General features: G+C 34.7%; 2 protein-coding genes and 1 pseudogene across 3 annotated transcripts in view; all 3 read left to right on the top strand.

The window, feature by feature from the left end:
- The window catches only part of LOC148207250 (cathecol O-methyltransferase 1-like), a 13,420-nt pseudogene extending 6,957 nt beyond the window's left edge, over positions 1-6,463 (top strand). Inside the window, exons 2-4 of the transcript XR_015788074.1 lie at positions 4,084-4,397; positions 5,132-5,196; positions 5,898-6,463. The product of XR_015788074.1 is annotated as a cathecol O-methyltransferase 1-like (transcript). The remainder of the gene's footprint in view (positions 1-4,083; positions 4,398-5,131; positions 5,197-5,897) is intronic.
- Positions 6,464-22,976: 16,513 nt separating this feature from the next.
- LOC111013400 (cathecol O-methyltransferase 1) lies at positions 22,977-27,040 on the top strand. Its single transcript, XM_022287836.2, has 4 exons — positions 22,977-23,455; positions 24,285-24,598; positions 25,275-25,339; positions 26,575-27,040. Exons 1-4 carry the CDS (start codon positions 23,040-23,042, stop codon positions 26,869-26,871), a joined length of 1,092 nt encoding a protein of 363 aa, XP_022143528.1. The 5' UTR covers positions 22,977-23,039; the 3' UTR covers positions 26,872-27,040.
- Positions 27,041-37,561: 10,521 nt separating this feature from the next.
- Positions 37,562-54,869, top strand: LOC148207249 (cathecol O-methyltransferase 1-like). The gene is made up of 5 exons (XM_088118471.1): positions 37,562-38,055; positions 39,761-40,074; positions 40,176-40,249; positions 40,848-40,895; positions 54,512-54,869. The coding sequence occupies exons 1-5, from the start codon at positions 37,640-37,642 to the stop codon at positions 54,806-54,808; spliced, it is 1,149 nt and encodes a 382-aa protein (XP_087974597.1). The 5' UTR covers positions 37,562-37,639; the 3' UTR covers positions 54,809-54,869.
- Positions 54,870-72,089: the final 17,220 nt, after the last annotated feature.

Below are 72,089 nucleotides of genomic sequence, written 5' to 3'. Positions count from 1 at the left end.
TTCACCAACATGTCGTCCACATACACCTCCATGTTACGCCCGATCTGTCTGGCGAACATCATGTTCACCATCCGCTGGTAGGTCGCCCCAGCGTTCTTCAGGCCGAAAGACATGACGTTGTAACAATACAGCCCTTGGTCGGTAACAAAGGCGGTGTGTTCTTGGTCGGGCGTATGCATCCGAATCCGATTGTACCCGGAGTAAGCATCCATGAAGGAGAGTAGCCCATCCCCTACTGTTGCGTCGACGAGCTGATCTATCGGAGGTATGGGAAAACTATCTTTCGGACACGCCTTATTGAGGCTCGTAAAGTCAATACAGACACGCCACTTGCCGTTAGACTTTTTAACTAAAATGACATTAGACAACCACGCAGGGTAGTGAACTTCTCTTATGAAATTAGCTCATAGCAACTGCTCGACTTCTTTACAAATTACATTACTTCGCTCGGCGTCGACAAGCCGACGCTTTTGCCTCACAAGCCTACAGCTAGGATCTACATTAAGCCTATGCACCATTATACATGGGTCTATGCCTGGCATGTAGTCATGGGACCATGCGAACACGTCGGAATTCGCCTTCAGATGCGAACACGTCAAGGGGACAAGTTCTAGTTCCTCAGCTGGGGTGCCTCGGTTGGGCTCAGCTTTGTCGGTGCGCGGTAGCGCGACTGTTTCTGGCTCCATGATTGCCGCGCAGATGTTGGTCTTCTTCATCACAGCCGTGTAACAGTCTCTCCACGTTTTTTGCTTTCCTCGAACTGTGGCGACTCCAGCCGAGGTCGGGTACTTCAACACTTGATGGTAAGTAGATGGGACCACATTGAGGTCGTGAATCAGGGGTCGGCCAAGTATGGCGTTGTACGCCAAGCTTCGGTCTATCACAACAAACTCTGCGACCTTGGTCACCTGCTGATCTCCTTCGCCGACAGTGACAGGGAGTGAGATACATCTTTCCACGCTAACCATCTCCCCAGTAAAGCCGACCAAAGGCGTCGGGCTACGCTTCAAATGTCTCATCTCCCATCCTAGGGCGGTGTAGGTCTAGAAGGACAGTATATTGGCCGACGTTTCGCCATCAACAAGCACTCTTCTGACCTTCACGTGGTCTATTAGTGGGGCGATCACCAGGACGTCGTTATGAGGCAGATGTACTCCCTCACTGTCCTGTTCATCAAACAAGATCGGCATCACGGGCTCCTTGGGGTACGAGGTACAGACCTCGTGTGCTGCCTCCCGAGCCAGAGTTTTTCTCTTCTGCCCTGACTGTCCCCCACTTGGGCCCCCATGGATGGTATTTATTACTGCGGGACGACCTTCCTTCCGTCTGGGCGGTAGGGTCCCCTCTCGCTTCTCCTCCCGAGCTGTCCCCTCCGACTCGGCTCTTTCTCTACTGCCAACGTACTTCTTCAAATATCCTCTTCGGATCAGGTCCTCGACTTGCTCCTTTAAGTGAAAGCAACGAGAAGTGTCACGGTCGTGATCCTTGTGGAATCTGCAGTACAGCCGCTTGTCTCACTTCCCCAAAGGTCGGCGGAGCTTTTCTGGGGCTGCGAACAGCGCCTCCAGGTCGGTATCTTCAGCTGCTGTGTAAATCTCCGCGATTGAGGCATTCAACAGGGTGTACCTATCAAACTTCGGCCCCCGACGGTCTGAAGGGGCTCTCTTACCAACGCGTTCTCGGTTCTTGTTGTCGTCGGCCCGCCGAGACGAGCTCCTATCATCAGCACGTTGTTTCTTAGGAGGAGGGGACTTCTGGTCCCGATCTTTACTGCGGCTGCTCCGCCTGGCTTCGTTGGCCTTCCACAACTCCAGGCCATCAATGTACTGCCGAGCTCGGGCGAACATTTCGTTCAGTGAGGTCGGCGGACGACTTCCAAACTCGATCGTGAGGTTCCTATCATTTAACCCTGTTATGAAATACATCATGGCGATGTCGTCGGTGCAACTTACCATCTTGACATGCTTGTCCATGAACCGAGCGATGTACTCCGTCAGGGACTCATTGTCCCGTTGCTTCATTGTTCCGAGGTGAGAGGGCGGTAACTTCAGCAACTACCGAGCCGAAAACTGGTTGATGAACAACCTCCTCAACTGTTGATAACTGTCGATGAACCGGGGCTTCAACTGTCGGTACCACAACCTTGCCGAGCCTTCCAAGGCTATCTGAAATGTTTGGCACTTCATGGCGTCGCTCGCGGCCAGGAAATCCATCTTTCCCTCGAACACCTCCACGTAAGAGATCGGATCTCCAGACCCGTCGTAGGAGCTCATGACTGGGGCTTTGAACCTCGGTGGGATAGGTGCGTCCAAGATTGCTTGGGAGAAAGGCTGCTCCTCTTGCTCGGCCATGGGATGCGGATCTACAGGCCTGTACTACCGCTTGAGATTTTCTATCTCCTTCTGAAATTGGTCTCGGAGAAGGTCCACTTCGGACCGAAATGAATGATCACCCTGGGAGGACCTCTCCCGATGGTCGACCTCCGAGCTTCCCTCCTTGTCGTCGGTCCAGTACTCCCGATCTTTAGGCGCCACCCCTCGTCGCCTTGGTAGGCCTTCACCTCAGCCCTGTCGGGCGTTGTAGCTATCAAATGATGCCAGGAGAGTCCGAATTGGTCGGACCCTCAAGCGTCGATCCTCCACCTGATTGTACTGCTGAAGTGGCTACGTACCTGCGCTCCCAGGGCACTGCCTATCTCCGCCCGTTGTGGCCTTCGAGAGGGTACCCCAGTTCGGGCCTCCCTACGAGGTCGAAACTGATATTCCGTTCTTTGGGTTGGATGCACCGGTCCTTTTCCTCGAATGGGATCCCTGGAGACAGAGGAGTCGGACATCTCGTTGCCTCTTTCGACCGCTTTGAGCCTCGCCTTGACTTCCGTAAGCTCAGCGATCACGTCAGCTACCATGACAGGGTCCACACCCGCGTCAGCACTCACTCCGGAGCGCGCACCTGTGTTCCCCCAGCCGCGCAGACGAGGTGCGAGAGGCGGCAACCCGTTCCTCTGAAGATGTAGGGGCGGAAACTGATCTGAGGTGAGATGGAAGTCCCGGACTGCTACGGGATCGGATGTGGCCGGCCGACCTCCATTTTCCTTGACCACCCCTGCCTGGGGTCATCATTCGATGACAGGAGTTTCGGCCACCTGGGAGTACGTGAGTCGAGGATGGGCACGGGAAGTGGCAGCATCCCTCATCGGGGAGCGGAATGGTGAAAGTTGGGATCGTGACTGCTGGGAGCGGGTTTGGACCATTGGTTCAGATTGCAAAAGGTGAGACTGACTTCTGGATGTGTCTTCCCCACAGACGGCGCCAGATGTTGGAGCTCGAAATCGCTGAGCTCAGATAAGTCTTAGATCAGACTATTCAGAATGAACTACGGCCAACGGTCCAACACCTTCCTCGAATCCTCTTGAGACCTGTAAAATAAAGTTAGCACTTCAACGAGCAAGTCAATTCTAGTCTGAGCTAACTTGCCAAGTCTATCTAGGATTGTGTACCTTACATTTAAGGCTAAGGTTTCTATTTATAGAAACTAGGCCCGACAGGAACTCTGACACACCCTAAAAATACGGCGTGTTGTTGGGTTCGGAAGAAACACGTTTACGGACTCCGTTGAAGGTCGGCTCGTCCTTTCAGCTCGGTCCATGACCGCCGACCTAAATTCGCCTCCAACAGACCCAATCGAGAATTTCCTAAAAAATCAGGGTCATTTGATTTATTTAACCTAATATTAATATAAATTTTGAAACCGAATCCTAATCTCTAAGGCACCGTTTGACAGCCATTTTATTTTGTGATTTCTGTTTTAAAAAATTATAATTGATTTCTAACCTTTTTTTTGTCTGTTTTTCTCCTTCTTCAGGAGCATACACTTGAATTCTAGCCCAATTTCAAAAACAAAAATAGATTTTTAAAAATTACTTTTATTAGTTTTAAAATTTTGGCTGAAATTTTACTAACTAGGATAACAAAAGAAGAGACACACAGATGAAAGTAGTATTTTTAAACTTAATTTTGAAAAATATAAAATTAAAAAACAAAATTATTTAACGAAAAAATATGAAATCACAATCAAAATTTGCAGGAGGGAGTTGAAGAATGCAGTTATTGAAGGAGGAGTCGCTTTCAATAGGGCTCATGGTGGAGTACATGCCTTTGAGTACCCTGACTTAGATACAAGATTTAACAAAGTTTTCAACACTGCAATGCTCAATGAAACCACAATGGGCATTAAGAAGATTGTTGAGTCCTACAAAGGCTTTGCAAATCTCAAACAACTAGTTGATGTTGGTGGTGGCCTAGGGGTCACTCTCCAAATCATCACTTCTAAATACCCTTCGATAGAAGGCATCAACTTCGACTTACCTCACGTCATCCGTGATGCCCCGGCCTATCCTGGTACATAGTTTTCAAAAGTTTTAGTTTTAATTTGATCCTTACAGGTTTTTGAAAAGTTTTGTTATTGTTTTTTTCTATGTTGATATTAATAGTTATAAGATGTCTTTGTCAGTAGCAGGGGTGTAAGTAATTGAGGTGAACTGAATCGAGTCAAGTTTGTTTGATTCACTTGATTTTTACAGGTGTGATTCGGTTGTCTATTTTAACCTAATCGGATTAGAAGATAGGCTGACGAAAAATCGAACTGGTTCGGTTCGGTATTAGTTTATTTCTCTACAAAACTGAACTGATTAAATCTTGTCCTTTTTCCCTCCAAACTCAAACCAATTTACACTCTTAGGCATTAGTGAGGAGTAATAGATATCTAACATGGTAACTTATTTGTAGATGCGACTAATGAAATTCATGATATATCGAGTTAGGTTAGTTGGAAGAACATGAATTTTGGTAGGGGTTCAATATTTTGATGGAAAATTAGAAAGGGGTGTTGGGTAAATTAGAAACCTGGTAACTTATTTGTAGACGCGACTAATGAAATTCATGATATATCGAGTTAGGTTAGTTGGAAGAACATGAATTTTGGTAGGGGCTCAATATTTTGATGGAAAATTAGAAAGGGGTGTTGGGTAAATCATGTTTTGGATTGGTAAATTTGAAAGTTTAAAATTGTTATAAATCTGAAGGTAAATTGAATAAAGCAATAATTTGAGAGAGAGATCTGATAATGTTTGTAGGCGTAGAACATGTAGGAGGAAACATGTTTGAGAGCGTTCCAAGGGGAGAGGCTATTTTCTTGAAGGTTAGATTTATCGGTCTTAATTAATTTTGTCTTTTAGAAACATAATTATATGATAAATATTTACCATCCATCAAAAATGTTCTTGATATTGTATAGAATTAAGGAAAAAAATATTTCTTGTTTGGTTAAATAAATTATTATAATCCTAAATAACTACTAAGCTTATTTGTTCTTATTTTAGAACAAGTAAAAAGTAAAGTTAGTAGGAGATTTGAACTTACAACCTTATGATTGGAGATAGGTGCCAATATGGTCGAGCTAAGCTCATGTTGGCACAAATTTTATGTTTTAAAAAAATTTGTATTCTCAACTCAAATAAAATTAATTCTAATTTTAAATTCAAAGTGTGTTTGAGAATGATGGTAGAAGGGGTGATTTTGAAAAATGATATTTAAGAATAATTGATTTTCCAAAATCACCACGAAAGTGATACTTTAGAAATCAATTTTAAATAATTTTATATTTTTCTAAAATCAATTTTTTAATTTATCAAACATAATAAATAGAACTAGTAACTAAATCGAAGTAGTCTTGTAATCAGACTAATATGTATTTTCGTGAATGGGCTTAAGTGTTTATGTAACTTTATTGGTTGGAATTTGTGTGATTTATTGATTAATATGTAATGTTTTCAATCTATTTTGGAAGAAGTATTAACTTTACCATATCATAAATTTTTTGTTTCCATAAAATTGTTACAGTGGATCCTCCATGATTGGAGTGATGAGCACTGCATGAAGTTGATGAAGAATTGTCATGCTGCGATTCCAGGTGATGGAAAGATAATTGTTGTAGAGGCAGTATTGCCAATGATGGTTGAGACCACGAGTGCAGTGAAGTCCATCACCGAAGTCGATGTGCTTATGATGACTCAAAATTCAGGAGGAAAGAGCGAACTCGAGATGAATTCAAAGCCCTTGCAACTGCAGTTGGGTTTAAATACATCAAGTTTGAATGTTTTGTATGTAATCTTTGGCTCATGGAGTTCTTAAAATGAAACTTTAGTTTAATCTTATTTTGGTACGAGAATCTTTCATGTCTATTCTATTTTATTCTCAAACTTAAAAAAAATCGAATTCTTAAACTTTGTAAAAAGAAAAAAAAAGTGATTGATTTAGGTAAGTTGTGCATATGACAAAGTCCTACTAGCGAGAGAAGGTAGAATCTTACCTTTCCTCTCACCTGCTTCTCTAAGTTTTGTTAAATGCTTCCATGCACCCATTGTAAAACTCAAATGTTTCAAGCAACTTGCACAAAAGTTTCGATATTTTAGCAATGTCTTTGCTAAAACGATGATAAAAACTAGCCTGCTCCAAAAAACTTCTAACTCCCTTTACTAAAGAAGGTGGTGGAAGCCTAGCAATTAGTTCAATTTTGACCTTATATACTTATGTGCCTTTACTTGACATGCGGTAGCTGAAACAATTCCTTTCTATACTTAATGATACTTCTCCCAGTTTAAGATTAAGTTAGTCTTTTCACAGTGGTCTAACACTTTCATCCATAAAGACCTCCAGGTCTACTTCACCATGTTTGAAAAAATCGCCATCATACATCTTTGAAAAGGTGGTAGGCGCATTAGAGTAACTGAATTATATCCTTCTAATAGAAAAAACTCTATAGGGGCATGTTGTTACGTCCACACAACCGTGTTGGATACACATGCAAGTATATACGATATCTGTCGATTGTAGTACAAAACGAGGTCGAATCCACAGGGACTTAAGAAAATATTGTAAACTGTGCTTGAAGATACCAAAGTACAAAAATAATAAAATATAAATGATTGTGTTGACAACAAAAGAAAAATATTATAAACAAATCGATAAACGATCTCAACAATGAACACACTTTAAACTGTTGACAACAAAAAGAAGTTACAGCACAGAATAGCGAAAATGCGGGTTAAACAGATATGGAAAAGCGGGGGAGACATAACATGCTTTCACGCACCCGCAACCTACACTCTAGCACGAAATCAGTTGTTAATGCTAAACTTGACATGGTTCCCTTTCGAGACACCCAAACATGAATACCCACAACTCTTGTTGCTAAATATTCCAGCAATAAATGCAAGTTCTAAGCATGATTAGGAGACCTCATTCCTGAGCATCCACGACCCTACTAGAAAAAAGTAGCTAATCACAAATAGAGCAAATCAGCAACCCATAAGCCCTCCTGGGTCATACAGACGCTAGCATACAAAACAGAGATGCCAACAATGTTTAGTAAGGATTAAGAAGAATACGCACAGCTCTATTTATTAACGACATAAATCAACTAGAGTTTATTTGTTACCAGTTACAGCATGTAAATCTCCCCCAAAATGGGGTTTAGCTTATGGAGAAAGAATAAAATACAATGGGTAAAGGAAGATGACAACCAATTTCAAGAAAATAGAAGAAAATAGAGAATGGAGATGACAGCTCGAAGCAGTAACCAAATATCCTCCTCTGTCATCAGCTCTCTCCCCGAAAATGGTGAGATTCTTCCTCCTTGTTGTTTCCAACACTCTAAGATGTGTCTCTATTGGGATCTGTGAGTGTTGGCTAGGTTAAAATGTCCCTTTTATATCGGGTCACAATTTTAGGGCACCCGATTGGAGGTTGTATAGGCATGGTAACTTATCCTGCTTCTGGGATAGTTACTGCGCTGTAAATTCGTGCTCCCGCTATTTTTCGCTCTAGCTCTTATCTGCTCTGCTTTGAACATGCTTCGTCTACTCCTTCCGGAGCTCAGCGCTTTCTTCATGCTTTGTCGCCTCTATCTAGAACTGTGCAATTAAGCCCAAAATAAGATAATTTAGTGCAATTTTTAGCCAAAGCATTCAAGACAAGGGACTTTAGCTCGAAGTTGGATTGCTAAGATTTTTTGTGGCGTATAAGAGCTAAAACGACACACGTTGACATTTATTTGTATAAAATCACCCAAATAATTACTAGAATAACTCTCTTTTGGAGAGTTATCACATGTGAACATAGTTTTCTTTTGGTCTTCTAGGGCAATCATAATCTGGTTATAGCCAAATCTGTCTAGAAAACAATATATTCCTTCCTTATAAAACAGTTAAGCGTTTGATCAATAAATGGAAGAGGGAAATGATTTTTTTATTGAGTTTGTGGTAGTTAATGCATACTCTCCATCAGTTATTGTTCTACTAGGGATCAATTCATGCAGCTTCATCATTCTTTATTACCATCATGCCACTTTTTTTAGAATGCATCGTACTGGGTTCAACCAACTACTATCACGAAATAGGGTCAGTAAATTACCCCGCATCTAGCCATTTTAGTATCTCCAGCTTATTCACTACATTTTTCATCTTTGGATTAAACCTCTTATGACGTTCCACCAAATTGTTGGTTCCATCATCTAGAATAATCATGAGAATGCAAAATGAGGGATTGGGTTCCCTTATGTTTGCAACCGTCTATCCTATTGCCCCCTTGTATCTTGATGGGAACTTGCAAAAGGGAGAGTTCGTTTTCATTAGTTAGATTTACAACAATAATAACATGTAAGATTTTTATTATTTTCTAAACAAGCATATTTAAGATGAGAATGTAAGAGTTTTTTCTCCAATTAAATGGAAGGTTCAACTATTTAGGAATGGACTCCTTTTAAGTTTTTCCTCCTTCACACTAAGAGGCTCAAATTTTTCCATCCGCAGCACAAAGATGGTTGTTACGGTTGGGAATGACAATATAAAAAGCCATCTTTTGTTCCACATGGAAAGTTTAGCCCTTGGGATGTTGGTTTATAAGTAGTTGTTTGGTAGTGGGCTTATAAATGTGGCTTGGGGGTGGCCCACACACGTGTCGTTGCTGTAAAGCACTAATTAGTAAAATTAAGTAGTCTTGTGATTAGACTAATGTATTTTCATGATTGGGCTTAAGTATTTATGTAACTTGATTTGCTGGAATTTGTGTCATTTATTGATTAATATATTATAATTTTTTTGTTCCCATAAAATTGTTACCGTGGATCCTCCATGATTGGAGTGATGAGCACTATGTGAAATTGTTGAAGAATTGTCATGCTGCGATTCCAGATGATGGAAAGATAATTGTTGTAGAGGTCGTACTTCCAATGGTGGTTGAGACCACGAGTGCAGTGAAATCCGTCGCTCAAGATGATGTACTTATGATGACTCAAAATCGAGATGAATTCAAAGCCCTTGCTAACTGCAGCTGGGTTTAAATACATCAAATTTGAATGTTTTTGTATGTAATCTTTGGATTATGGAGTTCTTCAAATGAAACCATAGATCCTGTTTGGTAACGTTCTTGTTTCTTGTTTTTTTGTTTCTTCATATTTAATGAAGAAAAATGAATTTCATGGCTCTAAAACTCACAAATTCAAGTATCATAAGACAATCTTTTTAATTAATGTTTTGGAACAAATTTGAAATGGGAATAAGGAAGAAGAAACTTGTTTTTGGTTGTTTCTAAATTTATATACAATTGTGAGAATGTTTCCCAAAAAAAGAGAAACAAGAAACAAAGTTAATTGCAAAATGCTTAGATTTGCTTAAGAAAATTGGAAACGAAAAACAAGAAACGGAAACGTTACCAAACAGGCTTATAGTTCTTCCTTTTTTTTCCCTCAAACCCTAGAATGAAACTATAATTTAATCTTATTTTGGTACGATAACCTTTCATGTCTATTAACCTATTTTTATCCCTAAACTTTAAAAACATTTTTTGAGTTCTTGAACTTTGCAAGAAAAAAAAAAGGAAGTGACTGATTTAGATAAACTATTTATTTGACAGTCTTACTAGCATAGTAAACAGAAGGTAGAATCTTACCTTTCCTCTCAGTGAGAGGCTCTCACCATACTTCCCTAAGTTTGTTAAAATGCTTTCATGCACTCATTGTCAAATTGAAATGTTTCAAGCAACCTGCACGAAGGTTTCGAGATTTTAGCAATGTCTTTACTAAACGGGGATGAAAACTAGCCTATCCTTAAAAAACTTCTAACTCTCTTTATTAAAGAAGGTGGTGGAAGCTTAGCAATTAGTTCAATCTTGACCTTATCTAATTTTGGTTCATTTACTTGAGATTTGGTGGCCCAAACAATTCCCTTTTTATACCATAAAATGATACTTCTCCCAATTTAAACTAAGTCTTTTCACACTGTTCTAGTACTTTCATCCATAAAGATCTCTAAGGTCTACTTCATCATGTTTGAAAAAATCGTCATCATGCATCTTTGAAAAGGTGGTAGGTGCATTATGAGAGACCAAATGACATCCTCTTGAAAGCAAAAGCTTCGTAGGGGCATGTGAACATAGTTTTCTTCTGGTTTTCTAGGGCAATAGTAATTTGGTTATAGCTAAAGTATGTGTCTAGAAAACAGTATATTTTTTCCCTACAAGACGATCAAGCATTTGATCAATAAATGGAGGAGGGAAATGATTTCTTTAAGTTTACTTTGTTGAGTTTGTGGTAGTCCATGACACTCCACCAATTACTATTCTAGTAGGGATAAATTCATGCATCTTCATCCTTTTTTATTATTAACATGTCACTTCTTTTAGAACGCATTGTCGGTCAATTAGCTACATCTAACCATTTAGGATCTCCTTCTTCACCACTTCTTTCATCTTTAGATTAGGCCTCCAATAGCGTTCCACCAAATTTATGGTTTCATCGTCTAGAATAATCGTAAGAATGCAAAATTAGGGATTGATTTCCCTTATATGTCAGCAATCATCTATCTTATTGCCCTTTTGTATCTTGACGGAAACTAGCGAAAGGGAAAATTCGTTTTCATTGGTTAGATTTGCAGTAATAATAACATGTAAGGTTTTATTATTTTCTCGACAAGCATATTTAAAATGAGAAGGTAAGGGTTTCGACTCCAATTACGTGGAAGGTTTAACTATTTAGGAATGCTTTCTTAAGTTCTTCCTCATTCACACTAAGAGGGCTCAAAATTTTCTATAAGCAACAAAAAGGTGGTTGTTGTCGTGACTTTTCTCCTCATATGATTCTTCTATATTTTATTCCATTCATGTAATCAATAAGTCATCAAACTCATACAAAGTAGATGCGTCAATGATACTAATCAATGCATATTCATTCATGTTTCAACATGAAAATATTGTCTTTTAGTTACATTAAAGTCATAGGAATGTGGAGCATCTTTTTTCTCCCACCTCTGAATTTATTTAAAATATATTTTATTTATTTTTCACCACGAGCTAATGTTTCATTAATTTATTCTCTTACTGTCTAAACAAATGTAATAGTTTGATAAAATGTCAACTTCACAAACAATGTGATAGATAACATTCTAGCTCCCTTTAAATCCATTATACACTGTGCAATATTTATTATCAACCATCGTGTTGGGATAACAGACCGAAAATAGGACGTATCCTACAAGGAGAATGATTTTCAATACTACTGTGAATTCAAGATATTGCTTCTTATAAGGATTAAGATATTACTTCCTATAAATATAGTTTTTTGTTAAGTTATTTTCTTTTTTTTATAAAATCTAAAAGATAATTAAGTGGTTGTGAGTGGTGCGTAAATACATAAATCTGTCTTGTGGGTTTAGAGAGTGTTTTCAATTGTGTAATCATAGGTAGCCACTGTTAGAGTACTTAGAAGCATGATAGTCACTATAGGTGATATATTGAGTGAAATTTTCATTGTAATATTCTTAAACGTAGTCGAATTTACTTTTACACAAGACTAGATGTAGTTCATATATTTGGGCGAACCAGTATACTTTCTGTGGTATTAAGCTTTTCTATCCCTATATCTTATTCCTTTATTATTGTTACTTATATCTACTTTTAACGTGTGGAAGGAGAAAATCAAATAGTTTTTATTTGAAGAACTTGTAGGAGGATTGATTGATCTATATTTTCTTCCCAACACCATCCCAGCGAAACCCTTTCTTATGTGATATTGCGTTCATTTTTCTACATTTTCTACATTTAGTAACTAATGTTAGTAAGGTAGATAAAAATGTGGACCAATACAAGAACCAGCACTTTCCTTTTCAACCACAACAAAAGAAGTGGAAAAAATATGTCCATTTGAGTCTGACTAGAAGTAATTTTTCTTTATACATGTCATACAAGTGTGTACCATCTATTTGAATCAATGGTCTATAATATTTGAAGTTTTAAATTGCAGGACCAAACCATAAAAAAAAAACCTCGACCAAAAATAAGATTACTAGTTTATTTGTTGGAATCTAATCTCATACACTGTAACGTGTACAACATCACTCAACTAATAAGAAGTTCTTCATCTGATGTTTCCCACCCACCAAAAACTTTAACTAATGTTTTTCTCTTAGATTTCCACATATGTCTATATGTAGTTCAATAAATATCCAAAATATTATTTTTTGATATTTTCTTGCAATTAAGCTACGTATCTGAATCAAGTCACATAATATTTTGAATTTAATGATTCATTAAATCTAAAATCTAAAATCTAGTTGCTAGTGATCTTGGGTAAGTTTTGAGTATAAGCATAAATAAGCCTCCTCAAGTGTGATGATAATTTCAAACATTTAATGGATTTTATATCGACTACCACATAAAGCCTCTACTTGCATCCATTGTTTCCATTTTACGTACCAAATATCTTGGTTTGATTATACCATAATTTATTTTGTCGGGCAACGGTGTGCTTTTTCTGATGAAAATTAATTTCGTTTGGAACGTTTATCTTGACGAAAATTATTTTCATCGGGCTATTGCTCATTCCAACGAAATTTAATTTCGTCGGCATAAGTCCCCACGAATTTTACTTCGGTCGCCATCAGTACCTTTTTCCCGACTCGTCGGGAAAAATATGATTTTCTTGTAGTGACAATATTTTCTTACTGTATGTTGACAAAGACTACATTTTATGTAAAGTCTACGAACTACAACACAAAAATATTTGAAAGTTTAGAGATTAATATAATATTTGAGTTTTCAATGAAAAATTAATAAAAAAATCAAACATAATTCTACTTTATCTGCGAAATCCAGTTGAAAAAGAGCAAACATTTAAAAGTTTAAAATAAAAGGGATAACAATGAATATAGCCATTTAAAATATATCATTTCAAAGAATGGACAAACAACTTTTAATTTTCAAAAATGATAAATGTAAAAATAACAGGATCTCTACTAATTTTTTAGGGAATAAATTCATCTTTCCTAAAATGATTTTAAAAGGAATGTATTATTTTTCTTTTTTACAGGAGAATCATATCTATATTTTTCTCAACAAAATAATTCAAATATTTTCCCAATCTATTTTTTTAGAGGAGAATCTTACCATATTTTTCAATTGAAATAATTTCTTAACAAAATTTCAAAAGAATTATACTAAAAACTGCAAAAAAAAAAAAAAATTCATTTAATTCAAATCTATAATAAAATTTAAATTAGAAAATCATTATTGAAAGCTATAATAAAAAGACAAAATCTAAACAATAAAATCATTATTGAAAATGATACTATAAAGTCTTAAAAAAATATATAATAAACAAATATAATTAGAAATAAAAATACTAAGAACCAACTGGAACAATGAATAGATATGATGAACAAATGAACAAATAGGATGAGTAGATAAACAAATATGGTGAACAGATGATCAAATACAATGAGTAGATGAACAAATACATTGAGCATATGAACAAATACGGTGAACAATAATGTAGACAAATAAGGTGTATTTTTGTGACACAATTAATACAAAAAAATATTGTTGGCATCTATATCCTTTACCCTCTACCACCTCCCACCCCACATGCAATTAACTTTGTTACTCATTGTGTTGCTCAACCGTTGTCTCCCTCACTCAATTCTCTATCCATTCACAATTGTCTCCCTAGCTCGTCGCCGAATCCCAAATTTCTTGTAGTGTTATGTCTCCGTCAATTCAATCTCCCTAGAGACAGTGAGTTCTGTCTCCTTAAATTGGTGATATTCGATTTCAGTCTCCTCTTTACTTTGTGTCTCTCGCTGTCCCCTCTATGAGTTATACGTGTGTGTGTATATATATATATATATATTGAAATGGTTATTAGAATTTAGGAGAAAAAATGTAGCACTAAAAGAGAGATAATGTAACAACAACAAAAAAAATGTATATATATAGTAAAATGGTTATTAGAATTTAGGAGAAAAAAATGTAGCACTAAAAAGAGAGATACTGTAACCAAAAAAAAATTGAGAATCTACCGGGAGAGAAACATTTTGATTTTGAAAATAATAACGAAATATAAAGGGTAATGTGGTAAAATAAACGAACCTTTGAAACAATTGGAAAAATACATATGGACATTTTTATATTAACAAAAACTATTTGGCCATTTTTCAAAACGGAGTGATAAATAGGGCCACCTACTGATATGCTTCAAGCAACGCACGTCATGCCATGAGAGCCAACCGATGAAGAAGAGGATCTCCACTTCAACATTTGGGTTATCAAGCTTCATGAGGAAGGAGAAAATGTGGAGAAAGAAGTTTCAAGGGAACATGAAAACACAAAACATGAGATCTCTAACTTTTAGGGGTTATTTAGGATTTGATCATTAAAGTAGTGTTTTCATGTAATTAGTCATGTAACTTTCTTTTGAACTTCATGCGTAATTTATTTAATAGGTCTTATACCCAAGAACGAGGTTTTATGCATTTTAGAGGCGCATTTAGAGAAACTGCTCAATTTGTGTAACTTAGACCAATAATTAATTTAGGTTTTAGTTTAAGGTTTACTTTTAAAGTTTAATCGGGGGTTTCTTTCCAATTGCCTATCTATAGACCTATTCTTGTACATTTGGAGGGGATTATTGATGAATGAAAATAGTCTTAAGCTTTCCTCTTTGCTCCCAAAATCGTGAGCATTGGTGCATCTTAATCTAGGTGTACAAAACCCCTTTAAAACATATAAGTTTAGGTTGGTTATCAAACTTATGGAGTGTTTCACTTTGGATCTAGAACAAGTTTTCTCTGTCCAAAGCATTGACCTTCAAGGTAAGTTCTTCTTCTTCCCCTTGGGTGATTCTTTATGTGCGTACTAGGTGTTGTCGTGTGTGTTTAGGAGGTGCATGTTCTTATGAGGATTTCCTCAGCCACTCGTGGTAGGCTGAGTACATCACCTACTACTATATAAATTCTCAAAATAAAAGGTATGAACAAAATATATAAAATTATCTATGTTCGTTCTAGAAAATTCTTAATTTTGTTCTTATTCTTTACAAATTTTAAACTTTACCCTACATATATTAATTTTATTGATTCTTTTAATTAAGTATGTATTTCCTTAAAAAATGTTTAAATTTGTTAAAAAAAAATTGTACATAATTAAAGGCCAATTTTTGAAAAAAAAAAACTATTTTATTTTTCATTTTTTTATTTTTCAAATTATGCTTGTTTTCTAAATAAATAAAAAAATTCTAAAAAACTAATCCGTTGGATAATCATTTTGTTTTTAATTTTATGTTTTTGAAAATTGAGATAACTTTCTCCAAATCATGTTGCATACTTTCAAAAGCATCATATAATTCATCATATGCAGGAGGTTTATGATTTAACTTGTCTCATTGCTTTCGAGATTGGCCCCGTCGTTCGAGTGAACCATCAAACACATGGATGACCCGTCACATTTTTCTTTTTCCACTTCATGGATTATGGATTACCCATCACATTTTATTATTTATTAGATCAAACATTTTTGAGTATATCAAGAATATTTTTGGTGTTAATCTTTATTGCTTCTTTATTTATGGATTCTTTATTTATGGATTAGTGGATTAATGTTCTTCAAAATATTGGGATGGAATTTTTTAGGTTCATCCATAATCCTTAGTGATTATTATTTTTTTAATGTTGAGATTATCCAAAATTGTTTAATTAATTTTTGGATGGTTTATATTTTATCTTGACAAATATTGTTCTTGATAGTTCAAATATATTGTCTATTTCTCTTGAGAAGAAATGTGTTTTGTTTTGCTTCTTCGATGAATCTAATTAAAGTGTGTAGATGGTTTTTGGGTATGAAGCATGTGATAAATTCATTTGAGTATATTGTTTGTCCTATGATGAAATAATATGCTTTGTAATGTTTTTTTGAAGGGTTATTAAATTCTTTTTCATAGGGGAATATCTATGAAAGTTATTTATACTCAAGAATTTCGTTAGCATGTTACTCAAAAGTGTTTAATTGATTTTTTTTCTTTGTCTATATTTGATTAAACTCTGTTGTGGTGACATAAGTTGGGTAGATCTATGATCAGAAACAATTGGTATAAGTTTTTGTTTGGTTAATCACTTTATGATGTCATTTTGCCTATATTTAATTTGTAATATTTTTTAAGTGGCATAAATGATGATATCGTTGTTTTATTATGAATTAGTATCTTTAAATGTTGTTGTTAATTTATTTTGTTAGATAAGTTGATAAATTCAATCGAGAGTATCTTTTATAAATGAATATTTTTGTGCTTAATCATGAGAATTAAATTGCTCTCTTAGAATTATACTTGTCTTATATCATATCTTATTGAATGAAAATTTTGTGGAATATGTTGATAATATTTTTGAAATAGATTGATTTACCATGATTTTTTTTAATATATCTATCTTGTGCAAAGTTGTTGAAATAATTTTGCTTGTGTTACTTTATCTTATTGGTACCTATTGATTTTTATGCTTTAAAAAGAGATTGCATGTTTTTAGGGGGAGTCGTTATTGTTGGGAAATTAACGGTCTGTATAATTTCTCCTTCCACAGAAATATCCAAACACAACAAAAGATATGCAAATAGGAAGAAAACTGTAAAAGCACAAGAATAACGACACAACAAATTATATTGGTTCACTACTAAATGCTACGTCCAGTCTTCCACTCAGATGTGGATAATTCACTAATAATTGTTTAATGGTTGGAATACAAAAAAAAATCCCCAAAAATATCGGTCACAACAAAAGCCCTTAGCTTCTAAGTATTTAACACAATTAATACTTAGGAACAAGAATGAAAACTCACAAAAATCAAGATACAATTATCCCGAATATGTTGATCTTGATCAATCCCAAAGCCTCTGCCATTGCTCGAGCCTCTCCCTTGAAACTGCCACACCCTCTGAAAATCGGCTGAAACGGCTCTAATTTTGGCTTGGGAACCCTAAAAGTCCAGAAACTTCAAATATATAGACTCGAAACAACGCCATGGCATTGTCCTCGATGCCATGGCACTACTAACGGAAAGCAATTCGCCACGTCCATCAGGACAGCGCCATGGTGTTGTCTCCTAGCGTCGGGCGCGGCACTGCTTCCTCGGCCCTTGTTGGCCTGCAGCTTCCGCTTTCCCCTGTTTTCATCCCCGCTTCGACCCTGATATGTCTCGAGTTAATCCTGACACATCCCTAGCTTGTTCTGAGTCGTTTTGGCTCCAAAAATCCTAACACTTATATCATTTATATGTGAACCTTTTGTCCTAAAGATATTGATTTATCATATCACTTTTTATTATATATCCCTTCTTATGTGAAGAATTTCTAAGTATATGCCTAATGAGTTTGAAATTAGTATTGGGTAACTTGCTCAAAATGTTCAAGTTCAGCAAATCTAAAATTGCAAGAACTCTCATGAGTACCTCTATTAAGCTTGACAAAGATAAAAAAAAGGTAAATGTGTTTATTTTAAAGCTTTTGAGTATGATAGAACTTTACCCTTCTTACGCCTATCTTTTATCTCTTTAGAGGGAGTAGTTATTTATGAAGTAAAATTTATTTTAGAATTGTTTATAATATTAGCCTCTTGATTTTTTCTTGCTAATTTTTTAGAAGGCATCTTGATAGGGGGAGTTTTTTAAAACTTGTGCTAAATGTCTTTTGCCCCTTATTAAGGAAAGTGTTAAATTGGTTCAAAAGGGGAGCTTTCATGTTTGTTATTTATTCCTTTTTTATTGGTTTGAAAAGGGAGATAATAAAAAAACTTAAGTAATATGTGATAAATTAATTTTTGAATGAATTTCAAGTATGAAATTTATGGTAATATATTGGACTTAACTTATTATTACTTAATGTTAATGCTTTTTTCATTAGTAGTTTGTCATCATTAGAAAACATGATATTGTTGCCTTTTTGGCCCTTAATCTAAGATTAATTAATTAATATTTCGATGATAACAAACCTAATTTTTTATTGATAATTTTAGTGTTTTGAAGTGTCCTCGGTGTAGAGCTCGATACAACGATCCCAATGAATTTTAAATCAATTAAATCGGAGCTCTAACCAAAAGTTATGACCCAAATAAATTCAAAGAAAATATATCCATAAAGTAGATGATGTGACAGTTGAGTAATCTTAGTAAACTAACTAGAAAGTGACACGTGGTAAATGTGCTACCATAAAAAAGGAGGAATGAAAAATAAATAAAATGACAAAAACAATGATGGAAAAAAACACAACATATCATTTAATGAGGGCTGACAATGACATGACTATTTAAAAAAAATGATTAAATGAGTACACTAGACGTTGGAGAAATAAATGATGGGAAAAAAAAACTAAATGATTAAATACACTAGACGTTGGAGAGAAGTATTATGTATATATTTTATTATTTATTTATTATCTTTAAAAACTAAATCTCCACCTTTTGCCAAATTGAGCATATAGCCAGCGATAATTAACAAATATCGTCAACTAAAAGGTTGTGAATTTGATCCCACCACATGTTGTATTTAAAATATATATATATATATATATATATATATATATATCCACACAATATGACACGACCCGTCCCAAGACACCTACTAGTCCTAGAATGAGTCGCGCCAACCACAAACCCAGACTAGCTACGAAGTCCATGGTCAACTTCTTTCTTAACTTTGACCTGATATTTGACTAATAAACTGTGAATGGATGCACAATCAAATAAAAATCTTTACAAAACAATCATTCTTACATCCATTCTAAATATTATTTTATATTGAAGGGTTCAGATAAAAACTTTATACAAACAACCACATCTATACATAATATCATGTAACTCTTGAACCACTTTGGGTGGTAGAAGCTGATCTACTTTCTCCTTAAAATTCAGAATCTCAAGTACTGCCTAGGGAAAAACAAATGATAAAGAGTGAGTTGGAAAGCTAAGTGAGTGGAAGGTTAATAGGAAAATAATTTCGTCAAATTTCTTTCATAAACAACTGAAAATTCAGTAAACTTTCTCAAGATCAAACTTGTAACAACAATTTCTTTTTAGGCAAACTAAAAAGACAACGCTCCCAAGTCCAGGATTTGGACCAGGATTTAGAATCCGGATTTGGCCTAATCACCTAGGCATTCCCCTGCGTCCCCTGCGGTCTAGTTACGCCAACTTCTCAACGTGCTCTAAAACATATTCTAAAACATATAAAATATTCTTCTTTCATGTATCCATATTCTATTCTGGTCCACTGGCATAGAGTAATCTCAATACACACAGCAGAATAATTTTGGTCTACTAGCATAAAGCAATCTCAATACGCATAGCAAAATAATTCTCTCAACGCTCGGAGTCATATGGTCCCAAAGGCCTTCTATTTCTAGGTATACTATAAAAACACATTCATATAGTATACGGGTAATAACCTGGATACAATAACATGGTGGTTTGAAAAGTATTTTCAATCTCATAAACTATTCTACAATTCTTCTTTTCTTCTTTCTAAGAACTTTTCTAACTTTCTCACATCATTTCTAAACTCTTTCATTCTAAAACATTTCATAAAACTCTAAAATCATTTATAAAATCTCTTTCTAAATAACATTTCATAACTTTCTCGAACAATTCTTGGAAATCATAAAACATTTCTAAATTCTATGAAACATTTCTAATTTCTCAAACAAACATATTTTCTTTCATTCTCATCAGAAAATGCTAAATCATACATAATATATATAATTTATCAGAAACTCTATTATAAATATCCAAAAAAATGTTTAGTAAAATAACCACCCACAAATTCCAATAATAATATCCAAAACATTTAGTAAAGTAACAACTCACAAATCCTTTAAACTAAGTCGTCCTTTGGGCAACTTCTGTCTGACTTGAAATATCGATCCATTGTCAAATCAATTCATGCTTTCATTCCAATATAATTTCAACATATTTTTATTTCCAATATAAATCACATTATGTTTCAAATTAATCTACATATCCAATTTTATATGTCATTTTCTCTCTTCATTAATAACTCACATATTCAATTCATAATTCATTCTCTTTCTTCCTTAAAACACTTCTTTCTCTCTCATAACACTTACAAGTGGGACCCCACCATTTACCATTCAATTTCTCTTTCTCTCGAACCACCACGTCCAACACACCTTTTTTATTTTTTTTACCCAATTTCTTTTATTTTTCTTATTTAATTTTAAACCACTAGTACTTCTTTTCTCTCTCTCTCTTTTTTAATTTCCTTATTATCTTTTTTTTTTACTAAAAAAAACAAACCGTCCTTACACAACATTTTTTCCCAACAACAATTTTCTCCCCATAGTTAATCAATTTTCAAACCTTCAATTTTTGTTCTAATTTCTTCATGAAGATTTCATTTTGAGAAATATTGTGCTTCTACTTTTATTTTTTTTATATTCATTTGAAGACTTTATTTAGTAAGATTTTTTCATACAAAATTTGTGAGTTAAATTTGTATATCTACTCTTTGAGGGAGTTTGTAAACTTGTTCTTTAAATTCAAAGTCTTGGAAGGGTTGTTCTTGAGCTCGAAAAAGAGTGTTAAGACGATTTGATCCTGAACCATAGAAATAATCAGGTTTGTACTTTTATTTTAGTGTTTTGAACCATAGAAACACAGAGTAACCGCGGTGGAGATTACGGCCGAGCTCAATACAATAATTCCAATGTCTTTTGAAGCAATTAAAGCGAAACTCTAATGAAAAAGTTATGACGAAACAAGTTCAAAAGAAATATATCCATAAAGTAGATGCCGCCTCCAATGTCTTTTGAAGCAATTAAAGCGAAACTCTAATGAAAAAGTTATGACGAAACAAGTTCAAAAGAAATATATCCATAAAGTAGATGCCGTGGCGGCGGAGTAATCTCAGTTAACCAACTAGAAAGCGACACATGGTGAATGTGCGACTAGAAAAAAAGAGGAAAGAAAACATAACAAAATGAAAAATACATGATAGGAACAAAAACTTACGTTATCATTTAATGAGGGTAGACAATGGCATGACTATTTAAAAAAAAATTAATGATTAAATGAGTACACTGGATGAAAGGGAAAAATACATTTTTGGTCCCTGAGGTTTGGAGTATGTGTCAATTTGGTCCTTGAGGTTTCAAAATGAATATTTTTGATCCCTAAGATTTGGGGTATGTATCAATTTGGTCCTTAAGTTTCAAAATGAACACTTTTGGTCCCTAAAGTTTGAAATTTGGTCTAAATGGTCCTTAACCGTTATTTGATCGTTAGTTGACATAACGAAAAAATGACGTGGTAATTAATGAGTTACTGGACTTTTTTAATTTGTTTTTCAATTTGGTCCTAACTAGTCATTTGTTAATTGCTAGGTCATTTTTCTGTTAAGTCAACTAATGGTCAAACAACACTTAGGGGTCATTTAGAACAAATTTTCAAACTTTAGGGATCAAAAGTGTTCATTTTGAAAGTTAAAGGACCAAATTGACACCTAACCTAAACATCAAGGACCAAGAGTGTTCATTTTGAAACTTCATGGACCAAATTGACACCTACCCCAAACCTCAGAAATCAAAAATATATTTTTCCCAAAAAAAAAAATCTCCACACAACATTTTTTTCTCCTCCTGAAAAAAGAACATTGTACTGGTTGACTCTAAGCCGTGGAAAGAGTCGGGTTCTTGAATCGAATACCCAAAAGGCGCTTGGGGATTGGAGTAGACAGTTTTTGCGGAACCATTATAAATTTTCGGTATCATTTTTTCTAACATTTTCCTATTTAATTTTTGCGATTAATTTTTTCTTATCATAAATTGCATAAAATTAATTGCTAAAATTTATTTTTTATGTTTAGTGTCCATCTTTATATTAGAATTAGTTATGGGGCTTGAAATGCATTCCTAATTTATTAATTAATTTTTTAAAAAATTATTTATTTGTAAAAAGTGTATTTATTTGTTTAAATTGGACTTACTAGATTAAGAAGTTTATTCATTAAATTTTATTCCCTCTTCTAGGATTGTCCTACCGATCCAACACAAAGTATGCTACATAATTGTATTTTGCTACGCTTCACATAAAATTCAATTTCTAACTTAAATATCGGAGTGTGTGTGGCTAGCACCACACCGGTGTGTATTCTTTTTATTCTGCAGGTTTTGTCGAATCTCTTTTATTTTAGAAGATTAATGCAAATTTATTAATTCTAATATGGTCAAATTTCTACATCAACACCAACATATTTCTTCATTTTTTATCTAGTTTTTTTTATAAGATTTTAAAAATCTAATTTACAAAAAAATAGTTTTCAAAAACTTGACTTAAATTTCAAACGTGTTTGGAATGATGCTTCCCTCACATGTAGTTTGTCCTTTGCGCACCAAGGGAAAATAAAAAAGCCGAATGAGGAATATATGTATATATGTATATTTATATATTTATATTATTTATGACTGAAAAGTAAGATATATTTTTACCTAACATGCTTTTCTTAACTTTAGTCTTTTGGGTGGAAACAAGCCCCACGTTGATTGGACAGACAACCAACCAAGGTAAAAGGAATTACATATAAAATAACAACTGACGAAAATGATTCCATTCCCAAACCTCATCTCTTCCTCCAACTCCAACCACAAAAAAAAGTTGCACAAATGGAACAAAAAGCCATCAATTCCTCCTCCGCCGACGACCAAGAACAGCAACACTTTGCTTACGCTGCTCATTTGGTTACCTTATCAGTTTTTCCCTTCACTCTCCAAGCCGCCTTCGAGCTCGGCGTCTTCGAGATCCTGACCAAGGCCGGCCCCGGGGCCGAGCTCTCCGCGGCAGAGATAGCAGCAAAGATAACGGCGACGAACCCGAATGCGGCGTCGATGGTCGATCGGATACTGAGGCTTCTGGCCACGCACTCGGTGGTTGGATGCTCCACGGCGGAGGATGAAGGTGGGAATGTGAAGAGACTCTATAGCCTCACGCCGGTTTCTAAGTATTTCGTTCGTAACGAAGATGGTGTGTCGTTGGGCCCTGTCATGGAGTTGATTCAAGATAAAGTCTTTCTTGATAGCTGGTTTGCATCTTCCAAATGTTTCTATTTACTTGAAATTATTAGACTGATTTGGAATTTTATTATTGTACAACTATGTCCATGTTGGTTAGATCTATTGACGGGAAAGTTGAAATTTGTTAATGTATCTGTAAAAGATTAAATTTATGGTAATTTAATGTGGTCTTAGAGCGGGAGGGGTGAAGATATCTATAAAAAGTTAAATTTACCATAATTCATTAACATAGTTAAGTTTTTGGGTAGATTTGAGGGCCAGTAGCTATTTTGTTTTATGATTTTGGTTTTTGGGTCGATCGTGAATTCATGTATCAAATATTTTAAGTGTTATATCCAAAGTTTCAAAATATATTAATAAACAATAATGTATACATCGATTTTTTTTAACAAATTTATTTTCAAAAAAGAAAAACAAATTAACAAATTTTTTAACGTTATTTTTTGTATGGAAGTGCTAAATTGAGAATTTCTATACACGAAAGATAAAATTAAGAATCATAAAACATTAAGGACAAAATTGGGAACATTAATATACTCAACCTAATATTAATGATCAAACTTTCAAACGAAATCATAAATCCTAATCTATAATGTGGTGTTTATAACGGTTCATTATGTTTTTATAAATTATACCTGATTTGTCGTAATTTCTTTGTATGTTGTTTCCATTTCTTAAAAGTATACATGGTCAATTTTTTGCTAAATTTCAGAAATAAAAACAAAATAAATAGACCCATGGATAGAAGTTGCCTTTCTAGACTTAATTATTCTTTAAAAGAAAATAAAAAACAAAATGATAATTAAAAGTTTAACAAAAAAAAATCAAAATGTGTAGGAGAGAGCTGAAGAATGCAGTCATTGAAGGAGGAGTTGCTTTCAATAGGGCTCATGGTGGAGTACATGCCTTTGAATACCCTGGCCTGGATCCAAGATTTAACAAGGTTTTCAACACTGCAATGATCAATCACACTACCATGGGCATCAAGAAGATTGTTGAGTCCTACAAAGGCTTTGGAAATCTCAACCAACTTGTGGATGTTGGTGGAGGCCTAGGGGTCACTCTTCAAGTCATCACTTCTAAATACCCTTCAATCAAGGGCATCAACTTCGACTTACCTCACGTCATTCGTGATGCCCCGGCCTATCCCGGTACATAGTTCTAGAAAATTTTTAGTTTTAATTTGGTCTCGACAGACTTTTAAGAAGTTTTGTTATTATTCTCATATGTTGACATATATTAGTGGTTTTACGATTTCCTTGTTATTAGTAGAAGCATGAGAAATCAAGTCGAACAGTTGGTTCAGTTAGTTCGATTTTTGGTGTAATTTGGTGGTCTGTTTTAAAGTAACCGAATTGACTCTTCATACCAAAACTTATATTTAAGACTGGTAACCAAAACCATTAACTTAATTGAAAGACATGTTAACAAAAAACCGAACTAGTTAGGTTCAGTTTGGTTTCATTCTCTAGAAAACTAAACTAGTTCAAACTCAAACTAATTTGCATCTTCTCCCCTAGTCATTGATGAAGAGCAATAGAATTCCAAACCCGCAAGTTATGTTGTAGATGTGGTAAATGAGATTTATGATGCATCATTTTCTTAAAGATGGTAGGTAGAGGTTTGATGAGTCATGCTCTTTTTTTTTTTTTTTTTTTCTGAGTCATGTTTTTAGTAAGGATTTAATGTTTATGATGGAAAAGAAGAAAGGGTATGTTGGGTAAGTCATGTTTTAAATGGGTGAATTTCAAAGTTGAATTCTGTTAAATCTAAGGGTGAGTTGTAAAGCAAGAATTTTAAGAGAGATTTTTGACAATTATGTTGCAGGTGTAGAACATATAGGAGGTGACATGTTTGAGAGCGTTCCAAAGGGAGATGCTATTTTCATGAAGGTTGGTTTTTCTTTATATTTCTTTGTTATCATTTATGTTTTTTTTATGTCTTAATTTTAGTTTTTCATAAACATATTTGTCTGAAAATTTTAATTTATCATGTAATGTTTGAGATGTTCTTAAAATTGTAAAGAATTAATTGAGGAAAAAAGACATTTATTGTTTTTGGAATTTGATTCAATTAGAAAGAATGAATCTAATATTTTACAAAATTCGAGTTACTTCTATGTTGTTAAATAATTGTATTAAAGGGGAAAAATGTATAAAAGAAAGAGATCAAAAATAACTACGGGGCCGTTTGGTAACGTTACTGTTACTTCTTATTTCTTATTTTTGGGAAAATAGATATGTTTGTTAACCCATCCCGTTTCTCGTTTCTAAATTTTGAAAAAATGTTTTAAGAAAAGTTAAATCTAAAGGTTAAATGTTATATATTATGATGTGAACTTTGGTTTGGTATCACCTGCGTAATCTATGTTCTATTAGTATTATCTCTTCGCTTCCAAGGTTCAACCTCCATTGTACACAAATTTTTTTAGTATTTTTTATTTTTAGATTTTATTTTTTTTAGTACATGTGGGTTGAAGTTTCTTTAATGAATTATATTATTTTATTTTAATTATAAATAAAAATGAGTAAACATGAATTAAGAATATATACGAGGATATGAGTTCCAATCTCATCTCAACAAGAAATAGGAAATAGTTATCAAACATATATTTTCTTTTATTTCTTTTTTTTCGAGAAACAAGAAATAATATATTTATTTTTCTAATTCTAAACAAATTGAGAAACAACACCTAGAAGTCAATAAACGGAAAATAGAAAATAGTAAACGATTCTCATTTTAAACTAAATAAACAAACAAGGGAAGTTTTTTTTTTTTTTTTAATTCCTATTCTCAACTCACAAACTCTAAACCGGTAAAAGTTAATACTATCATTTAATTAATTTTCTTTTAAATTTTTGTGGTCTGCTTTAAGCATTATTGTAGTTAAACTAATAATGTATTTTCCTGATTGGATTTAAGTATTTACGTTACTAGATACGGGTCTTTGCAATATTTGTCTGATCACAAATCGTTTGCCTGTAACTATTCAATATCCTTACAAAAAAATTAATCACATCGGAGCATTTATGCATTCGAATCCATTTTGAATTTGATAAATCCATTGCTTGTATGCGTTGATTCACCCATGTTAATATTACTTTTTTTTCCATGAAAATTGTTATAGTGGATACTTCATGATTGGAGTGATGAACACTGCGTGAAGTTGTTGAAGAATTGTTATGCTGCAATTCCAAATGATGGGAAGGTAATTGCAGTGGATGCAGTGGTTCCATTGGTGATCGAGACTACGATTACAATGAAATCCATTACCCAAGGCGATGTGCTTATGATGACTCAAAATCCAGGGGGAAAAGAGCGAACTCGAGATGAATTCAAAGCACTCGCAACCAAAACTGGGTTTAAACGTATCAACTTTGAATGTTTTGTATATAATCTCTGGGTTATAGAGTTCATCAAATGAAACTATAGTTTTTTTTCCCTCCTTTTTCAAAAGAAAAAATGAAACTATGCTTTAATTAATTTTATTTTGGTACAAGAAACTCTCATATCTCTATTATATTTTTATTCCACACCTTTCAAACCTTTATTGTAGTTTTTGAACATTGCATAAAAGAAAAGAAGTTATTCTACTCCTTATTGTTAGTTTTCTGATAAATGTTTAATAGAACCATCGTTTGTTTATTTGTTTGTTGAGTAAATATTTGAATTGTACAAGTACTTAAAGATCATAGTGTAGTAGGTAAAGTATCAAGTTTCAAAATATAATTTTTTTTTATTAAAAGATTAATGAAAAATAAACGAGAAAAAACTAAGATTAGTAACTTTTTGTTGCAGTACTTGGAGACTAAAACATAATATTTGACAAAGTTATTGACTAAAATGCACTAATTAAACGTGTATAGATCAAAACAAAAATACGTGTTTGAAAATTACTTTTATTAGTTATTAAAAGTTGGCTGAGATTTTACCAACTATTTCAAAAAACTAGATAACAAAAAGAGACATAGATGAAAGTAGTATTTTTAAGCTTAATTTTAAAAAATCTAAAACTAAAACAAAATGATTTGACAAAAGAATATGAAATCAAAATCAAAATTTTTAGGAGTGAGTTGAAGAATGCAGTTATTGAAGGAGGAGTTGCTTTCAATAGGGCTCATGGTGGAGTACATGCCTTTGAGTACCCTGGCTTAGATACAAGATTTAACAAAGTTTTCAACACTACAATGCTCAATGAAACCACAATGGGCATTAAGAAGATTGTTGAGTCCTACAAAGACTTTGCAAATCTCAATTAGCAACTAGTCGATGTTGGTGGTGGTCTAGGGGTCACTCTCCAAATCATCGCTTCTAAATACCCTTCGATAGAAGGCATCAACTTCGACTTACCTCACGTCATTCGTGATGTCTCGGCCTATCCCGGTACATAGTTTTCAAAAGTTTTAGTTTTAATTTGATCCCTACAAGTTTTTGAAAAGTTTTGTTATTGTTCTTCCTATGTTGATATTAATACTTATAAGATGTGTTTGTGAGCAGTAGGGGTGTAAGTAATCAAACTAAACTGAACCGAACCGAACCAAGTTTGTTTAATCAGCTTAATTTTTACCGGTGTGGTTCGATTGTCTATTTTAAGTTAACTAGAAGACAAGCTAACGAAAAATCGAACCGATTCGGTTCGATATATCAGTTTCTTTCTCTACAAAACTAAACTGGTTAAATCTTGCATTTTTTCTCTCCAAACTCGAATCGATTTACACTCTTAGTCATTAGTGAGGAGTAATAGATATCTAACCGGGTAACTTATTTGTAGATGTGGCAAATGACATTCATGATAGGTCGAGTAAGGTTAGTTAGAAAAACATGAATTTTGGTAGGGGTTCAATATTTTGATGGAAACGTAGAAAGGGGTGTTGGGTAAATCATGTCTTGAATTGGTGAATTTGAAGGTTTAAAATTGTTATAAATTTGTGTAGCAAAAAATACTTACCGCAAGTGTACGGTCAAGTTTTAATAAAAATGGTAAGTAATTACCGATATCATCCACTGGATTGGTTTTCTAGTCACTCAAATACTACAGATATTAATGTCTAATTTTATCCAGAGAAACAATAAGGGATTTATTTTGAAACACAAAAATCAAATAACAAAGCGATTAAAAGACTCTAAGGAAAACTTTTATGGAGAACGGGTCCTAAGGAAGTGATTTCACCAAAGATCTAGAAAAGCAAACAAATTAAACATGCCAAGATTGAATATGCAATTAATCTATAAGTCAAGAAATTATGAATCATAAATATCTCTCCCGAGCAAAATTAATTCTCCCACTCATTAAGAAACCAATATCCCTATTTAGTTTGATTAACAAGCAAGCCTTAAGTCTTATTATTTTAACAACCTCTAGAGTAATTCTAAATCTCCCAATCTTAGAACTATCCCAGTCATGCATTCAAGTTCCAACCTAAACCACCTCTCCGGAACGTAAGATTCAGATTTAGCATCAATTAACTTGTGATCAAGAGATTAAAGACATTAAGCAAATAAATGCACAAATAGATTAAGTACAAATCAATCAAGACAGCTATTAATAAATCCGACTCATAAATTCAGCGGCTACATCAATCCCTAGGATGAGAAATTTAGGTGCTCATGTTCATGAAAATACAACAAAATCCCACTAAGAATTTCATAATAAATCTAGGAAAGATAAAGGGAAATGAGGGAAACTAAAGTCGTTGTGTCGAATGACCGTCCCTGACTCAATCTCCACGATTACAAGCCTTCCAAAATAGTCTCCTCACCCTCCTTGCGTGAACTCTCAAACAAATTCTCTCAAAACTTCAATTTCTCAATGTAAGGCTGTCCAAAGGTCCCTAAAACGACGTACTAATCTTTTATTTATGAAAGGACATCACTACAGCGCCATGGCGCCATTAGTGAGCGCCATGACGCTGTCCCAGAATTGTGACGAACGCACAAAGTTTGTAGCGCCATGGCGCTACAAGACAGCGTTGCGGTGCTGTCGTCATCGAAAAAGGCTCAAGCTTCGTCTACAGGCGCTGCTTCTTCGGAATTTTGCTCCAAAATTCTGACCTGCAGGCGCGATGGCATTGTATGATGGCACTGCGACGCTGATGTGCTGAAGTAAGCTCTCCGTTTTACTCTAGTTTTCCTCTCAATTGATCGTTTATGCTCCAATTCTTTCTAATGCCTCGATTCGGTAAAAACATTAGCTATGTACGTAAATAAGCCATAAATAATCGAAAATTACCAAATAATTCCCACCTAAATGTCATGAAATGTGGTTTATAAAGTACACTATCAAAATACCCCCAAAACTTAGCTTTTTGCTTGTCCTCAAGCAAACAAAACTAGTTAATAACCAAAGAATCCAAGCATAAAACTGATATCTAAATCGCGCTGAACATCTCATAACTCAACATATTGACTCCCCTTGCTATACCCTTTCAACTTTTCAATGTCCAAAAATACTGGTAAGTCAATCACGCATCATACGAGATCATTCTAGATGACAATCAAGAGATTAAACAGTGAAACATATAATATTTGGACATATATAAATTGGTAACATAATTCGAACCAACAGTTGTATCATTTATATGTGAACCTTTTATCCTAAAGATATTAATTTCTCATATTACTTTTTATTATGTATCCCTTCTTATGTGAAGAATTTCTGAGTATTTTCTAAGTGCCTAATGAATTTGAAATTAGTACTGGAGAACTAAAATGTTCAAGTTCAACAAATCTAAAACTGCAAAAAAACTCCCATAACTACCACCATTAAGCTTGACAAAGATGAAAAGGATAAATGTGTTTATTTTAAAGCTTTTGAGATATGATATAACCTTACTCATCTTATGCATATAGTTTATCTCTTTAAAGGGAGTAGTTATTTATGAAGTAAGTTTTATATAGAATTGCTTATAATACTTGCCTATTGATTTTTTCTTGCTAATTTTTTTTAGAAAACATCATGATAGAGGGAGCTTTTTAAAACTTGTGCTAAATGTCTTTTTATCCTTTATTAAGGAGGTGTTAAATTGCTTAAAAAACGGAGCTTTCATGTTTCTTATTTATTTTTCTTACTTATTCCTTTTTTATTGATCCCAACAGGGGAGCTAATAAGAAATATGAATGAATATGTGATAAATTAAAATTTGAATGAATTTCAAGTATGAACTTTGTGGTAATATGTTGGACTTACACTGCAAGAATCTCAAGATTTGGCGACGAAGAAATTTGTCGCTAAAGGTTAGAAAATCGTTGTCAAAAGGTTTTGACGACGACAAAAAGTCGTCGCCGTTGCCCCGTTGCGATAGATCTTTGGTGACAAATTCATTTTCGTCGCCTAAAGTCTATGGCAACGAAAATGATTTCGTCGCCAAAAGCGCCTATGGCGACGAAAAAAATTTCGTCTCCATAGACTTTTGGTGACGAAATTTGAAATTCGTCGCCATAGATAAACATATTTAACAATTTTCTCTGCGTCAATTTTTTTTTAATTCTTATTTTCTCCTCTTTTTTCTTCTTAAACTTTGTCACTAAATATTTCTTTAAAAACTTTAAATTAAACTTCATAAACATGCATTCAAAAATATCATATAAACTTTGATTTATATTAAACAACAAATAATTTTTATAATCGGTATAGTATAGAAAATCAAATACATAATAAAAGCTAAATTTCGACTAAAAGTAAATCTAAACCTAATATAAAAATCATCATCTTCTTGGCTTCATGAAATCTCCTCTAATTTCCAAAGTTTACGAGAAGAAAAATCAAAACAACCTGAAAAACAGAATTAAAGACATGAAAATTTAATACAAGAATCCATTAACCAATTATTTTATCTTCACAAAGTAAGAAAATAAGTTAGAGACATCAAACAAAGAGAATTAAAGACATGAAAACTTAAAAAATGTACAAGAAACGACATTAATTTGAAAACAAACATTTATTAAATTACAAAATGAATGACTAGTTTAAAAATAACATTAATTTGAATTTGAGTGTGTAACAACATAGAGAAAGAGAGGGAACAAGTTTTAGAATTTTACCGACGAAGAACAACGGACAGACACGACAAAGTGAAACAGTGACGATAGTATAGCGGTGGCATCCTATGATTTCAAGATATATACTGAAATTACTTGAAAAAAAAAAACAAAAAACAAGTATGGATTAATACCTCATAATAAGTAAAAGAAGAGTGGTGGTGAGGGATGAGAACAAAAGAGAGAGAGGATACATCCACGACCGACGGAGGGAGGGAGAGACAGTGCTGACAGTGGAAAGAGGGAACGGTGACGGTAGAGGCAGTGGAGAGAGGGAGAGGGAGTGGTAAAGGCAGAAGTATGGAATGGTGACGACTGAGGCGGTGGTCGTGAGGGAGGTAGAAGAAGTATTATGGAGAGGGAGGAAGAAAACAAGTAAAAATGAAAGAGAAATGAAAAGGGTTACGTTAAATCGTGATCTATGGCGACGAAAAAAAAATTCATTGTGCAAAACCCTTAATTTCGTCGCCTTAAGTTTCCCCAAAAAAATTGGACAGTAAAAATCGCTCCATTTCTCAAAACTTTTGGCGATGAAACCTTGAATTTGTTGTCAAAAGTATGTTATGGCGACGAATTCACGGTTTCGTCGCCAAAAGTTATGAATAAAAAATCTTAATTTAATCGAAACTTTTGGCGATGAACCCAAATTTTGTTGCCAAAAGTTCCCAAAAAAAAACACGGGCAGTAAAATTTCCGCCATTTCTCAAAACTTTTTGCGACGAAACCTTGAATCGTTGCCAAAAGTATCTTATGGAGACGAATTCAGGGTTTCGTCGCCAAAAGTTATGAATAAAAAATCTTAATTTAATCAGAACTTTTGGCGACGAACTCAATTTTTGTCACCAAAAGTTCCCCAAGAAAAAAATTGGCGGTAAAATTTCGGCCATTTCTCAAAACTTTTGGCGACGAAACCTTGAATTCATCACCATAGGGTACTTTTGGCGACGACTTTTGAATTTATCGCCAAAAGTTTGTCTAATTTAAAACTTTTTGGCGACGAATTTCAATTTCGTCACCATAGGGTACTTTTGGCGACGAAATTAATTTCGTCGCCAAAAGTACCCTATGGTGACGAAGCTGTAACTCATTGTCAAAAGTTTTGACTACGAATTTTGAAATTAGACACAACTTTTGGTGACGAATTAAAATGTTGTCACCATAGGGTACTTTTGGCGACGAAATTTAATTTTGGTCGTCAAAAGTGCCTCGCCAAAAAGAAAATTTCTTGTAATGTTAATGTTATTATTACTTAATGTCTATACATTTTTTCATTAGTAGTTTGTCAAAAAGCGAGAGATTGTTGGATTTTTAACCCTTAATTTTAGATTAATTAATTTTTTTTATGATAACAAACCTAATTTTTTTCTATTGACAATTTAATTTTAGTGTTTTGAGGTGTCCATAGTGTAATATTCGATATAACCATTCCAACCTCTCTTGAATCAATTATCAGAGATCTAACAAATAAGTTATGATCGAAACAAGTTCAAAAGAAATATATTCGTAGCAGATGAGGTGACGATTAAATAATCTCAATGGATCAATTAGAAAACCACAAGTGATTAATGTGCTATTAGGAAAAAAAAGAGAAAATAAAAAGAAATGAAATGAAAAATAAATGGTGAAAAAAAAGTCAAATCATTTAATGAGGGGTGACATGACGATTTAAAAAAATAATAAATAAATAAAAACAAAAATGATAAAATGAGTACACTACACATTGGAGAGAAGTATTATGTATATATTTTATTATTTATTGATTTCTTTTAAAAATTAAATCTCCACCTTTAATTTTCTTTTACAAAAATACAATGACCTAAATTATTTTTTATTTCAAATTTTTTCCTTCCAATTTAAATAACTATTCCCCCAAAATCAAACAACTTTTTTTCTCAACAATAATTTCCTCTTCATTTTCTCTTCAATCTCTTCCATAGTTAATCTCTATCCAAATTTCAATTTTTGTTATAATTTGGTGAGGGAGTTCTATTTTGAAGATACTGTGCTTCCAATTTTATTTTTTCTAGTCATTTGAAGACTTTATTTTGTAAGAGTTTGTAAGCTTGTTGTTTCAATTCCAAATCTTATAAAAGTTGTTCTTGAGCTCGAAAAAGAGCGTTGTAACCGTTTAATCTTGAACCGTGGAAGGATCAAGTTTATTCTTGCTCCTGGAAAAATAACATTGTTCCAGTTGACTCTAAACCATGGAAAGAATCAGGTTCTTGAATCCAATATCCAAGAGGCGCTTGAGGGGTGGAGTAGGCGATTTTTGCTGAACCATTATAAATTTTTTGTGTCATTTTTTCTTAAACCCTTTTCTATTTAATTTTTGAAATTAATTTTTCCTTATCATAAATTGCATAAAATTTGTTCTTGGCAATATTTACATTAGAATTAATTAGGGTGCTTGACATGTATTTCTACTTTATTAATTAATTTGTATTAAAATTATTTATTGGTAAAAGAAGTATACTTATTTATTTAAATTAGGTCTACTGGAATGTGTGTGATGATGCCTTCACTCACATGTACTTTGTCCTTAAAAAAAAAAAAAAAAAAGTTCCTCGTGGGAGGAGCAATTATGGGAAGACAGTGAACTGTGCAGTGTTATTCTTTTTCTCTCTCTTTTTCCTAATTTACAAAAACGCACAATAAAAGCGAGTGAATATGTTTATTTATATATATATTTATATTATTTACGACTGAAAAGTAAGATATATATTTTATTTGTTTTATGGGTGAGTGGTCAAGTTTACAGGCTCACAACTCCATTTGTTAAATTTAATACCTAAGTTTTAGAAAATGACCGAGATATTGTAATAATGACTAAATGACTTTTTTTTCTTTTAATACTAAAAAAATGTTAAGACAAATATACTTTTGTAATCAATTAAGTATATATGCATAATTTTAGGGATTTAAGATTTTTACAAATAGCAAAAACAATCGACGTAATAATAGGGATTCAACTTTATTTAATAAAAAGTAAATGAAATTAAAAAATTATCATCAATCTTAGAATTTGACAATAGATTTAAAAAAAATTGATAAGACTGTATATTTTGAAATTTATTCCTTTAAACTAGAAGATTTACAAATAAAAAATAAATGAAATTAAAATAATGAAGGTATATTTTGAAATTTATTCCTTTAAACTAGAAGATTTACAAATAAAAAATAAATGAAATTAAAATAATTATCTTAAATCTAATTTAAAATTGCTAATTAGAATGTGATAGTAGATTTTTGAAAAATGATAAGACTATAGGTATATTTTGAAATTTACCCCTTTAAAATAGAAGATTTATAAATAAGAAGTAAATATAAATAAGGAAAATTAACATTACCTTTATTGGTTTTTTTTAAATAGAAAAAAAAAACAAGGTTTTGGACAGTACCCTGCCTCCAACAATCCAACCCCTAGAACTTCCACCACTGCCCAACTTTGCCTCCATCTTCATTTGCAGAACCTCCGTCGTCCAACAATCCAACATTCACCGACACCCCAACCCTCAGCCACCCTCCATCCACGTCGGATGCTGTCAAACGATGTCACCCCATCAACATCGAACGCTGAATGTCGGCCCTTACTACTTCACATCGCTGCTCTCCCTCTTGTCGCCACGTCGTCTGCCCCTCGTTCCTTCACGTCGAACGCAATCGCCCCCGCATCGCCCATCCCACCGCCACTTCACCCAACCTGCAGCCGCACCGCCGCTGCACCGCCGCCCCTCGTTCCTTCACGCTGATCGCAGTCGCCCAGAATGCAACGTTTACTTGATCTGTCCAAACCAGATTCGACCCTCTCACCACAGACTAAAACCGGTCATCGTTGCCCATTACTCCGACTGTTTGAGGGAGGTAAAATCTTTGTTCTGATTTGTCTATAAAACTTAATTTAAAAAGATATTTTTTATCTTCCTAAATTTCAGGTGTATTTTTAAAAATATATAAATGTGGGACCTACCATTAGTGTTGTTAATAACCAAATTTCAGGAGTATATGTATTTATCTCTAACAAATATATTATATTTAAGTAAATTAAAAACCAAATAAAATCTATAGATAGTTAAAATTAGAGGAGGAATAACTCGATTAAAAGGCTGGAATTACAAGGTGTCAAAGAGAAACGAGCACAATCAACTTAGACAGTGAAGAAGAGGTATAGATGCAACAATTTATATATGACTTGTTTGTTTTTTAAAAAATCATCTCATAGATGTTTTATCTTTATATGTACAGATTGAATCATCAAAGACTCAGGGAGAGACTCCAATGTGAAGGAGACCAGCAAAAAGAGGGGTGAGGGAGACTTAATCGAAGGTAAAACAAAACAGACTAAACTTGACCCTAAAAAGAATTTGGGTTGTAAGGAATCTACAAACTCAATGTATGTTTGTGTTGAATAGTAATATTTAAAAATTATATTTACTAAGCTAATTCTACTTTTATGTTTCAGGGAAAATAAAAGTGTCTCAAAATAGTTGAGGAAGAGCTAGGTAATTATTGAGATATACATGTACTAGCAGTAGTCAATAGATCTATTGACTTTCTTATTTTGTTCATGAATTGATATATATATCTGTTGACTTTCATGTTTTATTAAAATTATTAGTACATACATATATATAGACGTTTTAATTATTAGGATATACATGTACTACTTTTATATTTATGATATTTTAGTTGTACGACAGTAAATAGATGTATTCAGTTATTACTTTTTGGTTGTTTCTTGAATTGATATATACATCTATTAATTTTCATGTTTTCGTTAATGGTTGAATAATTAGTATATACATATATAGACGTTTTAATTTGGATGATTGAGCTGCATGGTGATATGTATGTGAATTGTATTCTAATTTTGGTTTTCATCAACTGGTATATACATTTACTGACCTTATGATTTTGATAATAAGTATGATACAAAATCTGATGAAAATAATCAAATGGTGAGATGGGAATCGTGGAACATTGGTAATCGTTTAAATTAACTGAATTTCCTAGTAAAATAATTAAAATAATTAGGATAAAATCCCTTGAAAGTAGGGAACAAAATTTGAATTGAACGAAGTTTGTTGAATTGTTAAAATACTTGTAAATTCTAAAAAACATAGTGAGGGCATTGTGGGGAAAAACTAAAAATGTAACATTCCAAATATATCTTTTAACCATTTTTTTAAAATTATAAACAAATAGACATTTTCTTTAACTGTGTGTCCAAATTTAGTCACTTACTTAAATTTTCCAAAAAAGAACGGTGACTTCGAATTCGCATATTCATATATGGTACTAAAAAAAAGAAAAGTTTACATGACCATCATTCCTTATCTGTTCAAATTTATTAATCTAACTAATAACTTAATAGTAACTCATTTTTCCCAGTAACAAGTTATTTTACGGAATCACTTGATTAAACAATAAATAAATAAAATTTGTAATTGAGAATTCTCTAAAAAATACATTGATTGGGACCACTTGGTTAAGGATATGCGTAGTAGGAAAGTCACAAGAGAATAAAAGAACTATAATTTACTATTTTTTCTCACTAAAGCTTTTTTTTCTTTCTTTTTTTGTTTTTGTTTTTAGATTTCTTCTCTCCCTAGAGTTAAGATAAGCATGTTGTTGGAATTGATTGAGAAATTAGATAGAAAACAATTGTTGCATCGTTGTTGAACCACTGCCTTGAAAGCAATTTCGACACGACCACAGTGCTAAATCGTACGTTGGTTGCTCTCCAAAGTTAACACAACTCCGAACTCAAGCGTGCCCTGATCGAAATCGGATGAAATCGAAGAACACGCTAAAAAATTTCATCAAAAATTCATAATCTTCACCATGCATTGAAAAACTTGATTTAGTTTTAAAAAAGAAAAAGAAGAAAATGTTTTAACTTTATTAATTAAAAATTAATTAATTAATTAAAACGTTAATAATTAATTCAATAATGTTCAAATAATTAATAATAAAAAAAGATAAAGGTAAAATGGTTATTTTTGGGTGGAAACAAACCCCACCTTGATTGGATAGGCAACCAACCAAGGTAAAAGAACACCATCTTAAACAACAACTCACAAAAAAAGATTCCATTCCCAAATCTCATCTCTTCCTCAACTTTAACCACACAAAAAAAAAAAAAAAGTGTTGCACAAATGGAACCAAAAGCCATCACTTCCTCCTCCGCCGACGACCAAGAAGACCAACACTTTGCTTACGCAGCCCATTTGGTTACCCTATCAGTTTTTCCCTTCACTCTCCAAGCGGCTTTTGAGCTCGGCGTCTTCGAGATCCTGGCCAAGGCCGGCCCCGGGGCCGAGCTCGCTGCGGCGGAGATAGCGGCGAAGATAACGGCGACGAACCCGAATGCCGCGTCGATGGTGGATCGGATACTGAGGCTTCTGGCCACGCACTCGGTGGTCGTATGCTCCACGGCGGAGGATGAAGGTGGGAATGTGAAGAGACTCTATAGCCTTACGCCGGTTTCTAAGTACTTCGTTGGTAATGAAGATGGTGTGTCGTTGGGCCCTGCTATGGAGTTGATTCAAGATAAAGTGCTTCTTGATAGCTGGTTTGCATCTTCCCATTCTTTCTACTGACTTGAATTCTTAGACTGATTTGGATGTTTTTTTGGACAACTATGTCCTTTTGGTTAGATTTGTCCACAGAAAAGTTGGAATTTCTGTAACCTACCGGTAAAAGATTAAATTTTCAGTCTTAAGATATGTATAAAAAGTTAAATTTATTATAATCTATTAGCTTAATTAAATTTTTGGGTAAATAGAACGGTTTGATAACAATTTTTTTTTTATGTCTTTAGTTTTTGGATTGATTAGTGATTTAATAGAATTTATGTATCAAATAGTATTTCGAGTGCTATATCAATGTATCCAAATATATTAATAAACAATAACGGATGCATCCATTTTTTAACAAATTTATTTAACATTATATTTTGTATAGAAGTGCTAAATTGAGAATTTTTATACATGAAAGATAAAATTGAGAATCCTAAAAACATTAAGGAAAGAATTGAGAATTTTCTGAAAGGTTAGGGAACATTGACATAGTTAATCTAATATTAATGATCAAATTTGATAATCATTTTGATTTCAAAATTAATGTTATAGAAGTGAAATTAAAATTTTAGAGAGGACTAGGAGAATAAATTTTTTTAGGGAGAAAATTATTTTACGAGGAAAGAAATTATTTTGAAAAATTAAATCTATTTCTAACCACTATTTATTTTATTATTTTTTTAGTATTTGAGTGTGATAAAGAATTTAAAATAGTTTTTTAAAAACAGACCACAAAAATGTTTATCCAACAATATATTTTTTTAAATTAAAAATTAAAAAATAAAAACGAAATGCGCTTAATATTTTTTCAATCAAATTATTAATAGAAGTTTCTCTTGATTTGGAAAGGAAAAATCAATTATCACTATGTCTAATGTATTGCTAGGATTTTAATAAATTCATCGGTTTTTCCAAACTCCATATTTAGGAGAAATATTTCACTCCATCATTTCTTTGAATGAATTTAATTGATTTCCATTTAGGGCAAAGAAATAAAACTAAAGAAAATTCCAATAACTTATATAGCCAACATGAACATTTTTTTATTTTTTATTTTTTATTTATAGATAAGCATGAATATAATTAAGGGTACGTTTCATATATCTTTTAATTTCTACAAATTTCTTTATGAGTAATTAATTACTAGGTAAACTATACTAGCATGAGCAACAAATCAACACTTAACACATGTTTCTTCCTTAAAAGGTTCGAGGTTCAAAATTACTAGTAGTTAACCTACCACCACTTAATAACTATAACAAATTCACAATAAATTAGTAATTATTTCAAAGGTGTTTGTAAATTTTTTTTTAATTATAACAAACAAACTCTAAATTAGTAATTTTACAAAATGCATTTTTTTTTCAAAAGTCATTAAATAGTTAGACATTAGTCTCTTCATAGATTTCAATCAACACTATCATATTTGTGACATTATAAAAAAAAAAAAATCTAACGTCGTGTCTAATGTTTTTACCATTTCTTAATAATAAATGAATTCTTACCTAAATTTAAAAATTAAAAACAAGTTTTTAAAAATTATCTTTACTAGGGTTCAAAATTTGGCTTAGATTTTACAAAATATTCGAAAATGTACCTAACAAAATAAATAGACCCATGAATAGAAGTAGTGTTTTTAATAGAAAATAAAAAACAAAATGATAATTAAAAGTTTAAAATAAAAATCAAAACGTGCAGGAGACAGCTGAAGAATGCAGTTATTGAAGGAGGAGTTCCTTTCAATAGGGCTCATGGTGGAGCACATGCCTTTGAATACCCTTGCCTGGATCCAAGATTTAGCAAAGTTTTCAATACTGCAATGATCAATCACACCACCATGGGCATCAACAAGATTGTTGAGTTCTACAAAGGCTTTGAAAATCTCAAGCAATTAGTTGATGTTGGTGGAGGCCTAGGGGTCACCCTTCAAGTCATCACTTCTAAATACCGTTCAATCAAAGGCATCAACTTCGACTTACCTCGCGTCATTCGTGATGCCCCGACCTATCCCGGTACATAGTTTTAGAAATTGTTAGTTCTAATTTGGTCTTCACAGCCTTTTCAAAAGTTTCGTTATTGTTCTCATGTGTTGATATATATTAATGGTTATAAGATGTCTTTGTTATGAGTAGAAGTGTCAAAAATCAAATCAAGCAGTTGGTTCGGTTAGTTCGATTTTCACTGCATGTCAGTTGTCTGTTTTAACCTAACCGAACTAACTCTTCATCCCAAAACTCATATTTGGGACTAAAACCCGAAACCATTAACTAAATTGAAAGACAGGTTAACCAAAAATTGAACTAGTTTGGTTCAGTTTGGTTTCCTTCTCTGGAAAACTGAACTGATTCAATCTTCTCATTTTTCCTCCAAATCTAAATCGATTTAGTCTTTTTTATTTTTATTATTATTTTTTAGTACAAACATGTGAGGGTAGGGATTAAAACTCACTATCTTTTGGTCAAATATATATACCTTAACTCGTTGCTATATTCAAGTTGGCTGATTTACACCCCTAGTCATTAACGAAGAGTAATAGAAATCCAAACCCGCAAGTTATGTTGTAGATGTGGTAAATGAGATTTATCATACGTCATTTTCTTCTTCTTTTTTTTTTAGCCATATATTTAGTAAGGATTTAATGTTTATGATGGAAAAGAAGAAAGGGTATGTTGGGTAAATCATGTTTTGAATGGGTAAATTTCAAAGTTGAATTTTGTTAAATCTAAGGGTGAGTTGTAAAGCAAGAATTTAAGAGAGATTTTTGACAATTATGTTGCAGGCGTAGAATGACATGTTTGAGAGCGTTCCAAAGGGAGATGCTATTTTCATGAAGGTTGGTTTTTCTTTATATTTCTTTGTTATCATTTATGTTTTTTTTATGTCTTAATTTTAGTTTTTCATAAACATATTTGTCTGAAAATTTTAATTTATCATGTAATGTTTGAGATGTTCTTAAAATTGTAAAGAATTATTTGAGAAAAAAAGATATTTATTGTTTTTGGAATTTGATTCAATCAGAAAGAATGAATCTAATATCTTATAAAATTTGAGTTACTTCTATGTTGTTAAATAATTGTATTAAAGGGAAAAGAAAAAACTTTATAAAAGAAAGAGATCTAGTTCCTCTGGTAACGTTATTGTAATTTACTATTTCTCATTTTTTTTGAAAAATAGACAGGTTTGTTAATCCATCTCATTTCTCGTTTCTAAATTTAGAAACAGTAGTTTTTCGTTCTTCCCCTTTTGTCTTTTGTTTTTAATTTGTGTCTAGGGATGATTAAAGGTTAAATATTATATATTGTGACGTGAACTTTGGTTTGGTGGCACATGCATGACTTATTAGTTGAGTTCACTTCCTAGGTTGAAACCCGATTATACACGAAACATTTTTTTAATATTTTTTATTTTTTAAATTTAAAATATTTTTAAATTTTATTCTTTAAACCAAGCTATTATATTTTTTTAAACAATAATTTTTTTTAAAATTAAAAATATTTTGAAATTTTATTATGTATTTAAAGCTAATAATTTATACTTTTATATAAAAAAAATTATATCTTAAATTATATTTTATTTAATGAATTATTATTTTATTTTAACTAAAAATAAAAATAAGTCAACCTGAATCCACAATATATCACGAGATCATGGGTTCAAATCCCCATCCCAACAAGAAATAGGAAATAGTACAAAATAGTTACAAAAATAGGAATATATCACGAGTCTAGTAATCAAACATATATTTTTTTCTATTTCTTTTTCTCAGTAACAAGAAACAAAAATGGTTACCAAAATTATTCCTTTTTCTAATTCTAAAAAAATTAGAAACAACAAACAAGAAATAGTAAACGAGAAATAGAAAACAGTAGACAAGGACGTTACCAGACGAACTCTACAAAGATTATTTCGTTCTCATTTTAACTAAATAAATAAATGAGGAAAGTTTTTTTTTTTTTTTAAATTCCTATTCTCAAACTCACACACTTCAAACCGGTAAAAGTTATTTATTTATTTTATTATTATTAATTATTAATTATTTTTTAGAGGAATCAAATTTATTGAGAACTAGCTAGAAAGAATCATGATGGTTACAGAGGTCCCTCTTGGACTCCACAACAATCCAAATCTGAACAAGCTTTACAGATTGGTTCACCAAGCGGAATCAATTACATTAGCAAGGTTCAAAATCAAAAGTGGATGTCTAAGATTATTTTCAAAATCAGAGACTTCCAGCTGGAAACATTCGCTCTTATCGACTCTGGAGCCGATCAGAATGTCATCCAAGAAGGATTAGTTCCTTCTAAATATTTCGAAAAAACAAAAGAAGTTCTTAGCGGAGCCGGTGGAAATCCGTTGAACATCAAATATAAATTATCAAAGGTCCATATCTGCAAAGACGACGTGTGCCTTATCAACACCTTCATCCTGGTAAAAAACCTCAATGAAGGAGTCATATTAGGTACCCCCTTCTTAACTCAATTATATCCTTTTTCAGTCACTGATAAAGGAATAGTATCTAAGAAGTTCAACAAAGAGATTATCTTCGAATTCAGTCAGCCGGTAATTCCAAGATACATTTCATCAATTGAAGAAGATATCAGTTTTTATGTCAATAGTATCGCAAAGAAGGAAAAGCAGATTGAATTCCTTCAAGACGATATAAAGACCTGCAAAGTGGCGATACAAATTGACACGCCATCTGTTCAGCAAAGAATTCAGAACTTCCAAAGAAAGCTTGAAAAGGAAGTTTGTTCAAATATCCCAAATGCCTTCTGGGATAGGAAGAAGCATATGGTTAATCTACCGTATGTTGATGGATTCAAAGAGGCCGAAATCCCTACCAAAGCTCGGCCCATTCAAATGAGCAAAGATCTGGTCAAGACATGTACTGACGAGATAACAGATCTTCTCAAGAAGGGACTAATCAGTTCTTCCAAAAGCCCTTGGTCTTGTTCGGCTTTCTACGTAAACAATCAGGCCGAGAAAGAACGAGGAATTCTTAGGCTCGTAATAAATTACAAGGCCCTCAACAAAGTCCTCAAATAGATTAGGTATCCTATACCTAATCGTCAGGATTTACTAAAAAGGATCACTTCTGCAAAAGTGTTCTCAAAGTTCGATTTAAAATCTGGGTTTTGGCAAATCCAGATTCATCCAAGTGACCGTTACAAGACGGCCTTCAATGTTCCATTCGGACAATATCAATGGAACGTCATGCCATTCGGATTGAAGAATGCTCCTTCCGAATTTCAGAAGATTATGAACGACATCTTCAGCAAATACCAAGAATTCACAGTAGTCTACATTGATGATATTCTGGTATTCTCAAATACTGTAGATCAGCATTTCAAGCATCTTCAGTTATTTCTCAACATTATCAGGACAAATGGTCTTGTGGTTTCTCAGCCGAAGATCAAGCTGTTCCAAACAAAGGTGAGATTCCTTGGTTATGATATTAATCAAGGAATTATCAAGCCAATCCAAAGGTCTCTGGAATTTGTGGATAAATTTCCAGATATCATACAAGACAAAACAAAACTACAGCGATTTTGGGTTGTGTAAATTACATTGGAGACTTTATTAAAGATCTCCGTACAATCTGTCGACCACTATATGACAGATTAAAGAAGAATCTAAAGCCTTGGACTGTAGAGCATACACGCGCAGTCCAATCCATCAAATCACTGGCGAAAAGAATCTCATGCTTATCCCTAGTAGATGAACAGTCTCGACTAATATTAGACACCGATGCGTCAGAGATTGGTTACGGCGGTGTTCTCAAACAGGAAATTAACGGAAAAATCACAATAATCTGTTATCATTCAGGCATCTGGAATAGCGCACAGAAAAACTATTCCATGGTGAAGAAAGAAATATTGGCAATACTGCTTTGCATTCAAAAGTTCCAAAGAGATCTTATCAACAAAGATTTCACCATACGAACGGATTAAAAAGCAAGTAAATACATCTTTGAAAAAGATGTAAAGAATCTTGTCTCAAAGCTAATCTTTGCAAGATGGCAGGCCATACTGTCTTGCTTTGATTTCCAAATCGTGCCTATAAAAGGAAGCGAGAATTGCCCTGCTGATTACCTTTCAAGAGAACATCTCTTGAAAACCCCCAAATCAGCTCTGACCTCTCTTCCTCCAGATGGAACCTCCTCTCGGCCGGAGACGGCCAAGCACCCAGTGGCCTCCGCCCCAAAACAATCAGCGACATCCGTCGCCAAGAAATGAATCAACCATTTCTCCTCAAACAGTAGCATCCTCCTCGAGAGCTGCTATCTCAAAGGGCAAAAGGCCCATTACTCAATCATCTGTACCATCTCCGATGAGTGCAGAAAATTATGCCATGGATATCCAGTTTGAAACTGTATCCAGACGCCAGCAAGGTTCCGCACAAAGAGCCTTGACTATCCAAACAGGCCCTCCTAGCCTTCCCACTCCGTCAAGCACGTTGTCACGCCCTTTTGGTAATACAACGAGAAACAGGCGCTCTGCTATGGCAGCCGCCACTTCAAAACCAACGGTTCCGAGGAATCCTTCCTCGTTTTCTCAAATCGTCAGGCCAAAGATTTTCCAGCCAAGGCCTCCAATCACTGGTTATTTCACCAAAACTACCCTAGTGGACTCAACTATTGAACCAGAGTTCGACGGACCCTCAATCCAAGAAGTCTGTAAACAAATATTTTCTCATGGCTTTAACTTCCTACCAGAGGATCTTCTAAAAACTCGCACCTATTATGAGTTTATTCTGGTAGATTCAAAGTCTGCAGAAATTACTCATATTCCAGATAGAAATGATCCTTCCAGGACTATTTATTCAAAACTCAGGATCTTCCGCATCCTTACCCCTTCCTCCTGGAAACAGGGTATGTTTGTAGGGAAGAAACTGACGGCGACCTTTCAGCCTCAAACATACAACTATCGCGACTACATGAAAGCGTGGTATGTTGTCTTCTGGTTGCAAGGTTACAACCATTCTTGGTTCGTGACTTTTTGTAAGCAAGATTACAAATCGCACTTTCCGATTTGGTTTCAAAGTTGGTGGACATACTTTGGACTCTCCGAGGAAATTTTTCCGGTAGTAGTTCAGAGATCGTACCATCTGTTCCAACAAAGTATCTATTCGTCCCCCCTCTCTAAGACGTTTAGATTTGCTTTGTATTTTCAAATACCATGGATCTTTTGCTAGAATTTCCAGCTAGGACCCAGTGGCAACTTCAAAGCATTGAGCAAGGCTTTACGCATCAAATGGTGGGAAAAATTGGACTATTCCTACCTAGAATCTGATAAGATGAAGAACTGGTTGAAAACCAACGTTCATCTCCAAGACATGACAAGGCAAGAAGACGAGAGTTTCCTTCTAGCCAAGAATGCTGTCATGAGCTCGCTAGCTGGAGCCGGATCTGAAGCCGACTTCAACTCAGTTCTCAATACGGTCGCAGTTCAGATCTCTGACCTAGACGACGCCCAGACGGATGTTGACTCTTCCGCTTCTGTCAACAATGATGTCGAAAACGACGAAGAGGACTTTGATCCCTTTGAAGGATACGACATCAACGACCCATATCTAGACTCACAGCCCAGCTGAAGCTGGATATCTCAAGCGTTTAATTTTTAATTTATTATGTAAATTAATTTGTTTGAATTTCGTTTTAAATTTCTGGATAAGATCATTGTATTCCGATCTTATCATCACTATCCCAGTCTGTTTTTGTGAAGGACTTGCAGAAGGAATTAAGATGCAGTAGATGGCAAGCTTCTGATGTGGAATAACCAACCACGAGGCAGCGCAGGTAGCGTATAGGATTGACTCAGTTGAGAGGATTCCATATCTCATAAGGCAACCCTGGTAGAAGATCGTTGGTGTTCCTTGGGCAGTATAGGCGGGAAGCCGAGAGTAAGACCCTGGATGGAACGTCCTAATTGAAAACCAGAGAAGCCTTTACGATTGATATACAGAATCCGCAATCCTCGCTAAATCAGAAGAAGCCGGGTGACTTCATCAAAATTCCTTAGCAAGCATCCAGTCCAAAAACAGTCATATCAGCTTTTATTTTCTGACTTTTCCTTTTTTTTTTGTCAGTTTGTAATTATTTTCCGCGTTACTTTATTTCTTTTCCTACTTTTTCAAAGATAAGATGTCTCCTGTGGGCCACGCTTATCTTTACTTTTATAAAGTAGATGCCAAAGAGATAAGATGCCAGTCAAAGACTTGTCTTGTCGGTCATATCTTATCTCTTTAGTTGTATCAAATCATGTTGAGACAAGTGTCAAGACAATAGTGTTTACCGACCTTGCATCTGAAGATATGCTTGGACGGCTGCTCATAATTGCAACTGGCTGCAATTATTGGTTTCTTACTATTGTCTTGACACTTGTCTCAACATGATTTGATACAACTAAAGAGATAAGATATGACCGACAAGACAAGTCTTTGACTGGCATCTTATCTCTTTGGCATCTACTTTATAAAAGTAAAGATAAGCGTGGCCCACAGGAGACATCTTATCTTTGAAAAAGTAGGAAAAGAAATAAAGTAACGCGGAAAATAATTACAAACTGACAAAAAAAAAAGGAAAAGTCAGAAAATAAAAGCTGATATGACTGTTTTTGGACTGGATGCTTGCTAAGGAATTTTGATGAAGTCACCCGGCTTCTTCTGATTTAGCGAGGATTGCGGATTTTGTATATCAATCGTAAAGGCTTCTCTGGTTTTCAATTAGGACGTTCCATCCAGGGTCTTACTCTCGGCTTCCCGCCTATACTGCCCAAGGAACACCAACGATCTTCTACCAGGGTTGCCTTATGAGATATGGAATCCTCTCAACTGAGTCAATCCTATACGCTACCTGCGCTGCCTCGTGGTTGGTTATTCCACATCAGAAGCTTGCCATCTATTGCATCTTAATTCCTTCTGCAAGTCCTTCACAAAAACAGACTGGGATAGTGATGATAAGATCGGAATACAATGATCTTATCCAGAAATTTAAAACGAAATTCAAACAAATTAATTTACATAATAAATTAAAAATTAAACGCTTGAGATATCCAGCTTCAGCTGGGCTGTGAGTCTAGATATGGGTCGTTGATGTCGTATCCTTCAAAGGGATCAAAGTCCTCTTCGTCGTTTTCGACATCATTGTTGACAGAGGCGGAAGAGTCAACATCCGTCTGAGCGTCGTCTAGGTCAGAGATCTGAATTGCGACCGTATTGAGAACTGAGTTGAAGTCGGCTTCAGATCCGGCTCCAGCTAGCGAGCTCATGACAGCATTCTTGGCTAGAAGGAAACTCTCGTCTTCTTGCCTTGTCATGTCTTGGAGATGAACGTTGGTTTTCAACCAGTTCTTCATCTTATCAGATTCTAGGTAGGAATAGTCAAAATTTTCCCACCACTTGATGCGTAAAGCCTTGTTCAACGCTTTGAAGTTGCCACTGGGTCCTAGCTGGAAATTCCAGCAAAAGATCCATGGTATTTGAAAATACAAAGCAAATCTAAACGTCTTAGAGTGGGGGGACGAATAGATACTTTGTTGGAACAGATGGTACGATCTCTGAACTTCTACCGGAAAAATTTCCTCGGAGAGTCCAAAGTATGTCTACCAACTTTGAAACCAAATCGGAAAGTGCGATTTGTAGGCTTGCTTACAAAAAGTAACGAACCAAGAATGGTTGTAACCTTGCAACCAGAAGACAACATACCACGCTTTCATGTAGTCGCGGTAGTTGTATGTTTGAGGCTGAAAGGTCGCCGTCAGTTTCTTCCCTACAAACATACCCTATTTCCAGGACGAAGGGGTAAGGATGCGGAAGATCCTGAGTTTTGAATAAATGGTCCTGGAAGGATCATTTCTGTCTGGAATATGAGTAATTTCTGCAGACTTTGAATCTACCAGAATAACCTCATAATAGGTGCGAGTTTTTAGAAGATCCTCTGGCAGGAAGTTAAAGCCATGAGGAAATATTTGTTTACAGACTTCTTGGACTGAGGGTCCGTCAAACTCTGGTTCAATGGTTGAGTCCACCAGGGTAGTTTTGGTGAAATAACCAGTGATTGGAGGCCTTGGCTGGAAAACCTTTGGCTTGACGATTTGAGAAAACGAGGAAGGATTCCTCGGAACCGTTGGTTTTGAAGTGGCGGCTGCCATAGCAGGGCGCCTGTTTCTCGTTGTATTACCGAAGGGGTGTGACAACGTGCTTGACGAAGTGGGAAGGCTAGGAGGGCCTGTTTGGATAGTCAAGGCTCTTTGTGCGGAACCTTGCTGGCGTCTGGATACAGTTTCAAATTGGATATCCATGGCATAATTTTCTGCATTCATCGGAGATGGTACAGATGATTGAGTAATGGGCCTTTTGCCCTTTGAGATAGCAGCTCTCGAGGAGGATGCTACTGTTTGAGGAGAAATGGTTGATTCATTTCTCGGCGACGGATGTCGCTGATTGTTTTGCGGCGGAGGCCACTGGGTGCTTGGCCGTCTCCGGCCGAGAGGAGGTTCCATCTGGAGGAAGAGAGGTCAGAGCTGATTTGGGGGTTTTCAAGAGATGTTCTCTTGAAAGGTAATCAGCAAGGCAATTCTCGCTTCCTTTTATAGGCACGATTTGGAAATCAAAGCAAGACAGTATGGCCTGCCATCTTGCAAAGATTAGCTTTGAGACAAGATTCTTTACATCTTTTTCAAAGATGTATTTACTTGCTTTTTAATCCGTTCGTATGGTGAAATCTTTGTTGATAAGATCTCTTTGGAACTTTTGAATGCAAAGCAGTATTGCCAATATTTCTTTCTTCACCATGGAATAGTTTTTCTGTGCGCTATTCCAGATGCCTGAATGATAACAGATTATTGTGATTTTTCCGTTAATTTCCTGTTTGAGAACACCGCCGTAACCAATCTCTGACGCATCGGTGTCTAATATTAGTCGAGACTGTTCATCTACTAGGGATAAGCATGAGATTCTTTTCGCCAGTGATTTGATGGATTGGACTGCGCGTGTATGCTCTACAGTCCAAGGCTTTAGATTCTTCTTTAATCTGTCATATAGTGGTCGACAGATTGTACGGAGATCTTTAATAAAGTCTCCAATGTAATTTACACAACCCAAAAATCGCTGTAGTTTTGTTTTGTCTTGTATGATATCTGGAAATTTATCCACAAATTCCAGAGACCTTTGGATTGGCTTGATAATTCCTTGATTAATATCATAACCAAGGAATCTCACCTTTGTTTGGAACAGCTTGATCTTCGGCTGAGAAACCACAAGACCATTTGTCCTGATAATGTTGAGAAATAACTGAAGATGCTTGAAATGCTGATCTACAGTATTTGAGAATACCAGAATATCATCAATGTAGACTACTGTGAATTCTTGGTATTTGCTGAAGATGTCGTTCATAATCTTCTGAAATTCGGAAGGAGCATTCTTCAATCCGAATGGCATGACGTTCCATTGATATTGTCCGAATGGAACATTGAAGGCCGTCTTGTAACGGTCACTTGGATGAATCTGGATTTGCCAAAACCCAGATTTTAAATCGAACTTTGAGAACACTTTTGCAGAAGTGATCCTTTTTAGTAAATCCTGACGATTAGGTATAGGATACCTAATCTATTTGAGGACTTTGTTGAGGGCCTTGTAATTTATTACGAGCCTAAGAATTCCTCGTTCTTTCTCGGCCTGATTGTTTACGTAGAAAGCCGAACAAGACCAAGGGCTTTTGGAAGAACTGATTAGTCCCTTCTTGAGAAGATCTGTTATCTCGTCAGTACATGTCTTGACCAGATCTTTGCTCATTTGAATGGGCCGAGCTTTGGTAGGGATTTCGGCCTCTTTGAATCCATCAACATACGGTAGATTAACCATATGCTTCTTCCTATCCCAGAAGGCATTTGGGATATTTGAACAAACTTCCTTTTCAAGCTTTCTTTGGAAGTTCTGAATTCTTTGCTGAACAGATGGCGTGTCAATTTGTATCGCCACTTTGCAGGTCTTTATATCGTCTTGAAGGAATTCAATCTGCTTTTCCTTCTTTGCGATACTATTGACATAAAAACTGATATCTTCTTCAATTGATGAAATGTATCTTGGAATTACCGGCTGACTGAATTCGAAGATAATCTCTTTGTTGAACTTCTTAGATACTATTCCTTTATCAGTGACTGAAAAAGGATATAATTGAGTTAAGAAGGGGGTACCTAATATGACTCCTTCATTGAGGTTTTTTACCAGGATGAAGGTGTTGATAAGGCACACGTCGTCTTTGCAGATATGGACCTTTGATAATTTATATTTGATGTTCAACGGATTTCCACCGGCTCCGCTAAGAACTTCTTTTGTTTTTTCGAAATATTTAGAAGGAACTAATCCTTCTTGGTGTATTTACATCTTTTTCAAAGGTGTATTTACTTGCTTTTGAATCCGTTCGTATGGTGAAATCTTTGTTGATAAGATCTCCTTGGAACTTTTGAATGCAAAGCACTATTGCCAATATTTCTTTCTTCACCGTGGAATAGTTTTTCTGTGCGCTATTCCAGATGCCTGAATGATAACGGATTATTGTGATTTTTCCGTTAATTTCCTGTTTGAGAACACTGCCGTAACCAATCTCTGACGCGTCGATGTCTACTATTAGTCGAGACTGTTCATCTACTAGGGATAAACATGGGATGTTTTTCGCCAGTGATTTGATGGATTGGACTGCGCGTGTATGCTCTACAGTCCAAGGCTTTGGATTCTTCTTTAATCTGTCATATAGTGGTCGACATATTGTACGGAGATCTTTAATAAAGTCTGCAATGTAATTTACACAACCCAAAAATCGTTGTAGTTGTCTTTTGTATTGTATGATATCTGGAAATTTATCCACAAATTCCAGAGACCGTTGGATTGGCTTGATAATTCCTTGATTAATATCATAATCGAGGAATCTCACCTTTGTTTGGAACAACTTGATCTTCGGCTGAGAAACCACAAGACCCATTTGTCCTGATAATGTTGAGAAATAACTGAAGATGCTTGAAATGCTGATCTACAGTATTTGAGAATACCAGAATATCATCAATGTAGACTAGTGTGAATTCTTGGTATTTGCTGAAGATGTCGTTCATAATCTTCTGAAATTTAGAAGGAGCATTCTTCAATCCGAATGACATGACGTTCCATTGATATTGTCCAAATGGAACATTGAAGGCCGTCTTGTAACGGGAACTTGGATGAATCTGGATTTGCCAAAACCCAAATTTTAAATCGAACTTTGAGAACACTTTTGCAGAAGTGATCCTTTTTAGTAAATCCTGACGATTAGGTATAAGATACCTAATCCATTTGAGGACTTTGTTGAGGGGCTTGTAATTTACTACGAGCCTAGGAATTCCTCATTCTTTCTCGGCCTGATTGTTTACGTAGAAAGCCGAACAAGACCAAGGGCTTTTGGAAGGACTGATTAGTCCCTTCTTGAGAAGATCTGTTATCTCGTCAGTACATGTCTTGACCAGATCTTTGCTCATTTGAATGGGCCGAGCTTTGGTAGGGATTTCGGCCTCTTTGTATCCATCAACATACGGTAGATTAACCATATGCTTCTTCCTATCCCAGAAGGCATTTGAGATATTTGAACAAACTTCCTTTTCAAGCTTTCTTTGGAAGTTCTGAATTCTTTGCTGAACAGATGGCGTGTCAATTTGTATCGCCACTTTGCAGGTCTTTATATCGTCTTGAAGGAATTCAATCTGCTTTTCCTTCTTTGCGATACTATTGACATAAAGACTGATATCTTCTTCAATTTATGAAATGTATCTTGGAGTTACCGGCTGACTGAATTCGAAGATAGTCTCTTTGTTGAACTTCTTAGATACTATTCTTTTATCAGTGACTGAAAAAAGATATAATTGAGTTAAGAAGGGGTACCTAATATGACTCCTTCATTGAGGTTTTTTACCAGGATGAAGGTGTTGATAAGGCACACGTCGTCTTTGCAGATGTGGACCTTTGATAATTTATATTTGATGTTCAATGGATTTCTACCGACACCGCTAAGAACTTTTTTTTGTTTTTTCGAAATATTTAGAAGGAACTAATCCTTCTTGGATGACGTTCTGATCGGCTCCAGAGTCGATAAGATCGAATGTTTCCAGCTGGAAGTCTCTGATCTTGAAAATAATCTTAGACATCCACTTTTGATTTTGAACCTTGCTAACGTAATTGATTCCGCTTGGTGAACCAATCTGTAAAGCTTGTTTAGATTTTGAGGAAGTCTCTTCTTCCGTGGATTTTGACTCTTGGAATTTTCTGAAGGTGAATTCAAGAGTAGAGAGTCGTTGCTTATTACTAGCAACTTCCCTTTTGAGATTCTTCACTTCAGTGTGGAGATCTTCAATTTTGATCGGCTTCTTAGCTTCTCCTTTGACCCTTTTTTGAATATCGTGAAAAAAGTATTCTATTAGGTCGTATTCTGGTTTCTTTTGAAGAGCTTCTGCTTCAAGGCTTTCCCGAAGTTTAACAAGACACATTCTTTTGGAGCCTTCAACTATTCCAACAAAGTATCTATTCGTCCCCCCTCTCTAATTGATCAATTACCCGATGAAGGCTCTAAAAGAATGTGTCTTGTTAAACTTCGGGAAAGCCTTGAAGCAGAAGCTCTTCAAAAGAAACCAGAATACGACCTAATAGAATACTTTTTTCACGATATTCAAAAAAGGGTCAAAGGAGAAGCTAAGAAGCCGATCAAAATTGAAGATCTCCACACTGAAGTGAAGAATCTCAAAAGGGAAGTTGCTAGTAATAAGCAACGACTCTCTACTCTTGAATTCACCTTTAGAAAATTCCAAGATTCAGAATCCACGGAAGGAGAGACTTCCTCAAAATCTGAACAAGCTTCCAGTCCAAAAACAGTCATATCAGCTTTTATTTTCTGACTTTTCTTTATTTTGTCAGTTTGTAATTATTTTCCGCTTTACTTTATTTCTTTTCCTACTTTTTCAAAGATAAGATGCCTCCTGTCGGCCACGCTTATGTTTACTTTTATAAAGTAGATTCCAAAGAGATAAGATGCCAGTCAAGGACTTGTCTTGTTGGCCATACCTTATCTCTTTAGTTGTATCAAATCATGTTGAGACAAGAGTCAAGAAAATAGTAAGAAACCAATAATTGCAGCCAGTTGAAATTATCGGCTATCTTCTATAAAGAGCACTTGCGCTCGACCAGTAATGGAACATTTTTTTAATATTTTTTTTTAAATTTAAAATATTTTTAAATTTTATTCTTTAAACCAAGCTATTATATTTTTTTAAACAATAATTTTTTTAAAATTAAAAATATTTTGAAATTTTATTATGTATTTATAGCTAATAATTTATACTTTTATATAAAAAAAATTATATCCTAAATTATATTTTATTTAATGAATTATTATTTTATTTTAACTAAAAATAAAAATAAGTCAACCTGAATTCACAATATATCACGAGATCATGGGTTCAAATCCCCATCCCAACAAGAAATAGGAAATAGTACAAAAATAGTTACAAAAATAGGAATATATCACGAGTCTAGTAATCAAACATATATTTTTTTCTATTTTTTTTCTCAGTAACAAGAAACAAAAATGGTTACCAAAATTATTCCTTTTTCTAGTTCTAAAAAAATTAGAAACAACAAACAAGAAATAGTAAACGAGAAATAGAAAACAGTAGACAAGGACGTTACCAGACGAACTCTACAAAGATTATTTCGTTCTCATTTTAACTAAATAAATAAATGAGGGAAGTTTTTTTTTTCTTTTTAAATTCCTATTCTCAAACTCACAAACTCCATACCGGTAAAAGTTATTTATTTATTTTATTATTATTAATTATTATTATTTTTTTAGAGGAATCGAATTTATTGAGAACTAGCTAGAAAGAATCATGATGGTTACAGAGGTCCCTCTTAGACTCCACAACAATCCAAATGCGATCAGAAAACCATAAAAGTTAATACTATCATTTCATTAGTTTTCTTTGAAATTTTTGTGGTCTGCTCTAAGCATTATTGTAGTTAAACTAATAATGTACTTTCATGATTGGATTTAAGTATTTATGTTACTAGATAGGAAGGCTTTGCAATATTTGACTGAGCACAATTCTTGATATTCCATTTACTATAGAAATTGACAGGGAATTGTAGGTTGGATGCGAAAATTGTCATGCATTAAATAATAACACAGTTTTGAAATAAAAGATGAACTAGGTTTATGAATTATGTTCAACAAACTGTACGAGCTGTAAGGTACATTAGCCAACGTTTCATGATTACTTTTCCACGCAAATCGTTTGCCTGTAACTATTCAATATCCTTACGAAAAAATTAATCACATCGGAGCATTTCCGCATTTGAATCCATTTTGAATTTGATAAATTATGTATTGATTCACCCATATTAATATTACTTTTTTTTCCTTGAAAATTGTTATAGTGGATACTTCATGATTGGAGTGATAAACATTGCGTGAAGTTGTTGAAGGATTGCCATGTTGCGATTCCAGATGAGGGGAAGGTAATTGTAGTGGATGCAGTGGTTCCAATGGTGATTGAGACTACGAGTACGATGAAATTCGTTACGCAAGGCGATGTGCTTATGATGACTCAAAGTCCAGGGGGAAAAGAGCGAACTCGAGATGAATTTAAAGCCCTCGCAACCAAAGCTAGGTTTAAACACATCAACTTTGAATGTTTTGTATATAATCTATGGGTTATGGAGTTCATCAAATGAAACTATCATTTTTTTCCCTTTTCAAAATAAAAAATGAAAAGAAAAAATACATTTTTGGTCATTGACGTTTGAGGTAGGTGTTTACTTCGTTCCTGAAGTTTCAAAATAAACACTTATGGGTCCTGAGATTTGAGGTAGGTATCTAATTGGTCCTTGAAGTTTCAAAATGAACACTTTTGGTCCTTAAGTAAGTGTCAACTTGGTCCTTTAAGTTTTAAAATGAACATTTTTTGTCCCTGAAGTTTGAGAAATAGTTCTAAATTGTCTATGATTTTTTTTACTGTTAATTAACTAATATTAAAATGACGTGGCAAATTGCAATTAATTATTTATTGTAGTTGCTAATGTGGCAACTTATATTAATTAAATGATATATGTCCGGTATGAATGATGGACAGCGGCGTAAAGACGTGGTGGTCACCGGTATGCTTTAATTAATCTTATTTTGGTACAACAACCTCTCATAACTTTATTGCTTTCAAACTTTTATTTTAGTTTTTGAACATTGCATAAAAAAAATGAAGTTATTCTACTCCTTATTGTTAGTTTTTTTTTTTATAAATGTTTAATAGAATCATCTTTTGTTTATTTGTTTGTTGAGTAAATATTTGAATTGTACAAGTACTTAAAGATCATATTATAGTAGGTAAAGTATCAAGTTCCAAAATATAATTTTTTTTGTTAAAAGATTAATGAAAAATAAATGAGAAAGAACTAAGATTAGTGGTTTCTTGTTGCACTACTTAGAGACTAAAACATAATATTTGTCAAGTAATTGACTAAAATGCACCAATTAAACTTGTATAGATCAAAACAAAAATATTAGTATCAAAATTTAGAGGCCAAAGTAGAATTTAAACCAATAACCAGTCAAATGTTGGTAAAATGGAAATGGCAAATTATCCAATTTCTAGTTGAAGGCCGCGTAGGTGTCATTCAACTACCACGTATGCTTTAGTCTCTACTTGCTTGTTACTTACACATACAGAAATCTTGTATCGGTATAGTGCTCTGCCGAATACAGTCTGAAACTTAAGTTAGAATTCAAGTTAATAGGTACGGAGCAGAAAGGGTGAGAGAGTATGAATCTCGAGGGTGAGAGTCTACTTGAGAGTGTGTGTCGAATCCTCATAATGAGTTGTATAGGAAAATGTGACTTACTACCTTTGCTAGGGTTGCCTCTTTCGTTTTATATGAGATGGAGAGGATGTGAGGGGAGGTCTCCACTCCCTTAGGCATTCATAGGGGAGATGTATGTCGCGCCAAGGGTCTTCGGAGATTATCGACATCCTCTATCTAAGGTCCCGTGTGACGTGCAATGATTTGGGTACAGGGTGTCAGCATCCTGCTCACTAACTGTCCATCGTACGAAATCGTTAGGAGCACTTGACCCTATAGCTGTACACTGGAATTCCTTCTAGTGTGCTCGGCTATGCCAGGTTGGTTTCCTGAGCTAGCCCAAGTGGCTTAGTTGGTCTCTTGATGTGTGGCATGTTGTTTTTACTCGACAACAATGGCCTCGCTTCCTCTATTTAGTTGTGCCAAATAGGACGACAAAGGAAGTCGTTGAACTCTGGGAGTATACGATGTTGTATGACTTAGTTATGAGGGGATACGCGTCGTTTCGCGTTTTCAAAGAGATGTTCTTCTATATGGAGACCATAAATGGAGTGCTAGTTGATATAGGAGCCTTACGTCGATTGCATGTCCCAGTCATTTTGCAGGCTTTCAATTCCATCACAAATTTTAGATAAGCACATTGATCTTCTAGTGACCGTGCTCCTTTGAGATGGACTATTTGGTGGATCCACTATCTCCGTCACTCTATTTAAATGAGGGGGGACGATATCTATGTTTTCACAACGCCTTTTTTGCAAGAGCTCTTAGTACATCAAAATGTCTTATGAAGGGATCAACCATTCTGTCAAAGGTACGTGTCCAGAAAGGCACTGGGTGTTTGAGCTTACGGACGTGTTGCAGTCGCCAGAGCAAAGGATTCGTCATTCTAATGATAGACTGGTCGTTGAGGGGCTGCTTCAGGAGGGTGCACTGGAGTGGTCTCAACTATACGACACTGGTTGAGGGTGCTCAGGATCACCTCCATAGTGACGATCGAAAGTACCAACCTTTTGGCCCGAGTGTCTAAGTTGGAGAAGGTCTTAGCGAATTAGGAAACCATCAGATTGGAAATTGTGTGAAGATTTATCTGATGAAGAAGTATTCTATGTTGAAATTAAGGAACCTTGGACCATGTACTTTAATGGTGTAGCACGAAGGAATAGAGCGGGGGTAGGTGTTGTCTTTGTTTCACTTGAGAAACATATGTTGCCCTACAACTTCACACTTAGTGAATTGTGTTCAGACAACGCTGTTGAATATCAAGTGCTCATCATAGGTCTTCAAATTTCCATAGAAATCGGAATAACATACATTGAGATCTACGGCGATTCGAAGTTGATAATCAACCAACTTCTGCTGGAGTATGATGTGAAGCACGAAGACCTTAAACCTTATTTCGCTTATGCGAGACAACTGCTGGAGAAGTTTGATGACATAACACTAAAGCATGTTCCTCATTTGGAGAACAAAAAGACAGATGCCTTAGAAAATTTGGCTGTGCTAGAAGGTTTAACAACTGAAGACAATGCAAAATTACGCCTTCAAGAGTTAGAAGCACTTGACGAGAAGAAACTTGATGCGCAACAAGTATTGGAATGCTACCAGGCTCGAATGACCAAAGCCTTCAATAAAAATGTTCGGCTTTGGTCATTTCAGGTTGGTGATATGGTGCTTGTTGTTCGTAGAACTATCATCATGACGCGTTACATAGGGAATAAGTTCACACCTAAATAGGACAGACCCTACATCGTTAAAGAAGTCTACACAAATAAAGCATATAAGGTCGTTGATAAAAATGGATTGAGAATTGACCTGATTAACGGCAAATTTCTTAAAAGAATTTATACGTGAAATGTAAACACTCCTTATCATAAGAGTCTAAACTACATGATACTCCTAGTCCATATGAGTTAAAAAGGTGAACGACCTAAAAAAAATTAAAAAATATCTTGTATTTAAACTACGTTATGACTTGATCCCTTTCATCAGAGGGTACGTAGGCAGCTTAAAGAATGTTTTAAGTTCAGTCTAAGCAAAAAAAAAAAAAAAAAAAAATCTAAGGTTTAAACAAAATTTAGAAATTTTATTATACCAAAGGAAAAAATGCTAAGTACATTAATCTGTTATTGACCAATAAATAAGCAAATAAAATGTCTCTCCATGAGATTATAAAATTAAAAAGAAGATAATATAATAAAATATCAAGGCTTCCACTTGAACTCTTTCCGCTCTTGGCGTGCGCTTTCTAAAGCATTACGAACTCCCTCCTGAGATCTCACATTTGTTTCATTGGTAGTAGCAATGTATTCCATACTACTTATCTCTTCACGTATCGCAGAGGTCTTAAGTCTATGTTTGTCCAGATCATTTCCTTTCTCAGAAATTAAAAAGGAGAGCGTCTCAGCTTCAATTCTCATAGCTTTAAGCTCAGCCTCATGCTCCTCAATTCTTGAGGCCAATTTATTGAATCGCTCTTGGAGTGCATTCTGCTCTCCAAGTATGTGATCTTCATTCAACAATGATTTCTCCAAATTAGATCTCATCTCTTCTAGTTGACGAACCTTGGTTAGTTGAGTAGAAAATGAGGACTCTAGATTATTATATCTTTCAACTTTCTGGAAGTAGCCGTCCACAAATGCCCGGAGAGACGGGGAAGTTATCTTCTCAACTATAGGCGTATTGGAACTTTCAATCTATTTTATGGAAGATTAAAAACCATCTGGACTCATCATCGACTCTCCACTATATTCCTGGTCCACTTTTTCGATGAAATCCTCCAAAGGTAGCTATAAAAAGAAATGGGGCAAATTAGAAGATGTGATAATAAAGGAAAAGTAAGAAGAGTAAGAACTAAAGGAGGAGGAAAAAATCACCATTATTTCGACGATGTCAGGAATCTGAGAGGTGCTGGAAATGCCATAAAAAAATGATCGTTAGAGCGGAAGGATTTCTTGGATTTCTTGGTTCGCTTCCAATGACGATCGTCATTACTGTCTTGGCTCTCTTCAGTATGTTCGCTAACATCCGATGTCGAAGGAGAGACTTTATCCTCAATTAGATGAAGGTCTTTTCCTCCTTTATTACCTCCTTTATTTTTTGGGAATTTAGGTTATGGTGAAGGAGGAAGAGCACTACTCATCAACTTTGATATACCTTTCTCGAGGTAATCCCCATGTTTTCTAAACCACCAGCTTTTGTATTGAGTAGTGACTTGTTCGTGTGGATTTAATGTACGAGCTAGAAGAAACACTTGTGACGATGTATTAGTTCGAGTGCAAACTCTTCAATGACATAGGACGTTGTCCAAATTAACTAAGAGGGTCATTTCTTTCGAAAAATAAGGTATGTCCTTATAGAAGCCAAACTGTCGACCAAATCGGTGAGGGTTGTATGATTCAATAACCATTGAGTCCCCGCATCATGATGATAAGTAACAAGTTCTAAGGCTTGAGAAATAGGAACATTGTGTGAATGACAAATTGCCATCATCCACTAAAAGTTCGTTCCGATTCTTGGATTGAACATTTACGTGCCATACTATGGACCTACCTTTATGAATCAATTCACGAGCTGCAACATCTTTAAAATATATAGAACCGCCTTCACCTGGAAACTCAACCATCCTGGGCCCTGGGACCTCCATAGGTGTTTTGTAATGTGTATTGAAGTAGTGAGCCAACCAACCATGAATATAATGCATGGGAAGACAAGTTTCCAAACCTACAGCTGGCTCAGAGGCTTTTAAGATGTGACCTAATCCGTGATATATATTAGCTAAGACCAGGATGGCAAGGCTGAAATTGTCCCTCTCGGCCATCAAGCTATCGATTTTAAAAACTCCTGGACGAAGAAAGTTGAGGTTCTTGTGAGGAAACACGAAGAAGCATAACCAACAGGATATGAAGGCAACTAGATACGTTTTTTCTCTCCACTCACTATCTATATTATGTTCTTGGAACAAGCATTTCTCCTTACATGACCAATCACGAGCTTTAGATAAACACCAGTAAGATTATGGGTTGAACAAGGACGAGATGTCTTATTTGGCTTTCGAGGATGAGGCTTAATATACTTTAGCTCACCCTTGAACAAGAAGGAAATCCAGGAACTGGTGGCAACATGAGAGTGACCATTTTTTAGAGGCCAAATCGTAGTACACTTTAAAAAGGTACTCACAGCTTTTTGGGAGATATCTGTCATGCCTACCACATTCTATCAATTCTTTATGGCTAGGAATAACTTCTTCATTGAATTTTCCTATAATAGGAAGACCTCCAAATTTCCACAAATCCCATAGAGAGATAGACAATCCACTGGCAGAAGTTTTGTTGAGGGACACCAAGCCTTGCAAAAAGCTCGAAACACGTCGTTGTTACGATCATACGTATATAGGGAAGTCATTATTGCATCAGATATATGAGCTTTGCGAAGGGTCTTTTCGCTACGAGTAACCATGGCCTCTAGTCACTCCCAATAGTAAGCAATAAAATAAAACTCCCCAAGAGTCTTCAATGCAGGCCCAGGCCCCCATTGTGCTTTATTATTCATTATGCGATGTCCAAATGTTAAGCCTAGCTCCTGATCAGGAACCTCGTTATGAATTGGAGATTGAAAAATCCATATTTTAGTTGACAAATCATTATTCAAATGCCTCTCCAAAAACCATTCAGAAAGGAAAGTAGGATCATCTAATTGAGGTCACGGTCCTAAAAGACGTCCTGACTTTGGTTATTCCACTAGAAAGGTAATCCCACTTTTTATAGATTGATCTTTATGTGCCAAGATAAGAAGATGTCTTTTATCAGAGATAAATGTAATGTGAAATATACCATGGTCTTGGAAAACACAAATAATAAAGAGGAATGAATAAAAAGGAGCGAATCAAAGAGAGAATATAAAAAAAATAAAAAAAAAAAGGTAATGATTCATTACGATGACAGTAAATGATATGTAAGCTTGTCGATATCCCTATATAGGCGTCATCCCCGACAGGATGGTAACCGCGAGGGATACTTCACCAAATTAGGTCGTCTTGTCTCGCGAGGATGTGTGAGTCGGATGATATCCCTATATAGGCATCATCCCCAAAAGGATGGTAACCGTGAATGATACTTCACCAAATTAGGTGGCCTTGTCCCGCGAGGATGTGTGAGCCGGACGATATCCCTATATAGGCGTCATCCTCGAAAGGATGGTAACCGTGAAGGATACATCACCAAATTAGGTGGCCTTGTCCCGTGAGGATGTGTGAGCCGGATGATATCCCTATATAGGCATCATCCCCGAAAGGATGGTAACCATGAGGGATACTTTACCAAATTAGGTGAATTCTTGGAGCATTTTTGCTGCAAGAGAGAGAAACAAGCAAAAAGGAAAAAAAAAGTTAAAGGACAAACCTTGATAATTATGTGAAGACCAAAAATTGATATCTCAATTCCAATATAAAAAGTGACAAGATAAAGTTGGCTTCTAACAAAAAAAAAAAACTTCTTTGCCATGCGGCAGAGAGTTGTTAAAAGAATAAAAAATTATTAAAACCCTCTCTGCCATAGTAGGGAGGTGTTTTATTAAACATAAAAAAAGAGTTTTTTAAAAAAACTTTGAAAGATGTGTTTTATTAAAAAAAATAGAAAAAAACCTTTTCTACCATACGGCAGAGAGGTTATTAAAATAAAAATAAAAATTTCAAAAAAAATTCTAAAACCCTACCTGTCGTGGTAGGGAGGTGTTTTTTTTTTTTAGATTTTTTTTTAAACCCTCATGCCTGTGGCATGAGGTGTTATTTTCACGAAAAAAAAAATTAATTATTATTTTAAAACCCAAGGCAGGAGGCGTTATTTTCAGAAAAAAAAATTATTATTTTAAAACCCTCACAACCGGAGGTGTTATTTTTAAAATTAAAAAAAAGTTTAATAAAGATTAAAAAAAATCTGTACAAATAGTAAAGAGAAATTTCTTACTCTTTGTCGATGGAAATAAGATGGACGAGGTAATCTCGATGGTAATCCAAAGCTGCATAAAGAAAAGAAGAGGGTGAATACCAGAAGCCAAGAATTAAAAAAAAAAAAAGTAACTTTGAAGTCAAGTAACTTTGAAGTCAACTTTTTCACTGGACTTCTGTTATGCTTCTACCAATTTACCTAAAGGCTCAACTTATAGGTAAGGATTTGGGATTCAAACCAAAACAATAATCCAAATCTCAATTCAAATAGGATTCCTTATTCCAATTCTGGTTGGAAATTTGATTGGATTTTTAATTTAGATTTGACTCAAATCAAATCCCAACTCAGATAGAATTCCTATTCAAATTTGAAATTGAAATCTAATGGGATTTTAACTCTCCCATTTCATTCAAATACAAATTCTAAATTTGTTTGGAAATCAAATTTAAATCGTTTTCAAATTCGTCTCAAATTTGAATTTTGATAAATTCCACATTTTCAAATTTGATGTTGAATAAATTCAAACATTTTGAATTCATCGCAAATTTGAATTTAAATTATATTCTGATTTTAAATTGGGTTGGATAAATTCCATATTTTCAAATTTGATCCAAAATTCAAATTTGAACCATAAATCCATCATTTAATTTAAAGTTGTATAAATTCAAAAAATTTGAATTCATCGCAAAATTGAATTCAAATTATATTCCGACTTTAAATTGGGTTGGATAAATTCCATATTTTCTAATTTGAACCATAAATCCAACGTTTAATTTAAAGTTTGATAAATTCAAAAATTTTGAATTCATTCTAAATTTGAATTCAAATTATATTCCGACTTGAAATTTGGTTGGATAAATTTCACATTTTTAAATTTGATCCAAAATTCAAAATTGTACCATAATCCAGCTTAATTTTTGGGTAAATTAAAAAAAATATGGAATTCATCCCAAATTTGAATTTGAATTATATTCTGACTTTTTGAATTAAGTTGGAAAATTTACATCTTTCGAATTTGAGCCAAAATTCAAATTTGAACTAAAATCCAACGTTCACTTTAAAGTTGGATAAATTCCAAAATTTCAAATTCATCCCAAGTTTGAATTTGAATCTTATTTGACTTTTAAATTAAATTCAAAGTTAAAAAAAACTTCTGAAGATAATTTAAATTTCAATAGATAAATTTCAGATGTCTCATTTTAAATCGTTCAAATTTATTGTCAATTGAACCTACAACAATATCTTGGTCCAAGATTAATTTTTTTTTTCCAAATTATGACTTAAATTCATCTTTTTTATTGCACAATATTTTCGAAATTCAGCCACAATTATGTTTGGCATAAATGTCGAAAAGGGGGTTTGGAGAACCATAAATTTTGGGCCAATCATAAACGGTCACGTCATTATCTATTTTATTTAAGGATTAATTATTTATTAACCCTAAATTAAAATTAAAGATAAATTGTCAATTAAAATACATAATTGGGTCATATGAGAACTGAGCTTGGAATCAATTTGGTTCACAAACTTGGCCCAAAACCCAATTTACTATGAGATTAGGTGGATTCATATTTAAATTTATATAAATTTAAATCCATTTAAAGAATTGAGCTGGGCCCAAAATTATCCAAACCCAAAGGCCCGCCAAGCCTGTGGAAACCTCTATAAATAGAGGGGACCTCATTCATTTTCAAGGTTTAGAATTTCATAATTGAGAGAATTCACACAAAATTGAAGACTCTCTGAAGACTTGAAGATTTGAAAACCAGCTTGAATACTTTGAAGACTTAAAGACTTAAAGACTTTCGAAGAACATAGAACTTCGATCTAAATTCAAGAACAAGTATCTCAATCTTCACTTCAAGTTCGAGAGAAAGAATCAGAGGATAAAGATTAGAAATTGAATCCACTATACAACACATACAACAAAATCAAAGTTCAACTCCACGAAATATAACTTCTCCAGAAATTTCGTGTGAACAGCATCAAACAAGGATGCATCGCAGACTCCACCATGGAGGTTGAGTATGTTGCAGCTTGTGAAGCAGAAGCGGTTTAGCTTAGAAAGTTCTTAACCGATTTGGAAGTCGTTCCAAACATTAACTTGCCCATCACACTTTATTGTGATAACAATGGTGCTTTGGGAAATTCTGAAGAACCTCGAAGCCACAAGAGAGGCAAGCACATCAAAAGGAAGTACCACCTTATATGGGAGATAGTGCAACGAGGAGATGTGATTGTCACAAAGATAGATTCAGAGCATAACATTGCTAATCCTTTACGAAAGCGCTCGCCGCTAAAGTGTTTGAGGGTCATCTAGATAGTCAATGTCTACGAGCACTATACAAATAGTCTAGGGCAAATGGGAGAAATGTCATGAGTATAGTGTACGCCCTAATTTATTTTATTTGTCCCTTTGCTTCATGATTTTGTACACCCCACTAGAGTTTAGTTCAAGTGACAGTTTGTTGGGTTTGTTGCCCTAAACTCGTAGTTTGTAATTATGTAAAAATAAATTTATATTCAATAAAGTTATGGTTTCATATTCAATCAATTTGTTGTTGAATTTATAGCATTACATTGTCTAAATCCAATAAACTAAACATCCAAGATTATTATCATGTAACCGAGATAGTATATATACTGGGTATATATTTGATATACCTTCGATATACGAGTGGATAATGTTCAGGGAATTACCTAAAGGATCTATAGTATATGGATAAGGTTGGGTACCTTATCTTGGCAACACTATGGATACGACCCACTTTGTAAATGTTACAGACGACCTGATATAGGTCGTTCGTGTAGAGACATGCGAGTGGGGGTATCATATACAATGAGTTTGTATAAGACTGGACCGCGAAATAGCCAATCTTTAGATGTAACATCGTTGACTAACAGATTGCTATTTCATAGAATGACCAAACAACTCATTCTCAATCCTGAGTGAGTTATGGGTTCCTACCCGTGAGGGCTCGTCCTTTGATCTGTATGGGTGGGAGTGGTCCGAGTCACCGACTCAACATTCCCACCATTTTAGGGACGAGAACGAGTGGGGTGTTGGGAACATAACTTCACAAGATGAATTCACTCATCCCCGACTTTAGGGGAGTAGATGAGTGTTCTCTTAAATGCTGACTCCGAGACATGAATTAAGAGCTCCACCCTCTTATTGGCCCAAAAGGGACTCACAGTTATTGGTCGGACCATAACAGGGTTGTTCATTAAAGGAGCAGTGGTATTTAAGGAGTAAGATGTAACCTAGGGGTAAAACGGTAATTTGACCCAACTTGAGTTACGAGCACTTGTGAAGGATTAACTTGCCATTAATGGTCATATATCCGTGGACACGAAAATACTTTGCAGTGGGAAGAGTGCAGCTGCTGGTCCTTGGTGGAGTGACCCATAGTTAACGAATGTTGATTAACTCGATTAATGAGTTTAACCGATTAATCTCGTATCGTTGAAGCTTCTGATCTGTAGGTCCATTAGGTCCTCTTGCTAGCTCACAACGGGTAAAACGAGGATCAAGCTTCTTGGAAGAATTTGAAATGTTCAAATTGCTCAAGGGAATATATGTACGTATATTGATACATTATAATATATTGTTAATTCTAAATTGGAACTATATATTATGAGAGAAATTATTTGAATGAGATTCAAATAAAAATCAATATTAATATAATTCATATTAAAACTATAGGTTAAAAGTAACGTGCTTAAGATGTATATTACAACTATAAGTTATATGAGAGAAATGTTTTATATTAATTAATTAATTAATATATATATATATTAATTAAATAATTATTCTAAAACATTTCTATATATATATATTAATTAAATAATTAATTGTTAATTAGATTAATAATTAATTAATTAATAATAATTAATAAGCTTAATTAATTTTATATATATATTAATTATTAATTATTAGTATTAATATTAATTTGATTAATATTAACTAATATTAATATTAAAGACTCCCTTACTTAATTGCACTGGAGTGGGATGGTGGTTATGACATGGGGAATTACCCCATGTTATCCTTGTTTTAATGTAGAAGGGTTCTGCAAAAACATAACATTTTTTTCAACTTTCCCTGCATTTCTCTCTAAGGAAAAAGCTCTCTAAAAAATTCCTTTTTTTTTTCATTCCAAGTTGGTTGCTCCCATAAGCAAATTTTCGTTCTAAGGATAGCTGGGAAGGTCGGTAGTGGTATAGAACGGAATCTATTGCTGTGATTTCTTGAAGAAAGGTTCTTCAAAAGTGAGTTCTTTTTCTCTATTTTTTCTCTTTAACATGTTGTGTTTTTTCTCCTTAAAATTTAAGAACACGTTCATCGTTTCCCCTGCAAGATTAACATCCTTTCAAAGCAGGCGTGTGTGGGTGAGGGCTAACGACGCGCTGACGATAGCTGGTTGTGGCATTGATGGGGCGTGCACGTGGCACTCAGCAGGCAGGCATAATCAGCAGGTAGCATGGGCATGGGCGCACGCTTAGGCGACATGGCAGCAGTGGTGCGGGCGAGCGAGCGAGGCTGACAGTCGTAGATGTGTAGGTGGCCAGTCATGCAGGGGCATGTTGCAAGTGAATGGGATGTTAATCCCAGAGCGGAAGCAGTAGAACACGTTCTTGAATTTCTTTTCAAATTTAAAACACATAAAAATATAAAACATGAAAGATTGTTGGATTTTACCTTTGAACGCCTGTTGGATTTTACCTTTGAACGCTCTTTTTCGTGTAATCCCAATGAGACAACACCACTTTATCTTCCTAATTATGTCTCTCGGTCGAGAATCTGGATTGTGGGATCCAATTGCAAAGGATTGAGAGAGTAAGAGAGTTGTATAGGTATTAACTATCAATTCTTTTAAACCTTTCTTGACCATTCTTCCATGGTCTCAGGATCTCTCTCATTCGGATGTGGTATCGGTTTATTCATGTACCCCTCATCTCTAATCGATCGTTACATGCCCACCAGCTTCTGCTTGGTTCGTCCCCGAACCACATCGTACTGAGAGAGGTTTCGCTCTGATACCATTCTATAACGGCCCAAGCCCAGGATTTGTAATCCGGGAGGGACTTTTAGCCTTTAGCTTACCTTTAGGGTTTATCTTACTGTTATATTTATAGAGAGGGAAAATCATAAGACCATTAAGATATCTTATCTTTTAAAATATATGATATCTTTTCCTCAATCTAGGGGAAATCCCAATGCCATAAAGATATCTTCCTTTTATTTAATAATAAACAAATTAATAAAATAAATTAACAATTAATTAATTAAATTATTAAGTATTAATTATTAATCTAATTAATAATTAATTAATTTAAATACAAATATTAAATAAATAAATAATTAATTAACTAACAATTAATTATTTAACTTTTAATTAAATATCACATATTTAATAAAACTATATATTTCAATCATATCCACATGCATCTCTCGTGTATAACCTATAGTTTTAATATGAATCCAATTCATATTAATTATTTGAATCCTATTCAAATATTTCTCTCTTAACGTATAGTTTAATTTGAATCTTTATTAAAAAAATAAACTATATATATAATGTATCATAATATACATTATATACATTCCCTGATATATAAGGGGACCTATATACATTCTCTCAAAATCTTAATCCTCATTTTACCCATTGTGAGCTAGTAAGGGGACCTAATGGACCTATAGATCAGAAGCTCCAACGATACGAGATTAATAAGTTAAACTCATAACTGAATTAATCAACATTCGTTAACTGTGGGTCACTCCACTAAAGACCCATAACTGCACTCTTCTTACTGTAGAATATTTTCGTGTCCACGAATGTACGACCATTAATGGCAAGTCAATCCTTCACGAGTACTCGTAACTCTAGCTGGGTTAAATTACCGTTTTAGCCCCGAGTTACATCTTGCTCCTTAAATACCACTGCTTCTCCAATGAACAACCTGGTTATGGTCCAACCAATAACCAGAAGTCCCTCTCGGGCCAGTGAGATGGTGGTGCCTCTTGTTCAAGTCCTGGAGTCAACATGTAAGGGAACACTCATCTACTTCGCTAAAGTCGGAAAGGAGTGAATTCCATCTTGCGTAGTTATGTTCCCAGCTCCCTAATCGGTCTCGTCTCCAAAATGGTAGGATTATTGAGTCGGCAACTCAGGCCACTCTCACCCATACAAATCAAAGGACTATTCCTTATAGGCAGGAGTCCATAACTCGTTCAAGATTAAGATCGAGTTACCTAGTCATCCTATGAGATAACAATCTATTTACTAATGGTGTTATAGCCAATGATTAATTATTTCGCGGTTTGGTGTTATACAAACTCATTGTATAGGATACCCCCACTAGCGTGTCCTATATGAACGACCTGGATAAAGTCGTTTGTAACTATTACAAAGTGGGTCGTATCTATAGTGTTACCAGGATAAGGTATCCAATCATGTCCATGTACTATAGACCATTTAGGTTATTACTGCAACATTATCCACTTGTATATCAAATATATACTGTATATCAAAAAAATATAGTGTATATTAAATATATACTATATATCAAATATATACATTGTATATTAAATATATATTGTATATCAAATATCTATTGTTCCAGTTACATTAAATAACATTGGATCTTTGTTTATTGGAATACGAGTCATGCAAATAAATAATAAGATAACTCTTTATTGAATAAATAATTTGTTCATGAATTACAACTACACGAGCTAAGGGCACCAAACCCAACAATCTCCCACTTGTCTGAAAGCGAGTGGGATGTACAAGTATTACAATGAACTATAGCATACAATATACCCAATAACATCTCCCACTTGCCCTAGACTAAATGACATATGTCTCGTAAACCTAGACTCTCTAGATGACCCTCAAATACTTTAGTCATGAAAGCCTTTGTAAATGGATCAGCAATATTGTGCTTCTCCAAAATCTTTCATTTGGAATTGTGTTGCCAGCTAGTTTTTTAACGTCGGTGAGAAAACTTACATCATTCCCAATGAGTAGGATGTCATCAACGTATAACACTAGAGGAAAGATACAATACTATTGACGATCTTCTTGTAAACACAAGGTTCGTAACGTTTTGATCAAAGCCATAAGATTTGACCGCAGTATCAATCCTTATGTTCCAGGATCTCGAAGCTTGTTTTACTCCATAAATGGATCTTTTAAGTTTGTACACTTTTTATGAATCCTTCTGGTTAAGCCATGTAAATTTTCTCATCAAGATAGCTATTCAAAAAAGTTGTCTTAATGTCTATTTGTCATATCTCATAGTCATAATATGTGTCAATAGCTAAGAGAATGCAGATAGACTTCAATATGGCAACAGGGGAGAAAGTTTCTTCATAATCAACTCCCTCCTACTCGGTATAACCCTTTGCCACGAGGTCTAGCCTTAATGGCTGAACCTTTCCATTGGCATCTCTCTTCCGCTTGTAGATCCATTTGCAACCTACCGGTTTTATCCCCTCAAGTTGATCTACAAGCTCTCAGACGGAATTGGAGTATATAGACTTCATTTCCTGATCCATAGCTTTGACCCATTCATCTTTGTCAACATCTATCATTGTCAGTTTATAAGACAAGGGGTCCTCAACGCCATCATCAGGTATGACGACCTAGGATTATGTTAATCCAACGTAACGGTCAGGCTGAGTTACAACCCTCCCACTACATCGAGGCCCTTTCAAATCTTGTGCAGTTTGATGTTGCTCGATATACTGGCTCCGTCAACAACCCTTGTTGATGGTCCAGCAGTATCAGCAGTTCTTGTTGTCGTAATGATAGCTAGCTTCATTGGAAATTTACTTTAACACCATTTTACTACGTGGTTTATGCTCTATTACGTGGTCTTCTTAGAGGAAGTAGCAGTTGTCGATAAAAATACTTTATTTTCCTTAGATCAAAGAAGTAACCACCTCTCGTTTATTTAGGATACCTACAAATAGGCATACCTTTGAACGTGGTTCCAATTTCTTCAGGTTTGCCATAAGCATGTGTGCTGAACATCCCCAAACTCTGAAGTGTCTTAAACTAGGTTTATGACCTCTCCAAAGTTCAAATGGTGTTTCGGAAACACTATTTGATGGAATATTGTTTAGGATATAAACTGTAGTGTCCACCGCATAACTCAAGAACAAGTCAGGCAATTGAGCATAGCTCATCATTGACTGAACCATGTCTAACATGAAGGGATGTGAATCCCGGAGCAGAAGCGGACCGTTGTTTGTGAAATTTGGGAAACAAAATCACAATGTGCAAGAAGAAAAAAACACAGGGAAAACTTATTACCTTTGAAGAACGTTTCTTCAACGGTTTCCACCCGAACACCACCACCGTGTCTTCCTCGCTATCCTCTTGGGTCTCGAGACCGTGCTTGTGGGAGCACCTCGTTTGGAATGAGAAGGAGAATTGAGAGAGCTTGAGAGAGATGAGAGTTCTACGTTTTTTGTTCTTCTGTGTTCTATTTTTGCAGAACGTTTCTGCAAAATTTCCCAGAAAAAACAGTGACTCCGTCACTTAACTCCTCACTCCCCTGCAATAATGCAGGGGAGTTAATAATTAATTATAATTAATATTAATATAATTAATATATTAAATAATTATCATTAATTAATTATTATCAAATTAATAATTAATAATTAAAGTATATTAAATATGAACAATTAATATTTAACATTAACTAAAATATCTCATATTTAATTAAACCATATTCTCTCTTGTATAACCTATAGATTAATGTACATCTTATGTGCATTAATTTTTAACCTATAGTTTTAATATGAATCATATTCATATTAATTTTATTTGAATCTCATTCAAATAATTTCTCTCATAATATATAGTTTTTAATTTAGAATTAACTATATATTATAATGTATCAATATACATATAATCCCTTAAGAATTTGAACAGTTCAAATTCTTCCAAAAACTTGATCCTCGTTTTACCCGTTATGAGCTAGCAAGGGGGACCAAATGGACCTACAGATCCAAAGCTCCAACGATACGAGATAAATCGGTCAAAAACTCATTGACCGAGTTAAATCAACATTCGTTAACTACGGGTCACTCCACTAAAGACCCGAGTTGCACTCTTCTCATGCAGAATGTTTCGTGTCCATGGATATACGACCATAAATGACGAGTCAATCCTTCACGGTGCTCGTAACTCAAGTTGGGTCAAATTACCGTTTTCCCCTGAGTTTACATCTTACTCCTTAAATATCACTGCTCCTCTAATGAACAACTCGGTTATGGTTCGACCAATAACCGGAAGTCCCTCTCGGGCCAATGAGAGGGTGGGGCCCCTTGTTCAAGTCCCGGAGTCAGCATTTAAGGGAAACAATCATCTACTCCCCTAAAGTCGGAGATGAGCGAATTCCATCTTGTGAAGTTATGTTCCCAGATCCCCACTCGGGTCTCGTCCCCAAAATGGTAGGAATATTGAGTCGGCAACTTGGGCCCCTCTCACCCAACAGATCAAAGGACGAGCCCTCACGGGCAGGAGTCCATAACTCACTCAGGATTGAGAATGAGTTGTTCTAGTCATTCCTAAGAAAAGCAAATCTATTAGTAACGTGTGTTACACCATAAAGATTGGCTATTTCGTGGTCCGGTCTTTAACAAACTCATTTATTAGGATACCCCCACTCGCATGTCTTCACACGAACGACCTAGATCGAGTAGTCTGTAACCTTTACAGAGTGGGCCGTATCCATAGGTTGCCAGGATAAGGTACCCAGCCTTATCCAAATATACTATTAGACCCTTTAGGTTATTCAAGGGACATTATCCACTGTATATCAGGGTATATCAAATATTGTACCTCGTATATCAGGGGTATATCAAATATATAACCAGTATATCAAATATATACCCAGTACATATACTGTCCCGGTTACACTAAAATAACCTGGATGTTAGTTTATTGGATTTTGGACAATGCAATGCTAGAATTCAACAAGAAATTTATTAAATAAAACTTTATTGATATACATTTGTTTTTACAAATACATAACTACGAGTTTAGGGCAACACACCCAACCAAAAAAGGTTCTGTTTTCTTTTTAAACAATAATTTTTTGTGGTGTACCGGGTGCTGAGAGTTGGAAAGCAATTCCGTGTTCTATCATATAATCTTGAAATCTTAAATCCATGTACTCACCACCACGATCTGATCAAAGTG

This window comes from Momordica charantia, unplaced genomic scaffold, assembly GCF_013281855.1.
Source record: "Momordica charantia cultivar OHB3-1 unplaced genomic scaffold, Mcharantia_2.0 BLBB01000164.1, whole genome shotgun sequence".
In the NCBI taxonomy this organism is placed as follows: Eukaryota; Viridiplantae; Streptophyta; class Magnoliopsida; order Cucurbitales; family Cucurbitaceae; genus Momordica; species Momordica charantia.
Note: the sequence above shows the minus strand (reverse complement) of the source record. Positions and strands in the feature narration are given on the sequence as shown.

Coding starts and splice junctions, on each gene's coding strand:
- LOC111013400 (XM_022287836.2), top strand. CDS start 23,040: ATGGAACAAAAAGCCATCAATTCCTCCTCCGCCGACGACCAAGAACAG. Junction 23,456..24,284: donor AAAGTCTTTCTTGATAGCTG/GTTTGCATCTTC, acceptor CAAAATGTGTAG/GAGAGAGCTGAAGAATGCAG. Junction 24,599..25,274: donor TGATGCCCCGGCCTATCCCG/GTACATAGTTCT, acceptor ATTATGTTGCAG/GTGTAGAACATATAGGAGGT.
- LOC148207249 (XM_088118471.1), top strand. CDS start 37,640: ATGGAACCAAAAGCCATCACTTCCTCCTCCGCCGACGACCAAGAAGAC. Junction 40,075..40,175: donor TGATGCCCCGACCTATCCCG/GTACATAGTTTT, acceptor AATGGTTATAAG/ATGTCTTTGTTATGAGTAGA. Junction 40,896..54,511: donor GAGATGCTATTTTCATGAAG/GTTGGTTTTTCT, acceptor AAATTGTTATAG/TGGATACTTCATGATTGGAG.